General features: G+C 45.7%; 3 protein-coding genes across 3 annotated transcripts; 1 reads left to right on the forward strand and 2 right to left on the reverse strand.

Annotated features, from left to right (window-relative positions):
• Nucleotides 1–6988: 6988 nt before the first annotated feature.
• On the reverse strand, nt 6989–18745 carry LOC134149726 (transcriptional repressor CTCF-like; the record flags this gene model as incomplete). The annotated part of the gene is made up of 10 exons (XM_062592934.1): nt 6989–7172; nt 8278–8445; nt 10460–10595; nt 11009–11191; nt 11640–11800; nt 13269–13418; nt 14212–14332; nt 16590–16723; nt 17620–17703; nt 18016–18745. Coding segments are annotated over 10 exons (2049 nt in total), but the record flags the coding sequence as incomplete, so codon positions are not given.
• A 6237-nt stretch (nt 18746–24982) lies between these two features.
• On the reverse strand, nt 24983–34978 carry LOC134149727 (transcriptional repressor CTCF-like). Its single transcript, XM_062592935.1, has 7 exons — nt 34189–34978; nt 33793–33876; nt 32764–32897; nt 30388–30508; nt 29445–29594; nt 27816–27976; nt 24983–24994 (listed from the first exon to the last, which is right to left on the reverse strand). Exons 1-7 carry the CDS (start codon nt 34967–34969, stop codon nt 24983–24985), a joined length of 1443 nt encoding a protein of 480 aa, XP_062448919.1. The 5' UTR covers nt 34970–34978.
• Nucleotides 34979–46673: 11695 nt separating this feature from the next.
• Nucleotides 46674–58483, forward strand: LOC134149728 (transcriptional repressor CTCF-like). Its single transcript, XM_062592936.1, has 10 exons — nt 46674–47454; nt 47802–47849; nt 48745–48878; nt 51126–51246; nt 52041–52190; nt 53659–53819; nt 54268–54450; nt 54878–55010; nt 57030–57197; nt 58302–58483. The coding sequence occupies exons 1-10, from the start codon at nt 46674–46676 to the stop codon at nt 58481–58483; spliced, it is 2061 nt and encodes a 686-aa protein (XP_062448920.1).
• The last annotated feature ends 1327 nt before the right edge of the window (nt 58484–59810 follow it).

Below are 59810 nucleotides of genomic sequence, written 5' to 3' on the forward strand. Positions count from 1 at the left end.
CGCTGCTGTCTCCGCAGAGCCCAACCACAACATGTAGTAGCCTTGATTCACCACTTCAGGGAAGGCAGCTGGAGAGAGCATAGCTCAGGGCAGGGACCACCTTTCACTGAGGTACCTCCTTATGGGGTAAGAACAGAACAGTGGAAGCAGCATTCCTCCAAGCATTGAGAGCCACATCAACAAGCAGAGAAGCACCAGTAAAAGGCAGAGTGTTCAAGGCATTTCCCTCAGGGACAGCCTGCTCTGAATCTATGGCTCTTCCAGAATGATGGGAGAGCATGCTATTGGTGTCTGAGCATCTCAGAAGGGGCAGTAGGACCCAGCTTTTCATGGCATTAGCAAGGATATTCAGGACATGGAGAGAACGACTGTCCTCTTGTACCCATTAGGTGATAGCTCCTACTGAAGCTTAGAAGCACAAAGGACCTCCCAGCAAGCCCCTTCTCCAAGCTTATCTTCCAAAACACTGGGTCCCGTGTGCCAGGACATGCTGAGCGCCAGTGTACCAGAACATCTTCCCCAAGAGGAGGACAGAGGAACAAGTGTTCCCAGGTGCACAAGTGTTCCCCATCTGTTGTGCAAGCATACTTTTGTCAGGATGCCTAGAGGAACCCATTTCCTCTTTCTTCCTCCTGAGCATCCGGAGTGTATTGGGGCTGGGCATTTCCTGCACCATCCTGGAATACTAGGACCTTCCCAGGTCTCAGGGGCTTCTGCTGGACAGTCTGCTACTGTCTGGCCTCCACTGGGGAGCCCAAACTGTGTTGGATGTGGTCTCACCAGAGCCAAATGGAGGGCAGTAGTTTCTCCCCTCGGCCTGCTGTCTGTGTTCTTGCTAAGCCTGTCCTGGTGCTTTGGCACAGGGGCACCCTGCTGACTCCTGGCTGGCTTGCTGTCTCCCAGTACCTCCAGGGCTTTTTTTCTGCACTGGCAGCCAACCAAATCTGGTCTGCTGCATGGGCTGTTCCCTCCCACGGGGGTACATTGCATCTGCCTTTGTTCAGCTCCATGAGGTTTCATTTTTCAATCTTCCTGCCTGTTGAGGTCCCTCTGAGCAGCAGTGCTGTCCTCCACTTTATCAACCGCTCCCCTCAGTATGGTATCAGGCACAAACGTGATGAGAGTTCACCCTGGGCAATCAGCCAGGTCTTTAAGAAAGATGCTAAAAGGCATTGGTCCTACAACTGATCCCCAAGGAACACCTTTCATAACTAGTAGGGCTTTGTATTGCTGAGCACTCTGAGCCTCATAGGGTAGCCAATTTTCTACCCATCCTCAAGTCCTCCAGACCCTGTGTCTCTAGTCTGGTTATAAGAAGTCTGTGGAGGACAGTGTCAAAGACCTTGCTAAAGTCAAGATAAACAGCATCCACAGCCTTCCCTTTGTCCACACAGTCAGACATGTCCTCAGAGAATGCAAAAGCCTGTCAGGCAGGATTTCCCCTTGACGTGGTGGCTGTTCCGAGTCACTGCTCTATATTTGGTGTGCCTGAAAAAAAGCTTCCAGAGTGATTCACTTCCAGGGATCTAAGTGCCTCTGACAGGCCTGTAGTCCCCTGGATCTTCCTTGTTGCCCTTCTTGAAGATGGGTGGGACATACGCTTTTTTCCAGTCATCAGAAACCTCCCTAGATTGCCAAGACCTTCCCAAGATGATAAGAGCACAGCTTCACATTGACATAGACCTCTTTTCTCAGCACCTTCAGACGTACCTCTTAGACTGCCATGAGGCTTGGGACCTGAGAGGTCTGAGGGCAGACCTCACCAGTAAAAATCAAGACAAGAGCAGCACTGAGTACCTCAGCCATGTCCTTTGTCACTAGTCCCTCTGCTCTACTAGGAAGTGGACCCACATTTTCCTCATCCCTCCTGCTGCTGCTGCTGAAGACAGCATCCTTCATATAGAAGCCTTTTTCTTGCCTTTCACATCCTCTAGGTCCAACTCCAGCTAAGCTTTGGCTTTCCCAACTCCACCCTTGTATGCTCAGGCAATGCCTACTCTTGGGTAACCTGATACCCCCTTCTACCTTCTCTATGCTTCCTTTTTTCTTCCTATTCATGCATGCTGGCCTTCTGCCACACTTGCCTGACTTTCAGCTGAAGACTCCCTTGGAGCTTGCAGAGCTCTGGCTGAAGTTTCAAAGGCTGCTCTTAAATATACACTCAGACCAGCAAATTTACTGCAGCTCTTGCCTTGTTCCCACCAGGGTAGCTTAGGACAGTATGTCCACACGCCCAGTTGTGTCAAGGCTAGTTTGGATTCACTCTGCCCACAGGCAGCACTGCCTACCCTCCATAAGCCTTGTATGAGTCAAGCAGCTCTGAAAATGCTACCTGCTCTGCCCAGGGTGGCTCTTCATCCTCTAGATCTAAGGAGCTGAGCCACACTTCCCTTCCTGAACTGTCCTCTGATCTGCACTTGCTCTCTTCTCATCTAGAGAACCACCTGCATGAAGACCATTGCAATGATCTGAAGACAAAAGAGTAAAGAGGTCATCACTTTTCCTGCACTGAGGTAGAAGAGGAAAAGCCATAGTTTGTACCACTGAAACTTCAGTCTGATACTCTCTGCTAAAGAAGTGGGCTTAGTACCTCGTTAGTAATTTCAAAGGAACTAGTGTCTCTAACCCGGGGAAGCTCTCAATTGCTGGAAGCCAAATGTGCCTTTGGCAGGCTGCAGCAATCACTCAGAGACCCCGCCCCTCTCTGCGTGGGCCCCTCAGGAGAGCAGCCCACAGCACCAGAGATGGCAGCCAGGCAAGTCAGATGAGATCTGGATGCCAGCAGAAAGAGCAAACGGACCTGTAACAGCACTCTTTGCAGCTGCACAACCTCCCTTCCTTAGCAGGACTTGCTCACAGACTTTTTTCCTCTTATTCTACATCAGTCTGCAGTTACTGCACTAAGGGAGAGATACTGGCCACAGTCTGGAAACCAGGTGAGCTAATCCTACCTCCAAACACCCAAGTGCCTATTAACTCAGTGTGGCCAGGCTGGTGGGTGCTACAATGATGCATGCTAACCATACCTTTTCATGCGCTGTCCAGGACACAGCTTTTCCAGTGAGGATAATAATGGTGGGAACAGACTGTGCTTTTTATACTTTTCTAGGGCAGAGATGTGCTGCCTGCATTCAGACTTGGCTACATCACTTGGAGATGCTGGCACTTACCACCCTGGCCACCCATATTCAAGGGCTTGCTGGAACACTGCATTGGATTTCTCCAGAGCAGCTCAACCAAGGGCAAACCAGAAGCCTGTGGGAGGAACATAAATGGAGACACCTGCCCCTTGCAAAAGCCAGAGCTCAAGGCACATCAAAAATGGGCTGCATGACAGTACTATTTACTGAGCAAGTATGCAGAAACCAGGTCAGCTGATTTATCAAGTGAAAGAGTAGTGACAGACCTGTCTGAGCAAAAAGGAAAATGGCCACAGGGTGACTGCTCCCATCCCTACTAAACCCTTGTATGGCCTTCTGGGAAAATCAAAAAGCAGCCTACAATACACGCAGAGTGAATCTGATAATTTAAGAATACTATGCATAGCTATTTTGTTAAGTAATGTTGCTTAGAAATCATTTCCTCATAAAAAGCACAATAGGAGTTGAGTTCCTGATAAATGAGCTTCATCTTCCCACATGTGCTGCTGCAGTGGGTTGTGACTAACAGGGCAAGAACTGCCAAGAAACATGACAGCCTGCCAGTAGATAAAAGACAATTAAAGACAATTTGGAAGCAGTCATTTCTGTACTTTTTAGACAGATCCACCTGGCAGCCTCTCCTCTTCCAGCCTACCAGCAAGCTATTCACACAGCAAGCAATTTCTCCTAGTTCCTCTGAACACTGGGGCAGCTGGCAACATGTGCCTTGGGCTTTGCTGTCACCTGGGAACAGCACAAACTGCTGCTTATGGGAGCTTGTACAGTAGTGCTGGTGTGGACCAAGGCAGATCTCCGCTAGAACGCATGTAAGACCTCCTCGGGGCACCATTACAGACCACTACTTAAAACAAAGCAGCATTGCAACATTTTTCATGCTCCCCTTTTCAGTAGTGGGTTAAACCACAGGTTCTAAGAGATCACGGCACCCCTCTTTTCCCATCATATTTGTAACATGAGGAGGGACAGCGCTCACTGCAACCCACCTGGCACACGGTGGTGCTACAGCACAAGTCCTGGACTGTGCACAGACAGGAGGGGACTGAGACAGTCATCTGCAACAGCAGTTGTTACCACACTTTTTATTCCATCAGTACTGACGCATATTGTAGAAAAGCACAGTGCCTGAAGACAGCTTAGTTCCCTTCCACAAAGCCTCTCTTGCTCTAGGCTCATGCAAATGGTGTTTCCTTCTGAGCTGTGTCTCCATCTGAAGCATCTCTTACGGTTTCTGATGACACAAACTCCTTGTCCAGCTGAGAATCCACCCTCCTCTGCGGCCAGATCTGGCTCATCCTTGCCAGAAAGGCCTTGCATTTTCATCTTCCACCTGCTGAGGCAACCTTCCATCCTGCTCAGGATTTCACAAACTGACCTCTAGACACACATTTTTTTTTCCCCCCCTCTCCAAGTTCAAAGGAACCAGAGACACCTAGCCAACCCAACATCTACTGAAAATTATGTCTAGCAACTGCTTTTTGTGCTTTTAAGGAATTTCTTTCTAAGGAGTGTCAGGGCCCTGGCTATTTTACAGCAAGATAAGAGGAAGTATATGCACCTGGGAAGAGAGTCGACACAGCAGTCAATTAGAGACTGAGCAGATACACCTGGACAATGCTAGACAACCAATAACGATGCTTTGTAAAGTGTGTGAACATGTGAGCCTGCTGAAAGGATATATAAGCTAGATAGGTAGAATAATAAGGTGGATTGAACTTGCATCACATTGATGTGTGTGTTCTTTCCTGTCTTGCCAATAACGGGCTGTGGCAAAGGAGTACTATTATGTCATTTGCAGTGACTTCCATTCCGAAGTTAGTAACTAACCAGAACTTACACAGTTTGAAGTTATCCAACTGCTTTACTCTATCAGCTCTTTAAGCTACTTTCAGAATTCATTCTAAGTAGAGGAACATACACTATGGCAAGTCCAAGTTTTATCTTCATTGTATTCTGAGAAATGAGACTAATCTTCCCACTGTTTAGATGACGAAGTCACAGACAATGTCAACAAAAGCAACTGCTGCTCCCACTCCTTGCTCAAGCAAGAAAACACTTATTTAAACAAGTGAGTGGCTAGTCCAGCACACTTTATGTTATTATCTCATCTGGGCATGGTCCTCCATTCAGGCCCAGCTGAGCAAGCAGCTTAGGTCCATGGCATACAAAAAAAGCTGCTAGAAGACAAGTCAGATTGTACACTAGCAGTGTATTGGCTTGGCCACAGTAACCGCATTTGATTATGTGCCTACATTCACCTGTGGCTGGCAAAACCAGCACACCATGATTTAAGATGTAGGTACCTTGCATTTAGCACAGGTAGAGGAAAAGACCCACCACGAGAGGCACAGACACACTGTAACTTCAGGCCTGAAGCATCCTTCTATAAGGAGGAGAGACTACAGTCTGGAAATCACTGCCAGGACAAACAGTTAATAAATACAAAGAATCAGCCAGTGAGCACACATGGTAATCCATTATTATTTATTAGCTGTACAGCAGTATATTCTCCTTCCCAGCTTTCAAACCCCATTACATATTTTATAACAGTTTTTCCCATGCTGGCTTCCTAAAATAATGAAAAATATCACACAGTACAGCTAAGTACAAAAATGCATCAACTTAGGGTCTGATAGCTAAACTGATAGCTCTCTTAAAAACGATACATAGAAGAAAAATTTGTTTGAAATCAGCAAGACTGAGGCTCTATAAAAAGCTTACATATTTTAACATGTGACAGTTTATATACAGGCATCATTTGTATTTCACATTATTCCTTTTGTCTCTATTAGAAATCCAAAATTGTGTAATTACTGACCTATTAATATTTCCTGGCCCAGGTTTTGAGGGCTGCAGTGACCCACTTATAAATCACCACTTCTGCCTTAACATAGGATTCATAAACACAAAATACAACTACAAGACAGAGCAAAGAAAATGTAGTCATAGAATTATAACTCAAAAAGAAGGTTAACTATACATGTTTCAAATGCCAGTTGTGTGCTTCAAAACCAGATTTCACATGTGGGTATCTGTTGATCTTCAAGGAGTAGTCTGGGTACCTTTCTCTACATGATTGGTTATCAACAGCTTTTCCAACATTTACACTCTATAAAAGTCTCTTGTCACTTGGTTTGAAAGGAATTAAAATACCGGGGTTTATTTAAACTGCGTTTTTGCATACCTCTTAATTAATGGAAAAAGATTAAAATGTAAAAAAAAAAAAGTTATTTACAAGCTTGACCATTACAGAAATGCTTTGCAAAAAGCAAAGCATATTAAGGACAGAAACCAGTTGGAGCATGCCAAAACTTCCATATGCAGCTGACTCGGAAAACCGGAACTAGTCGGTGGGGAAAAGCAAAAACATTTTAAAAGTCTAGAACCCTCTCAAGTCTGCATTTACAGTTACAAACACTACTGAGAAAAGGAGGCTCAAAGACTGCGAACTGGAAGTCCGGAGTGGTTTACCATGTACTCCAGTCAAGGCTCCCACTTTTGTATATTAAAACTTGCTGCATGTAAACACTGTCCTCGGACCAGCTTTACAATGCAGCTCAGATCAAAACTAATCAAGCGTCTCATAGGAAACCCTGAAGGACTCCAAAATATTTCCTAATGTTCCATGATCCTGTAATGCTAACATAAAACAGCAAGTTCTAGTTAAATCACATTCTAACATCATTTTAAGTTTTATTTCCCAGTAAGTTTGGTAAAATGGTCTAAAATGATGCATTTCCCAAAGCCAAGAAAAAGGGTAAAAGGAAAAATAGATTCGAGCCGCTTAAACACAGCCCAGGCCAGTTCAGCCTGCCAGTATAGTCGTCTTCCATCACCGGTCCATCATGCTGAGAATCATCTCAGGAGTGAGGTCTCCATTGGGAGCTTCCACTACAGCAGGTTGAGCTTCTTCTTCTTCCTCTACTGGTTCTGCATCAGGTTCTTTCTTTACTTCAACCATAGTATTTTCAATTTCACCAGTGTTCTGGTCTTCAACCTTAATGATTGCTGCAGCTAGAAGGGCAGAAAAGAAAGGGGATGGGGAGGAGGAGGAAAATGACAGATTTTTACTGGTTCCAGGGCTGGCCTGCACCTCCCTCAGATGACTTTTTCAGTTGATACTTAGACCTTTGCATAGAAAGGAAAGGAGGGGCTCCCAATAAAGACACATTCCCACCTCAGGGCAGAATAATTTAGCCTGCCTCTCATTCATCCAAGTATCAAGCCCCTACCTCCCTGGCTCCTGTGTGAAGATGTTTTAGCAGCAAATTTCAAAAGATATATAGGAATATATGAGACAGTATTTAAGCAATTTTTACAGAGTAATCGAGACTATCAATATACAGGTGCACCTCAAATCAGCTCCTCTACACTTAGAGTAAGGCAAAGTTTCAGTCAGATTCAGAGTCCACAGCAACACTAGTGAATATAGTCAACGTAAAATGCTTCTGCAGGCTGTAAGCTTTGGAAGGACATGTGCTGTATTTGGAGCACTGATCAAACAGCCAAGTCACCAGGCAGCATTCACCTCTTGAAGGAAGAACTGCTTCCTGCACTTTCTAAAATTTTACTTAGACTTTGTATAGCTATTGATTTCTATGCTTAAGAAGAAACCTCTGTGGAGTTGCAACTACGCAGTATTTATGCTATGCTCCAAACTACAGGTCTGAAGCATGTTTGCTTGTAGTAATATTTGCAAAAGTCTACATGCATAAAATACCATGGTGGTTCTTGTAACAGTTTCTTTAACAGCAAGTGCAACATGAGCAGACACCCAGCAACTGGGACAAAAAAAGAAAAAGAAAAAAAAAAGAAAGAAAGAAAGACAAAAAAAAGTTTGCACACACACTTATTAACTGGAATGTTATCAAAGAAAAAAAAACAAATCCTGTCATCTCCCTTTTGCATGATCTGAAACAGGCATGTTCCCTAACAACCAGGAAATGCTTGCAACAAGCATCATGCACAAGGAAGATCATAGCAAGCTAGAGAAAAGTGCAGCTATTTACTTTTTAAATAAGCTCACTTGAGGGCAGGAGTTCTCTGATGAGAGCTGCCAAATCCAAGGAAGATGCAGTTCAAACAAGCATTGTAACGTAAGCTTCAAGTAGTGACTTACGCTGGGATTGTTTTGGTTGGGTGGCAGCTTTGCCTGGTGGTCTTCCTCTTCGTTTCTGACTAGGAGGTGGTGCAGGAGCCTCTTGCTCAACTTCTGGTTCAGCCTCAATTTCTACTGCTGTCTCCTCTTCATCTTCATTATCATCCAAATCTGGTTCAGCACTTTCCTCTAGGAAAAAAGAAAAAAAAAATCCTCGAAGAAGTGCATTAAGCAAGTCTTTAGTTTAAAGAGGTTAAACACATTCACCTACAGAGCCATTACTTAATCCTCAATTGAAGGGAGCTGGCTCTGGTAACAGAGAAGGCGAATGAGGCCTTTGCTAAGAACCTAGTGGCACAGACTCAAGTTTGTTACTCCTACATTAAAGGGAACAAAATGCCATTCAGAAAGGGAAAGAAAACATGATTTCATTTGGTGGTAGTGACTTCAATACCTCTATGAAACACTCCAGAAGTCAAGAGTGATCCAACAGTAATTCTCCTAGCCCTCAAGAAACAGCAGCACTGTACTTATCTTTTTCTGTAACGTAGATCAGCAACTGGGGTAGCAGTTCCTGAACACCGCAACTAGTGTTCAGGACCTCAATGTCAAGTTGAAAACAGTAAAGTCACATGAAACTGGGGAGGTCTTAAGCATCACAGTTGAACACAGCTTTGCAGACACCTTGCCATGCTTTCAAGGATCATCAACATACCATAGGTCATCAATCAGTGACCAAGAGCATCTTCTCCAAGACCTCTCTTTATGACATAGAACAGCCTATTTTATGAGGCCCTGTCCACCAACCGATTTATGATAGCACCTCCCCTCCATGCCAACTAACTGCACTTCTTAGAAACTGATTCCAGTCCAATGGTGCTCATGACAAGTTTTAACTTCTTGCAATTTTTTTGTGGTGTATTGAGCTAATGGCGCAAAGTTTTATACTTCAGGACATCCCCGAAATTACCAGTTAGCACCATCAATGTGCCCAGAATACTCCATGCAAAACCAAATCAGACAAAAAGCAATAAAAGGTGTCAAGGGGAACAGACTGTCAGAAGGGTAAAATGACTGCCCCAGAATGTCTAAGCATGCCCACTGCACAGAAGAGTAGCTTATCTTCCTCATGAAGAGGTGAGCCATTGCATGAGGCATACTTCCATTTATCTGAGGGGGAAGAATGAACTGTAGAGATTTCATTTTCTTAGAAGCAGCAATAATGGCTCTAATACTTTTCAGTTAAGAGAGACACCCAAAAAGTATCCAAGCTGCACAACTGTTGACCAGGGTGTGATAAAAATGATTACTATCAAGTGAAAAATACCTTCAAAAAGGTGGCCATTGGTCTTTGGGATTCCACAAAGATGAGGCGTCATAACACATACCAGGCCTCAACTTCAAATCTCACAAGTAAATTAAGACAGAAAACAGAAAGCAGCCAAACATACCAGGGTTAACTATACGCTGCCATCTTATGGGTGCATTCCTGGCTTGAAAAAAGATCAGTTCAACATCCCAGAAAGACTGCAAATACTCTGGATATGATGTGCTTTCATCCCCCTCAGTCAGATTATGCTGAAGGGATTGATTTTATTGCCACGACATCTCACATTAGCATCTATTTGTTCTGTGCACTACTGCTTTCCAGACATTTCCTCATGTCTGTAAGCACCTACTTCCTTATGTACAAGGAGGTATGCATGTGCTGCACTATTGTACGCAGTCATTCAAAGACAAATTTCTTTTACTGAATTTTTCAGGTCCTACCTTTTTAGAGCTTCTTCATATTTTCCTCAGATCTCAACTTTTATCAACTATCAGTCTGTCTACTTCAGCAGCTGACAGGCCAAAGCAGGGGACAACATGACTTTAGTACTGGAAAAATGTATCAGACAGTGTACTAACACTCAGAAGAGCATGCAAGACAGACAACTGCAGTCTAGGCAAAGGGTAACAGACACAGCACTTTTTTCCCCAACTACTGAGTCTCGGAAGAGGTCCGGGACAGCCGAATTCACACCATCCTTCCTAAACACACACAGTCCTCTATGTACATACATACACAATCATTTTTTCCCCTTATCAAGTACATAAAGGCCTTTCAGGTACCAAACCAAACCTGCAGAACTGGCAAACAGCTAACAAAGAAACAATGAATCACAAGCCTGTAATGCTAAGAAGGTACTGAGCTGTATCTTACCACTATCAGAGGAATCTTCTTTCTTAGAGCGCATTTTTCTCTTTCTGCCACGTTTGCCCTTCTTTGTCTCTCCTCCATTCTCTCCTTCCCCACCATCTGGGCCAGAACAATTATCAGCATGTCTGGCCATTGTGTTCTGTTCAGAATGGGGGAAAAAAAACAAAAAAAACAACATGCATTGAAATCAAGATCAGATATTCTGGCCCTGTGTTTACACAGACATTTCTGACTGCTTGTCTCTTTTTCCTCTTTGTAATGGAAAAATGGAAAAATATAGGTAAATTTCACTAACTTCTACTCATAAAGCTGAGTTTTCCTACTGCTCATGATGCTACTGCTAGCACATGCCAGTATCAGTATCAATACCAGAGCCTCCTCTCAGAGAGCAGCAAGTGCCACCTTTTAAAAGATCAGTGTTGTGCCTTGTGCCCCAGCCACCCTTTTCTTTGAGTAACAGGGCTCCTCCCTTCCAAAACCCCCATTCAGCCAAAAAGCACAACACAAAATGTATTTATACACACACACACACACACACACACACTCCCTTACCCTGCGAGTGAAAGTTTTACCACACTTGGAACAGACAAATGCAGCAGGGACAAAGTTGGGATCATGGTATCGTTTGAAGTGCTTATCAAGGTGCTGTTTTTGACGGAAGGTTTTATCACAATGGCTACAGGCATAAGGTTTTTCTCCAGTATGGGTCCGTTTATGAATGATCATGCACCACTCCTGGTAGGGACAAACCAAAGAGAAAGAATAACTTGAAAACTTTCAGATGTAGACACTGAGAAATTTATTTCTGCAGGCAAGATGAGGTCAAACACTTTAGTCCAAGAAAAACACCCAGGAGAAGATGGTCCTGCCCGAGTGCAACCACACTCTGACTGATGGCATATTCGGTCCTACCTACTTCCATCCTCCAAGCAACTCTAGCTCTTTGTCAACCGATATGCCAAGGTTGTGACTTAACTCCCTTAAAAGATACTCTCCACAGGGGAGCACTTCAGCAGAAAGCAAAAGCCACTGAACTCTCCCATACCCTTTAAATAAATAAATAAAAGTCAGAGAGCTAACACTGATTTTGAAAGTTGGTCAAACTTAACAGATAAGATTTCTTAGCTTACGTGTTTAGCTCCTGTTCTACTGCTCTTAAGGGCTGTCAGTCCCACCAGCTTACCTTCCTGCATGCATAATCACACTGGTCACACTTGAAGCGCTTCTCATTCTTGTGAGACTTTTGATGCTGTTTGAGGGCATATCGCTCATGAAACACAGCATCACAGTATCGACACTTCTTGCCCTGCTCAGTGTAGGAATGCTGCTTTTGCAAATGGACACCTAGGAATGCAAGAACCAGAGCCTTTAATCACATCACGGCTATCCAAGGGTGAAAGAGCCTGGTATACAATCTCTCAGTGTCTTTCCCTCGGTATACTCTTGAGTTGATAAAGTGTTTGATGATATACCACATAACTTATATTCAAAATTCACTATCTGTAAAATACAGCAGGATTCTTAGACTGTTAGTGTGTAGACTATTTCAAAAATCCATCTCAAAAACATAGCAGCCAGATCACTGATGCCCAGGACTGCTTCGGACAATCTGTAAGGATTCTCTCGGAAGATAGAGCAACATAAATTTTTGCTACTGAAGTTCATGCAACAGATGAAGTAAAGTCAAGGTAAAACACAGCACTGTCCTCAAGACACTTAAGACCACTCTGAATTGCCTGAATACAGTCAGAAGCCAGGTAATACATTGGGAAACAGGATTTTTTGCAGGATCAGAAGTCAAAGTGACAGGACTAGAGGGTAACAGGGGTACCAACAGCTAACCCCTATCAGAGGTTTTAATCACTTTAAAATCCTCCAAATATGAGCATATTGCACCTGCACAAGGTAGCCTGCTGTAGCTTGAACAATCCTTATGAAAAAAAAAATCTTCACAGCTATTCTGTTTTTTCCTGTTATAGATCAGTACTTGTTTGCTTCATAGACACTTGGTGTCATCGTCTCAACGTGTCCTTCATTGTAGCACTTTACATCTGTTTGTTATGAAGGAGAACCTACCTTCCCGTTATTTGGTTGATATTTTGCTTATAGACAGAATTATGCCAAATCTCAGCCTTTTCTTCACTGAGAAAGATTATCTTCAATTGCTCTGGGAGTAGTACTATTTTTCACCTTCTTGTATATCATAAAAGAGAGCTTGCCTGCTAGAATCATGGGGAACTGCTCACCAGGTCAACACTCTCCTACTGCAAGGACTCAGGGCTTTTGTGACAACTCAGTCTCTCCTATTCTGTCTGTGGCACACAGATCCACTTTCTGAAAAATGAAATCATTTAGGCTAATTCAAGCCTTTCAGCTTGATGAAGATATATCTGGGTGATAATTAATGGCCTCCAATACATAGGAGGTCACGCCAAATGACCTTCCGATTTCTCGGACCTTAAGTCGTACAGTTAAAATATTCGTCTAAGTTCAATAAATGCCTCGCACCTATGGACATGAAAATAACTTGCCTTGGATGCTTGAAAAACATGCTGCATTTTCAAATAGTGAAAAGAAATTGAAAGTGCTGTTCCCATAGCATGCAGCAGTTACTGTAAGCTAAAAGGCTAAAAGTATGTATTACCAGCCACACTTCTAAGCCTGTGCTTCATTTTGTGCAGTTACTGGATTTACTAGGTTAAAGCGGGGGGAAGACAGCTGATGGGTTACATGAACTCTAATTTTGGGAAGGCATGTTTTGTGTAGCCTTCTGTAGTAACTTCGCTAATGGCCATGTTGCCAAGATACATACCCAAGTCCCTCTTTCTTGCTCTAACAGTATCACAGTGAGGACAGTGAAATTTGGCCACATTCTCCGTATGTTTCTGTAAAATGTGCATCTTCATGGTACCACTCCGAGCAAAGCGAGCATGGCAGATGTAACACTCATATGGCTTCTCTCCTACAGTAACGGAGGGAAAAAAAGTAGCACAAGCACTTTTATTAACAAGAAATCTAATCAAAAAGCCCTAAAATAAAATAACTCCCCAGAAACCAGCAAACAGCTCAATGATGTTTCTTTCTCTAGAAGTTTTAGTTCCCATAAATATCTTTCTACAACACAAAGACAAAACAAATTCACTCTTGAGCAAATGAGTTAATTATTAGTCCTTACAATGAGAAACACATTCAAGACCTACATGCAAGATGCTGGAACACTGTGAACATCAAATCTGAGATTTTCTTTTGAATGCTCATGCATACAAGCACAGTTCTGTCATTAAATTTTAGCAGCCTCATCAGTTTAGCACTCCAGCAGTGTTCCATGCTAGAAAAAAAGTCCTATTTCTATCACAGAAAAAACTAAGGATCTTTACAAACTGCATCCAGACACTGTTGCAATTACACTCAAGAATGAAACTAAAAATGGCTATAACCTTCAGTGGGAAGTAAAACATCAATAAAGAAGATATTGCTCATCTTCATACTGATAAAGGGCCTGTATTCTGTCACCTCACAGTGAAGGCAAAAATCAGAATCCTCTAGCACATTTCTCAGAGCAATTACTAGTGTCAGTTTATGAATTTATTAATGTTGATAAACAGTGCATTCTCTTCAGCTACAGACTTCATGATAATTTTACACTAAACTTGAATACTTCATTTTGCTGACTCCGAGCATGAGCACCATTATGCACTGTCCAAGCACTCAGACACCAGCACACAGACAGCGTGCTAAAAGCATGACATCAGTACCAGAGTGGGTCCTCATGTGCCCCTTCAGCGTGTAAGTATCCCTGCTGGCATAGCTGCACAAGCTGCACTGGAACGGACGCTCTCCAGTGTGAGAGCGAATGTGGCGTTTCAATTTGCTAACCTGAAAGCCAAGAGCAAGACTGGAGTTAGTAAGCATGAATAGGTAAGATTTCCAAAGTAAAGGAAATCAGTCAAAAATTTTGTTACAGTAACATTTTGTTTCAGTAGCAAGGTTAAAAATAATACAACCAACCAACCAACCAGTTTCAGTGCCAGTCTTGCACTGCCATGTAACCACTCATACTCCCTTTCCCACTCTGTTCCACCTCCCAGCTTTATTCCTAGTCTTGCTCCTACATTCAAAGCAGCCAGATTTTGTCTCCTGCACTCACCTTACTGGCATCAACCATCTCAACGTCAGAGGATAAGCTAAAATTTGAAAGCATCCTGGACAGACACAGAGAAAAAGCATTCCAGGAAAGCATGCACCCAGGAACACTGCAGATGTTCTTCCACAGGGTGCCTCCTGGGATGCCCTCCAGTTACTTTCAGGAAGAACATAAATCAGTAACTCAATAAAAAAGCCCTAGTCCTGCAATCAAGGTGACTTAATCCCTTTGCGCTCCTGCCATTATCTAGGAGGCATGAACATAGCTTAAAAATTAGCAGACATGAACGGAAAGCGTTTTCTGCTTCAGTAAGAGCAAGCTGCACCAACTGCTGTCTATAAAACCCTGCAACCAGCTCACATAGGACCAACTTGTTTATTCTTTCCTAATTCATGCACTGCAACACAACGCATTCATCACTTCAGACCTCAGGGCCTGGAATTACAACACCGCAGTCACAGCTCAAAGTTTTGTTTGTTTGTTTGTTTAATAAATAAATAGATAAAACTTAAAAGACCCACAAAAACCCCAGCATTCCCCCCTCAAAAAATAAACCCCAAAACATACACACACAAACTGAAACACCCACACCCAGAAAACTCAATAAATAAATAAATAAAAGAAGATTAAGCACCCAATTCAACATCTCCACTGTAACCTTCCTCCACTGCACAGATCACTTTTTAAAAATTTTGCTCGTGACCTTGCTCAGATTTCCTATCCCCACCTTGCAATGTAGTTTTTATTACATTTTAAAAGCTGTCCTGCAGCACAAGCAACAGTGCTGCTTAGGGCACAGGGTAGAACATTCAGGTAAGCTTTATTTGCTCAAGCAAATTAGATAACCTCTTAGAATTAGCAAAGCTGTTTTTCACTAATTTGGGAAAGCGCCATTCATTTTGGCAGCAGTCACTTTATCAACAGATATGTAAGATGCAAAGTGCACATTTTAAAATTGGAGAGCATCACTAGTCTTAAAGTACATTCTACTCAGCAGATACCTGCCTCCTTCAACTCCTTTACTCATCTTAAAGGACTGCTCTTTTTAAAAACAATGAAAACTACAGTCTCCAAAGAGGAAATGGAAATGATCTAGGGTTTCGGTGCACAAATATCCTCAAATAGGTTTCCCATCAACTGAGGAAACCCTATCACTTGCTTCCAAAAAAACAGACCTAATTCATTCAGAAAGCAGCTGTGCAGACGACCTCGGAGTGCTAGTGGACAACAAGCTGACCATGGGCCACCAATGTGCCCTGGTGGCCAGGAAGGCCAATGGTCTCCTGGGGTGCATTAGGAAGAGTGTTGCCAGCAGGTCGAGGGAGGTGAACCTGCCCCTCCACTCAGCCCTGGGGAGGACTCATCTTGAGTACTGTGTCCAGTTCTGGGCTCCCCAGTACAAGAGAGACACGGAGCTACTGGAGAGAGTCCAGCGTAGGGCTACGAGGATGATCAGAGGGCTGCAGCATCTGCTCTCTGAGGAATGGCTGTGAGAGCTGGGCCTGTTTAGCCTGGAGAAGAGAAGCTTGAGGGGGGATCTTATCAGTGTGTATAAGTATCAGAAGGGAGGGCATCAAGAGGATGGGGACAAACTCTTCTCAGTTGTCCCACACAACAGCACAAGAGGCAATGGGGCAAAAACTGAAGCACAGAAAGTTCCGCCTGAACGTGAGGAGGAATTTCTTCACTGTGAGAGTGACAGAGCAGTGGAAGAGGTTACCCAGTGAGGTTGTGGAGTCTCCTTCTCTGGAGATATTCAAAGCCCTCCTGGATGCAATCCTGTCTAACATGCTCTAGGTGACCCTGCTTGAGCAGGGGGGTTGGACTAGATGATCTCCAGAGGTCCCTTCCAACCTCACTGATTCTGTAATTCATAACCCATTTACTCAGAGGCTTTTCAAAAATGGTCAAGGAGGAAAGTTTGTAACAGATGATGAATAAGACTTGAAGCACACAAGCATGTACTTGGCACTGTGACAATTAACATACCTCCACACTAGCATAATCACACACTGAACATTTGAACGGTTTCTCGTGGGTGTGTTTGTAGCGGCGATGCCGAACCAACTCTCCACTGGTCACAAAGGCCATGTCGCAATCTGGGCACTTGTGAGGGCGTGTACCTAATCATTTGCAGAAAACAGGAAGATGGGGACATTCAGATTTAGTGGCAAAAAATATGACACAGCTTCTCCCTCTCCACCCCCCCCCCACCATGAATCAGCAATGTTCCTTTTGTTCTGAAAGATTAGATTACAGCAGCAAATGGCACGCAGGCATCATAGCCTTTGTATAAACAGCCAATGGACAGAAGATACTGCTAGAGAGTGTACATCCCTTCAACGAGGGAAACAAACTCCCTTATTTTCTTATCACTTGGCTATTTGCAAATTTCAAACCATTCAGTTAGATAATGCAGAGGTATGAAAAGAAAGCTAAGAACATGAATTACACTTTTTTGGCAGAAGGGTCAAAAGAACATTGTTTAAATTTGATGACAGTTACGAAATTACTCCTATATTAAGTTTTATAACAGAAACTTAAGTGAGGAACAGTGGAAACATGCTTTCATTCCTACATGTTTTACTGGTCCAGTTTATAACCTATTCCCTGTTTTGTTTTTCTGCTCCATCTGCCTTCTGTTTAGCTCCAGCCTCACCTTATTTTTCCATAGGAAGCAATGGCAGCACAAACCTCAGAACACAGCAAACTGAGGGCCCTAATAACACCCAAGACAAACAGAATGTCTTCTACAGCTTTAAGTAACTTCGGATCAGTCCCAGAGTTCGTTTTTGTATCTATGTACAGAATGAGCTTTGCACCTAACATGGTCAGGTGAAAAATTGCTCTCACAGGGGAAGAAAAAAAAATAATAAAGAAAGAGAGCAGCATCGCATAGTTACTTCCTTTCCAGCTTGTCCCATAGAGGAAATCTGACAGATTCAGATAGACCCAACTTGCCTATAGAATAAAGACAGAGTAGATTCCATTAGAAGAATGTACACAAAGGTCTGAGTACCTGTGTGAGTGTTGAGGTGCTTCCTCAGTAATGTGACTGTCTGAAAAGCTCTGCCCCCCCAAAAACTAATTATACCACTGGTTCCTGATGTAAAACTTTATGGTACACAATAATCTCTTGAATATGCATTACAGCAAAAAGCAGAACCTTTTCAACTGTAGTGATATGGGAATACTAATACCACAGCATCACACAAGGCAAATGAGCTCCTTTGCAAACCTACAGACAGGAGAGAGCAGGTTTGCCCAGAAAACAGAGCTGAGAGCTCTTATACAAAACGGTAAGTGACACTGAGCATGCCTGCTTTACTCCCATTTGCATCTACTCAATCACTTCAACTGTATTGCAAGGTGCAGTCACAACCAGTGCAGTTTAGAAATCCGCTTACAAACCCACCTTTCCTTTTGATTTTTGTTGGTTTAGGTGGCTTCATGTTACCCACTACTTTTTCTGCATTGACCTCAGACAACAAACCCCCCTGGTGCTCCTCTTCAACGTCATACACAGAGACATCCACATCTTCGCCTTCCTCAGTGTAGCGTAGCTTACTCTTTTGGTTTTTCTTTGTTTTTTTGGCTGGTGGCTGATAGTCTGGATCTTTTTGCCAATTAGGATCTTCTTGGGGCTGAAGTTCACCTTGTTCCAGCGTCTCCACCTCACCATTTGCACCCACTTTCACTACCTGGAAGCCTTCTGGTAAAGGGGGAGTGTGACAGATCATGGGCTCTCCCTCTTGCAGGCCTCCTTTGGAAACCTCATTTTCATATGCTCCCTGAAGTTCTTCCACAGAAGTGGTGGCAACAGGTACAGTCACTGGAACTGGTACTTGGACCAGCTGAAGCTCACCAAGATTTATAGGCTGCTCTTCCATATTAACAACCTGAGGTGTTATGATCTGTGTGTCATCCACTGTAGCCTCCGTTTCCTGAGGCACTGCACCTTCCATTACTTCAGTCTTCATTTGAAGAAGTGTTGGATCCAACTGTTCCATCATAACCATCTGCACACCACTGTTGACATCCTGAACTACTTCACCCCCATCTGCTTGGTTTGGTGGTATACGACAAGCATCGTCCTCCTGCCCAGCTTCACGGCGTCTTTCATAGGTTTTTCTCTCTTTTCCCTTAATAAAAAAACAAGCAAACAAAAAAAAATCAGAAGAGAGAATATTGCACATCATCTGATGTAATAATGTGCCATAATAATGGCACACACCCCACAGAGGGACAAGTGGCCTAACCGAAAACCATCAGCTCAACAGCAACAGCATACTGCAGCCAGTTTTAAGAAAACAAATCCAAAACTGTAAGCATCAGTCTCTGCTAGCGTATTGTCGCTGTAAATCAAGGTGATCACAGAATCCTGCCTGGAGTGAAACAGCCGCTGTACCAGTTTCATGGAAAGGAAGGAAAGCAAGGAAGAGAGATTAAGGGATATGTATGTTTCTCCTTCTCAAGGACTGCAAATCGCTAAGACAAGTGATACGGCACGACTACTCCTTATTACCAATCTATGTAAAATAAATAAGCTGAATATCAGAAGCAGTCCTGTGCTATAATCACATTATTTTTATGTCATTAGAAATCTTACCTGTAAAAAAGCTGACTCTGTAAAGCACAATATAAATCTGGACCCCCCCCAAAAAAAAACAACCTCCCCCAACGACCGCACTCAAACAAAAAAAAACTTAGTCTGAGAATAGTGATTTCCCCCCTCCCAAGATAAAGCTTTGAGAATGCAAAGCAAGAATTTAAGTCTTCAAAGTTACTCTAAATTAAGTTCATATTTCATGTAAAACTCCAGCTTCAAACAACTATTTCCTCTATGTTTAGACTTCTCTGAACAACACTTGATTGGCATCTTCTTTAAAAAAAGAAAAGGAAAAAAAAGAAGAAAGAAATAAAAAAAAGGGGAAAAAAAAGAAAAAAGAAGAAAAAAGAAAGGAAAAAAAACAAGGATAAGTAAATTTCTTGGGAGTATCCTGAGCTCCATTCCTGTTTCCATTTATGGGCACTGCCTTGCCCTTGAAGGCAGAACACAGGATGAACTTGAGCACAGTGCCCTCTGTGGGTCGAAGGAGCCCCAGGATGCAGACAAGGCTCGTTAAAATTTTATTTCAATCTAAATGGTCTGGACTCAGAGCTACATGACTCTAGTGATTTCTCATGAAAACTAGGCTAAATCTAGCCAGGGCATCAACAGCATGTAATAATTCTAAAGCTCAGTATTTTAGCAGGTAGGTCTTAATTTTAACTCTCAGAACTTTTGTATAAAAGCATTATCTCGTTTTTGACAAATTTCTCCTCTCTTCTCTCTTGCCCCAACAACCCAGCATTATTCTCTACACAAGATTGTTTCAAAACCCCTCAAAAAACTCTAAGACACCCCCAAACACCTGCCACCTTCAAAAAAAAAAACCCATCCCCACCCCCCCCCCCAAAAAAATCACACAGAACTAACTCCACCCAATCATCTTATGAAGCTTGTGATCAAATTCTAATTCCAATCCCAGGGCTGATAGGAGACATCCACATTTTCTCATTTTATCTGTCGGCCTCTCAGACCAACTAATAGGACCTCTTAAAGCTATCTTTTAAACTCCGTACATTTCGTATCATGTCACTACCAGCTGTCTAAACATAGCCTTGCGCATTCGTTTCTGAAATACATGGGCATATATACATAACATGAAACATAGCTATCAGTCTTTATTAGACTTCAGAAATACAAGACACGTAATTATTATTATTTTAGAGAATACTCGCTTTTACTGTTACGGCCTTTTCTAGTATCCTGCACTACTTCTTTGAGAAAAAGATGTTCTTCTCTTTTTTCAGTCTGCTTGGACTAGGGTCACTTACTAATGTGCAGCCTTGATAGTCTCTATGTTTCTTGTGGGCAGCAGCAGTCTGCAGGGGGCACCAGATACCCAGAAATACTGACATACGGCTTCATGTGCACTCCCTGCAGGGATCCTGCTTCTCCTTTTTCTTAACACTCATCAGCTTTTCAAGTCACAGCAAATCCATATGGACAAACAGCTGAAGAACACGAGACGATGCAAGTACTTTACACTAGCCAGCAGGCGATCAGAACGGAGCTTTGGTCTTTAGCCTGCAGCAATTGTGAAAGCGTGCCCAGCTGGGCTGAAACCCCTGGCCTCCAAGCGACTGACGCCCAAGTCACCTCAGAGCCACAAACAGCAGACATGGCCCTGCCACTGGCCTGCACGCTGCTCAGCCACAAGGCATCTCACAAGCCTGACCGTAGCACCGGCCTGTCACGCACGCAGGCACAAGGCACTTCCCAACCACCACCACCACCAGTGGCCACAGCACTGGCCTGTCACGCACGCACGCACAAGCCTCCTCACAGCCACCACCAGCAGCCTGCGCAACAGCGCTCGCCTCAGAGGCACTCCGGCACTACGCAATCAAGAGATGCAAACAACAACAACATCACCCCACTGGCCCAGCAGCCGCTCCTTCTCAGCTCACCGCACAACCACTAGCACCTGACGCGGGCCTGCCACTGGCCTGCAAAGCAAACAGCCCAAACTCAGTGCACGCTCCCAAACATCACACAACAGCCTCACACTGGCCTCTTACACCCTCACTCAGCAGCAGCCTCACAACTCTGGACAGCAGGCAGCATCCGAGCATTGCAGGGTCACGCACTGAGGCTGTTAGAGAAATACTGTGAGCGAAACCTTGCAAATAGTTAACAAGACTCAAGGACAAGGGGGAGAGAAAAACAGTACTGCAAAGGATAACCAGCTACGGCTAAAGAACCTTGATGAAACCACAGCGCTTTGAAGATTGCGAGGGGTAGGTAAGATAAAAACAGCAGAATAACCCAGAAGACCTTAGGTTCATTAAGGCTTATTAACATATTAAACTTCACACCCCTAAATGAATAATGAGATGGAAATGACATGATAATGATGTTACCGCCTCTTCTTCGCTTCCTATGCTAATTAACAAGAATGTGAAAGCACAAGCGCAGACCGATTACCTGAGGTAATGAAATCGTAACCAACAGAAAGATTTGTATAAAATACTCCCTGAAAAGTGTGTATAAATCAAGAATGAGAGGGGGAGAAGGTGTGCTAGCTTTGTGGATTTACCACCTAGCACCCATCTCTGCACAGAAATGAAATAAACAAATATCTTGACCCTGTGTGTCTATTGGTTGCTTGCACACCAGGTAACAGAACCCAGATTTTGGGACAACAGTTTGGAGACCCAGATGGGACTTGCCAGAAGGCCTTGCCCGGATCATCTTGCCGTTCCCGACAGCAGACTGGATCAGATTGAGCTCCAGCGCGTACCGACCTGTTGATCGGGGAGTCCTCCGACGCCCCTCCGAAGTCGGGACGACAAGAGACTCAAAGGTGCAATGCCAACCAGAGATATTTGTGCCAGGGCGAAAGGGGGGTGAATCTTTGGATTGGTGAGTATAAAATTTATTTACTTCCGCGGAAGATCATGTTGAATTAAGTCGCACGTAGACACTTGGCAAGGGTTGCCTTAAATTGACCAGAGGGGTCAGAGCTGAGTGCGCACGAAGGTACAGGAAAAAAGGTATTTCTAGGTAATAAAGTTGGTATTTCTAGGTAATTGACATGGGATCAAGCCAATCCATGATTCCTCCCTGTAGCCCTTTGGGTTGTATTTTGAAACACTGGAATATTTTTGGAGGAGATCGGATGACAAAAAAAGAATGAAAAGATGTTGTCATCAATGGTGGCCAATGTATAAGTTGGAATGTGATGAGCAATGGCCAAAAAATGGGACCTTGAACCGTAATACTATATTACAGTTACTGCTGTTTTGTTGCTGGAAGGGGAAGTGGGATGAAATACCCTATGCGGAGGCTTTTGTGTCACTATATAGGGAACCAGAAATTCAAAGGGAATGTGAACTTACAAGTAAAGAGGAATCTGTAATGGTTGCAGTAGGAAAAAAGGAAAAGAGCGGGTATTGTGCTAACAGAAAAATTCTGAATGGAGAGAAGCAGGAGGATGTACAACTACTGACAGTGCCCCCCTCTTGTGGAAACGATTCCACACCAGTTGAAGCATCGGCCCCCCCACTAGAAAGTAAAGAGTCCAGCCCTGTTTCTGGCCGAACTAGGAGACAGAAACAACCTGTTATACAGGCTCCTTTGAGACAAGCAGTGGGACCAAAAGGGCTGCCAATATTTGTACATGTTCCTTTTACAACCTCGGATTTACTAAACTGGAAGTAGTCTATTGGATCATATAGGGAAAATCCTGAAAAGCTGCATCAACTTTTGGAGACTATTACGATAACTCATAATCCTAACTGGGGAGATGTGCAGGCGCTGTTGAATACTTTCCTGACAGGAGAAGAAAGGAGGCTGGTAATTGATATGGCAAAAGAAGAGGGTGAGAGAAGGGACAGAAAGGGGGATCCTGAGGTCTATTTACCCACCAGAAAGGATCCAGAGTGGAATCCAAATAGGAGCTGGGGTAGGGAGCTCTTGAGGCAGTATCAACAGCTAATTTTATATGGGGTTCAGTACGGGGTTCCGAAACCAAAGAATGTATCAAAACTGTATAAAGTAAAGCAAGGGCCTGAAGAAAATCCCTCGGCCTATCATGAAAGATTATGCAAAACAGCCAGAAAATGGACAGGCCTGGATCCAAATGAGGAAGCGAATCAAAGACTGTTTAATACGCTATTCATTGGCCAGTCAGCTCAGGATATTAGAAAGAAGCCACAGAATGTAGATGGAGCTAGGGGAATGTCTATTTCACAGCTGATAGAAATAGCGTATAAGGTATAGAATAATCGAGATGAAAAGAGAACAAGAGAAGCACAAAATCGAATGAAACTACAGGCTCCTATCCTGGCAGCTGTCCAGAGGAATGAATTCCAAGGCAGGGGCAGGGGAAGCAGAAGAGGTAACAGAGGAGGAAGAGGTGGAAGGGGAGGGAGGCCAGGAGGAGGCCTCCCTAGACCCGCTTTGGGTCCAAATCAATGTGCAATTTGTAGACAGGAAGGGCACTGGAAAGATGAATGTCCAAATCGAAGAAAGATAACAAAGCTACAGAGCCCAGCAAACACCAACCTAATTATGTTAGAGGAGTCAGATATGGAATGAAGGGGACGGGGGGAGAAAATTAGAATTTCCTCAGCTGATCCCCTGGTTCCAGTAAAGCTGGGGAATGAAACTATAGATTTTTATTAGATAGTGGAGCCACTCATTCAGTGATAACTAGTTGTAAAGGACCCTTAAGTAAGATTACTACCAAGGAGTACTAGTATCCATCCAACCGTGCCAAACCCATATATTCTTTTAGCCTCGGTGCCTGAGACTAACAATATTTTCACAGTGGTAGATTTAAAAGATGCTTTTTTCTGTATTCCTATAGAAGAATAAAGCCAGACAATTTTCGCCTTTGAATGGGAAAGTCCCACCACGAGGAGGAAGGAGCAGTTATGCTGGACGGTTCTTTCTCAAGGATTCAAGAACAGTCCTACCCTGTTTGGTGAGATCTTGGACAAAGAACTAGCCCAATGGCAGGAAGGTAACAAAGATGTCACTCTTTTACAGTATGTGGATGACATTTTGATTGGAGCGGATTCAGAGCAAATATGTTTAGAGGTGACAGTGAGTCTGTTAAATTTTTTGGGACTTGCCAGGTATGGTGTTTCAAAGAAAAAGGCTCAGATTGCGAAGAAGGAAATCCAATATCTTGGTTTTAAAATATCAAAAGGACAACGTGCACTAGGAGCGGAAAGAAAAGAGGCTATATGCCGAATTGCAGTACCCCGCATGGAAAGACAGCTGAGGGGATTCTTGGAAATGGCAGGATTTTGCCGTATATGGATCCCTAATTTTGGGCTGATAACTAAACCTTTATATGCAGCCCTAAAGGGTCCAGGAGAATGGTTAGAGTGGACCCCAGAATGTCTTACTAGTTTCAATGAAATAAAAAAGAAATTGATGGAAGCTCCAGCACTGGGACTCCCAGATATGGCTAAACCCTTTCAATTGTATGTTCATGAGTGACAGCAGGTGGCCTCAGGAATAATGACCCAAATGCTCGGGAGCTGGAAAAGTCCAGTGGCATATTTTTCTAAACAATTAGACGAAGTAAGTAAAGGATGGCCGGCCTGCCTCCGGGCTATGGCAGCCACCATCTTATTAATACAAGAGGCCCGCAAATTGACTCTGGGACAGCCCTTAACTGTTTTTGTACCACATGCAGTATCAGCAATTTTAAATCAAAAGGGGCATCATTGGATTTCCCCGAGCAGACTGGTAAAATACCATGCTGTGTTATTGGAACAAGGAGATATTACCTTAAAGGTGGTTTCGACCTTAAACCCTGCTACTCTGCTACCTGGTGAAGAGCAAAAAGAGTTACAGCATGACTGTTTGGCCACTATAGAGCATGTATACTCTAGCCGGCCTGATTTAAAGGATGAACCTTTGCAGAACCCAGATGTGGAACTATATACAGATGGTAGCAGCTTTGTACAGAATGGAGAGAGAAAGGCTGGATATGCAGTGGTGACTCAATGGAAAGAAGTAGAAGCTAAACCATTGCCACAAAACACCTCAGCACAAAAGGTTGAAATCATTGCCCTTATCTGAGCCCTTGAAATCGGAAAGGGCCAAAGAGTAAATATATACACTGACTCAAAGTATGCTTTTGGGGTAGTTCACGCTCATGGAGCGATTTGGAAAGAACGAGGGCTCTTAAATTCTCAAGGAAATAATATAAAGTATGGGCAAGAGATATTGTTACAAGCAATAATGGAACCTGAAGAAGTAGCTATAATGCATTGCAAAGCCCACCAGACGGGAAATAGTGAAGTGGCACAAGGAAACAGGAGAGCAGATGCGGCAGCCAAAAAGGCAGCACTAGCAGGACAGGTGATTGGGGCTTTATTACCCAGTAGAAAAATACAAATGAGACCTCCTGAATATTCAGACAAAGAAAATCAATTGGCAGAAAGGCTAAAATGTACGAAAAATGCTGAAGGGTGGTGGGTCACCCCAAACGGACAAGTTTTAACTACAGCCAAAATGATGGAAGTGCTCCTCAAGAGACTGCATGAAGAAACTCACATGGGAGCAGATGCTACGATAAGCAGCGTAAAAAGATATGCTGTGGGATCAAAGATGCTATCAAATGCTGACCTTATTGTAAAAAGATGCCCCACCTGTTGTGCAAATAACCCCAAAATTCAGAAGAAACCACCTATGGGAGAACTAAGAAGAGGATTAACCCCAGGAGAACACTGGCAGATAGATTTCTCTGAATTGCCTAAATGTGGTCGGTTTCAAGATTTACTTGTTTTGGTAGATACTTTTTCTGGTTGGCCAGAAGCCTTCCCATGCTCCACCAATTGTGCAAAAGAAGTAATTAAAATTTTACTAAAAGAGATAATTCCTCAATTTGGTATTCCTGAAGATATATCCTCAGATAATGGACCTAATTTTATTTCAGAGGTGGTTCAAGGAACATCCAAATTTTTACAGATGAAATGGGAATTACACACTCCATGGAGACCCCAGTCTAGCAGTAAGATAGAAAGAATGAACCAAACACTTAAAAGACATATTTCAAAACTGTGTCAGGAAAACCATCTTAAATGGGTAGGTGTATATAGATGTATATATCTATACAGAATGGCCTTGATGAGAATAAGAATAACCCCAAGAATAAAAGAGGGAATAAGCCCTTTGAAATACTTTATGGGAAACCTTACCCAATTAATGAAATAGGGGTATGAAGTGATCAAATGCATGTAAGAGGGGAAGAAATGTTGAGAGAGTATTTATTGTCTTTGTCTCGGGTACTAACATCTTTACATAGGTACCTTAATCAACGTACCCCCCTTCCATTGGATTCCCCTGTGCATGACTTCAAGCCTGGGGATCTAGTTTATATTCGGACATGGAAAGAAGAACCACTAAGAGAAAAGTGGAAAGGACCTTACCTTACCTGCTGCTTCTGACAACTCATACTGCAGTAAAGGTGGAGGGAATAAGTTCCAAGACCCACTATTCCCGAATACAGAAGGCACCTTTGAATGACTCGTGGACTGCCGCACCCACAAGATATCTCTCAGGATAAGAATACAGAAGTGATGAATTGCACTTGGAAAATTGAACTCTTTTATATGGAAATAGAGTGCTCTTAGTGTTATTAGGTGTTATTTTGCATTCTGATAGCATTGTTAATAATAGAACTGATTTATAAGAATATTGATTTGTTTAATTTAATTTGTTTGCTATAGAGTTAAGATGGAAAATGAGGACACTGTTAATTTTGTTATGCATGCTCATTGGTACAACTAACCTGATTTTGTAGCTTATATGGGCCTTCAGAAAAAGTGACTCAGATTACTGCTTGCTTCTCTATTCCCCAAATCTCCCGGATTACCCATGCCATGGGAAATACTTAAAATTAACTTAACATCCATGTAAGAATAATTGAAGCTGTTTAAATGAGATATGCTAGATAAGTGATATTAATAAGTCTCAAAGGGGGGAATTGTTAGAGAAATACTGTGAGAAAATCCTCGCAAATAGTTAAAAAGACTCAAGGACAAGGGGGAGAGAAAAACAGTACTGCAAAGGATAACCAGCTCCGGCTAAAGAACCTTGATGAAACCACAGCGCTTTGAAGATTGCGAGGGGTAGGTAAGACAAAAACAGCAGAATAACCCAGAAGTGACCTTAGGTTCATTAAGGCTTATTAACATATTAAACTTCACATCCCTAAATGAATAATGAGATGGAAATGACATGATAATGATGTTACTGTCTCTTCTTTGCTTCCTATGCTAATTAACAAGAATGTGAAAGCGCAAGCACAGAGCGATTACCTGAGGTAATGAAACTGTAACCAATAGAAAGATTTGTATAAAATACTTCCTTCCTACGTCCATCCTCCAAGCAACTCTAGCTCTTTGTCAACCGATATGCCAAGGTTGTGACTTAACTCCCTTAAAAGATACTCTCCACAGGGGAGCACTTCAGCAGAAAGCAAAAGCCACTGAACTCTCCCATACCCTTTAAATAAATAAATAAAAGTCAGAGAGCTAACACTGATTTTGAAAGTTGGTCAAACTTAACAGATAAGATTTCTTAGCTTACGTGTTTAGCTCCTGTTCTAATGCTCTTAAGGGCTGTCAGTCCCACCAGCTTACCTTCCTGCATGCATAATCACACTGGTCACACTTGAAGCGCTTCTCATTCTTGTGAGACTTTTGATGCTGTTTGAGGGCATATCGCTCATGAAACACAGCATCACAGTATCGACACTTCTTGCCCTGCTCAATGTAGGAATGCTGCTTTTGCAAATGGAGACCTAGGAATGCAAGAACCAGAGCCTTTAATCACATCACGGCTATCCAAGGGTGAAAGAGCCTGGTATACAATCTCTCAGTGTCTTTCCCTCGGTATACTCTTGAGTTGATAAAGTGTTTGATGATATACCACATAACTTATATTCAAAATTCACTATCTGTAAAATACAGCAGGATTCTTAGACTGTTAGTGTGTAGACTATTTCAAAAATCCATCTCAAAAACATAGCAGCCAGATCACTGATGCCCAGGACTGCTTCGGACAATCTGTAAGGATTCTCTCGGAAGACAGAGCAACATAAATTTTTGCTACTGAAGTTCATGCAACAGATGAAGTAAAGTCAAGGTAAAACACAGCACTGTCCTCAAGACACTTAAGACCACTCTGAATTGCCTGAATACAGTCAGAAGCCAGGTAATACATTGGGAAACAGGATTTTTTGCAGGATCAGAAGTCAAAGTGACAGGACTAGAGGGTAACAGGGGTACCAACAGCTAACCCCTATCAGAGGTTTTAATCACTTTAAAATCCTCCAAATATGAGCATATTGCACCTGCACAAGGTAGCCTGCTGTAGCTTGAACAATCCTTATGAAAAAAAAAATCTTCACAGCTATTCTGTTTTTTCCTGTTATAGATCAGTACTTGTTTGCTTCATAGACACTTGGTGTCATCGTCTCAACGTGTCCTTCATTGTAGCACTTTACATCTGTTTGTTATGAAGGAGAACCTACCTTCCCGTTATTTGGTTGATATTTTGCTTATAGACAGAATTATGCCAAATCTCAGCCTTTTCTTCACTGAGAAAGATTATCTTCAATTGCTCTGGGAGTAGTACTATTTTTCACCTTCTTGTATATCATAAAAGAGAGCTTGCCTGCTAGAATCATGGGGAACTGCTCACCAGGTCAACACTCTCCTACTGCAAGGACTCAGGGCTTTTGTGACAACTCAGTCTCTCCTATTCTGTCTGTGGCACACAGATCCACTTTCTGAAAAACGAAATCGTTTAGGCTAATTCAAGCCTTTCAGCTTGATGAAGATATATCTGGGTGATAATTAATGGCCTCCAATACATAGGAGGTCACGCCAAATGACCTTCCAATTTCTCGGACCTTAAGTCGTACAGTTAAAATATTTGTCTAAGTTCAATAAATGCCTCGCACCTATGGACATGAAAATAACTTGCCTTGGATGCTTGAAAAACATGCTGCATTTTCAAATAGTGAAAAGAAATTGAAAGTGCTGTTCTCATACCATGCAGCAGTTACTGTAAGCTAAAAGGCTAAAAGTATGTATTACCAGCCACACTTCTAAGCCTGTGCTTCATTTTGTGCAGTTACTGGATTTACTAGGCTAAAGCGGGGGGAAGACAGCTGATGGGTTACATGAACTCTAATTTTGGGAAGGCATGTTTTGTGTAGCCTTCTGTAGTAACTTCGCTAATGGCCATGTTGCCAAGATACATACCCAAGTCCCTCTTTCTTGCTCTAACAGTATCACAGTGAGGACAGTGAAATTTGGCCACATTCTCCGTATGTTTCTGTAAAATGTGCATCTTCATGGTACCACTCTGAGTGAAGCGAGCATGGCAGATGTAACATTCATATGGCTTCTCTCCTACAGTAACGGAAGGAGAAAAGTAGCACAAGCACTTTTATTAACAAGAAATCTAATCAAAAAGCCCTAAAATAAAATAACTCCCCAGAAACCAGCAAACAGCTCAATGATGTTTCTTTCTCTAGAAGTTTTAGTTCCCGTAAATATCTTTCTACAACACAAAGACAAAACAAATTCACTCTTGAGCAAATGAGTTAATTATTAGTCCTTACAATGAGAAACACATTCAAGACCTACATGCAAGATGCTGGAACACTGTGAACATCAAATCTGAGATTTTCTTTTGAATGCTCATGCATACAAGCACAGTTCTGTCATTAAATTTTAGCAGCCTCATCAGTTTAGCACTCCAGCAGTGTTCCATGCTAGAAAAAAAAGTCCTATTTCTATCACAGAAAAGACTAAGGATCTTCACAAACTGCATCCAGACACTGTTGCAATTACACTCAAGAATGAAACTAAAAATGGCTATAACCTTCAGTGGGAAGTAAAACATCAATAAAGAAGATATTGCTCATCTTCATACTGATAAAGGGCCTGTATTCTGTCACCTCACAGTGAAGGCAAAAATCAGAATCCTCTAGCACATTTCTCAGAGCAATTACTAGTGTCAGTTTATGAATTTATTAATGTTGATAAACAGTGCATTCTCTTCAGCTACAGACTTCATGATAATTTTACACTAAACTTGAATACTTCATTTTGCTGACTCCGAGCATGAGCACCATTATGCACTGTCCAAGCACTCAGACACCAGCACACAGACAGCGTGCTAAAAGCATGACATCAGTACCAGAGTGGGTCCTCATGTGCCCCTTCAGCGTGTAAGTATCCCTGCTGGCATAGCTGCACAAGCTGCACTGGAACGGACGCTCTCCAGTGTGAGAGCGAATGTGGCGTTTCAATTTGCTAACCTGAAAGCCAAGAGCAAGACTGGAGTTAGTAAGCATGAATAGGTAAGATTTCCAAAGTAAAGGAAATCAGTCAAAAATTTTGTTACAGTAACATTTTGTTTCAGTAGCAAGGTTAAAAATAATACAACCAACCAACCAACCAGTTTCAGTGCCAGTCTTGCACTGCCATGTAACCACTCATACTCCCTTTCCCACTCTGTTCCACCTCCCAGCTTTATTCCTAGTCTTGCTCCTACATTCAAAGCAGCCAGATTTTGTCTCCTGCACTCACCTTACTGGCATCAACCATCTCAACGTCAGAGGATAAGCTAAAATTTGAAAGCATCCTGGACAGACACAGAGAAAAAGCATTCCAGGAAAGCATGCACCCAGGAACACTGCAGATGTTCTTCCACAGGGTGCCTCCTGGGATGCCCTCCAGTTACTTTCAGGAAGAACATAAATCAGTAACTCAATAAAAAAGCCCTAGTCCTGCAATCAAGGTGACTTAATCCCTTTGCGCTCCTGCCATTATCTAGGAGGCATGAACATAGCTTAAAAATTAGCAGACATGAACGGAAAGCGTTTTCTGCTTCAGTAAGAGCAAGCTGCACCAACTGCTGTCTATAAAACCCTGCAACCAGCTCACATAGGACCAACTTGTTTATTCTTTCCTAATTCATGCACTGCAACACAACGCATTCATCACTTCAGACCTCAGGGCCTGGAATTACAACACCGCAGTCACAGCTCAAAGTTTTGTTTGTTTGTTTGTTTAATAAATAAATAGATAAAACTTAAAACACCCACAAACCTCCACAGCATTCCCCCCTCAAAAAATAAACCCCAAAACATACACACACAAACTGAAACACCCACACCCAGAAAACTCAATAAATAAATAAATAAAAGAAGATTAAGCACCCAATTCAACATCTCCACTGTAACCTTCCTCCACTGCACAGATCACTTTTTAAAAATTTTGCTCGTGACCTTGCTCAGATTTCCTATCCCCACCTTGCAATGTAGTTTTTATTACATTTTAAAAGCTGTCCTGCAGCACAAGCAATAGTGCTGCTTAGGGCACAGGGTAGAACATTCAAGTAAGCTTTATTTGCTCAAGCAAATTAGATAACCTCTTAGAATTAGCAAAGCTGTTTTTCACTAATTTGGGAAAGCGCCATTCATTTTGGCAGCAGTCACTTTATCAACAGATATGTAAGATGCAAAGTGCACATTTTAAAATTGGAGAGCATCTCTAGTCTTAAAGTACATTCTACTCAGCAGATACCTGCCTCCTTCAACTCCTTTACTCATCTTAAAGGACTGCTCTTTTTAAAAACAATGAAAACTACAGTCTCCAAAGAGGAAATGGAAATGATCTAGGGTTTCGGTGCACAAATATCCTCAAATAGGTTTCCCATCAACTGAGGAAACCCTATCACTTGCTTCCAAAAAAACAGACCTAATTCATTCAGAAAGCAGCTGTGCAGACGACCTCGGAGTGCTAGTGGACAACAAGCTGACCATGGGCCACCAATGTGCCCTGGTGGCCAGGAAGGCCAATGGTCTCCTGGGGTGCATTAGGAAGAGTGTTGCCAGCAGGTCGAGGGAGGTGGACCTGCCCCTCCACTCAGCCCTGGGGAGACTCATCTTGAGTACTGTGTCCAGTTCTGGGCTCCCCAGTACAAGAGAGACACGGAGCTACTGGAGAGAGTCCAGCGTAGGGCTACGAGGATGATCAGAGGGCTGCAGCATCTGCTCTCTGAGGAATGGCTGAGAGCTGGGCCTGTTTAGCCTGGAGAAGAGAAGCTTGAGGGGGGATCTTATCAGTGTGTATAAGTATCAGAAGGGAGGGCATCAAGAGGATGGGGACAAACTCTTCTCAGTTGTCCCACACAACAGCACAAGAGGCAATGGGGCAAAAACTGAAGCACAGAAAGTTCCGCCTGAACGTGAGGAGGAATTTCTTCACTGTGAGAGTGACAGAGCAGTGGAAGAGGTTACCCAGAGAGGTTGTGGAGTCTCCTTCTCTGGAGATATTCAAAGCCCACCTGGATGCAATCCTGTCTTACATGCTCTAGGTGACCCTGCTTGAGCAGGGGGGTTGGACTAGATGATCTCCAGAGGTCCCTTCCAACCTCACTGATTCTGTAATTCATAACCCATTTACTCAGAGGCTTTTCAAAAATGGTCAAGGAGGAAAGTTTGTAACAGATGATGAATAAGACTTGAAGCACACAAGCATGTACTTGGCACTGTGACAATTAACATACCTCCACACTAGCATAATCACACACTGAACATTTGAACGGTTTCTCGTGGGTGTGTTTGTAGCGGCGATGCCGAACCAACTCTCCACTGGTCACAAAGGCCATGTCGCAATCCGGGCACTTGTGAGGGCGTGTACCTAATCATTTGCAGGAAAATAGGAAGATGGGGACATTCAGATTTAGTGGCAAAAAATATGACACAGCTTCTCCCTCTCCACCCCCCCCACCATGAATCAGCAATGTTCCTTTTGTTCTGAAAGATTAGATTACAGCAGCAAATGGCACGCAGGCGTCATAGCCTTTGTATGAACAGCCAATGGACGGAAGATACTGCTAGAGAGTGTACATCCCTTCAACGAGGGAAACAAACTCCCTTATTTTCTTATCACTTGGCTATTTGCAAATTTCAAACCATTCAGTTAGATAATGCAGAGGTATGAAAAGAAAGCTAAGAACATGAATTACACTTTTTTGGCAGAAGGGTCAAAAGAACATTGTTTAAATTTGATGACAGTTACGAAATTACTCCTATATTAAGTTTTATAACAGAAACTTAAGTGAGGAACAACAGAAACATGCTTTCATTCCTACATGTTTTACTGGTCCAGTTTATAACCTATTCCCTGTTTTGTTTTTCTGCTCCATCTGCCTTCTGTTTAGCTCCAATCTCACCTTATTTTTCCATAGGAAGCAATGGCAGCACAAACCTCAGAACACAGCAAACTGAGGGCCCTAATAACACCCAAGACAAACAGAATGTCTTCTACAGCTTTAAGTAACTTCGGATCAGTCCCAGAGTTCGTTTTTGTATCTATGTACAGAATGAGCTTTGCACCTAACATGGTCAGGTGAAAAATTGCTCTCACAGGGGAAGAAAAAAAAATAATAAAGAAAGAGAGCAGCATTGCATAGTTACTTCCTTTCCAGCTTGTCCCATAGAGGAAATCTGACAGATTCAGATAGACCCAACTTGCCTATAGAATAAAGACAGAGTAGATTCCATTAGAAGAATGTACACAAAGGTCTGAGTACCTGTGTGAGTGTTGAGGTGCTTCCTCAGTAATGTGACTGTCTGAAAAGCTCTGCCCCCCCAAAAACTAATTATACCACTGGTTCCTGATGTAAAACTTTATGGTACACAATAATCTCTTGAATACGCATTACAGCAAAAAGCAGAACCTTTTCAACTGTAGTGATATGGGAATACTAATACCACAGCATCACACAAGGCAAATGAGCTCCTTTGCAAACCTACAGACAGGAGAGAGCAGGTTTGCCCAGAAAACAGAGCTGAGAGCTCTTATACAAAACGGTAAGTGACACTGAGCATGCCTGCTTTACTCCCATTTGCATCTACTCAATCACTTCAACTGTATTGCAAGGTGCAGTCACAACCAGTGCAGTTTAGAAATCCGCTTACAAACCCACCTTTCCTTTTGATTTTTGTTGGTTTAGGTGGCTTCATGTTACCCACTACTTTTTCTGCATTGACCTCAGACAACAAACCCCCCTGGTGCTCCTCTTCAACGTCATACACAGAGACATCCACATCTTCGCCTTCCTCAGTGTAGCGTAGCTTACTCTTTTGGTTTTTCTTTGTTTTTTTGGCTGGTGGCTGATAGTCTGGATCTTTTTGCCAATTAGGATCTTCTTGGGGCTGAAGTTCACCTTGTTCCAGCGTCTCCACCTCACCATTTGCACCCACTTTCACTACCTGGAAGCCTTCTGGTAAAGGGGGAGTGTGACAGATCATGGGCTCTCCCTCTTGCAGGCCTCCTTTGGAAACCTCATTTTCATATGCTCCCTGAAGTTCTTCCACAGAAGTGGTGGCAACAGGTACAGTCACTGGAACTGGTACTTGGACCAGCTGAAGCTCACCAAGATTTATAGGCTGCTCTTCCATATTAACAACCTGAGGTGTTATGATCTGTGTGTCATCCACTGTAGCCTCCGTTTCCTGAGGCACTGCACCTTCCATTACTTCAGTCTTCATTTGAAGAAGTGTTGGATCCAACTGTTCCATCATAACCATCTGCACACCACTGTTGACATCCTGAACTACTTCACCCCCATCTGCTTGGTTTGGTGGTATACGACAAGCATCGTCCTCCTGCCCAGCTTCACGGCGTCTTTCATAGGTTTTTCTCTCTTTTCCCTTAATAAAAGTTTCTGATTCTTCCACAATAGCTTCAACTGCCTCACCTTCCATTTCACCTTCTTGCTGTTAAAAAAACAAGCAAACAAAAAAAAAGCAGAAGAGAGAATATTGCACATCATCTAATGTAATAATGTGCCATAATAATGGCACACACCCCACAGACGGACAAGTGGCCTAACCGAAAACCATCAGCTCAACAGCAACAGCATACTGCAGCCAGTTTTAAGAAAACAAATCCAAAACTGTAAGCATTAGTCTCTGCTAGCGTATTGTCGCTGTAAATCAAGGTGATCACAGAATCCTGCCTGGAGTGAAACAGCCGCTGTACCAGTTTCATGGAAAGGAAGGAAAGCAAGGAAGAGAGATTAAGGGATATGTATGTTTCTCCTTCTCAAGGACTGCAAATTGCTAAGGCAAGTGATACTGCACGATTACTCCTTATTACCAATCTATGTAAAATAAATAAGCTGAATATCAGAAGCAGTCCTGTGCTATAATCACATTATTTTTATGTCATTAGAAATCTTACCTGTAAAAAAGCTGACTCTGTAAAGCACAATATAAATCTGGACCCCCCCAAAAAAAAACAACCTCCCCCAACGACCGCACTCAAACAAAAAAAAACTTAGTCTGAGAATAGTGATTTCCCCCCCTCAGGAAAAAGCTTTGAGAATGCAAAGCAAGAATTTAAGTCTTCAAAGTTACTCTAAATTAAGTTCATATTTCATGTAAAACTCCAGCTTCAAACAACTATTTCCTCTATGTTTAGACTTCTCTGAACAACACTTGATTGGCATCTTCTCAAAAAAAAAAAAAGAAAAGAAAAATAAAAAAAAGAAAAAAGAAGAAAAAGAAGAAAAAAGAAAGAAAAAAAAAACAAGGATAAGTAAATTTCTTGGGAGTATCCTGAGCTTCATTCCTGTTTCCATTTATGGGCACTGCCTTGCCCTTGAAGGCAGAACACAGAATGAACTTGAGCACCGTGCCCTCTGTGGGTCGAAGGAGCCCCAGGATGCAGACAAGGCTCAGTTAAAATTTTATTTCAATCTAAATGGTCTGGACTCAGAGCTACACGACTCTAGTGATTCAACAATTTTCTGGACCCTGTGTGTCTATTGGGTGCTTGCACACTGGGTAACAGAATGCAGTTTGGGGACAACACAGGGATAACTACAAATAGCATGAACATGGGCTGGGGAAGCTCTAGGGTGAAGGAGTAGCCCTCCCAGGGCAGGCTCATTCCCCCATGGACAGGGGGCTGCGTGGGGTAGGGCTGCTCACAACTCCTGCTCACCCCCAGGACACTTCCCAGGGGCTTCTCAGCAGGTAGCTCCAGGCAGGGATGACACCAAAGGCAAGGAGCTTCCCCACGTCTCTGCTTTCAGGTCCCTGCTGCTGGGGTGGGGGGAAGGGAGAGGAGCTGCCAAGCCTGGACAAGAGTCTGAGACTCCAAAGCTGATGGAGAGACCAGCAGGTCTGTAGGGAAGCTCACAAAGTTCCTTCCCCGACATGCACAGCCCCAGCAGCACCTTTGCTGGCCCCAGCAGGATCTGTCCCCGCTACCCCGAGCACCTGCCAACACGCAGATGCCCCTCAACACTGCCTCGCTGCTGGGAGGTGTCTGTGGGGCAGAGCTGAGCACACAAGGCTGTGACGGGCCTGTGGGTCATTGCTCTCCTGAGGAAATGTCACCTTCAGACCCTCGACTGTCTCTGGGGAGGTGTACCGAGGGGCTGTGAGCGCCCTCCAGAAGGGCACAGCTCTTCCACAGCCGCTTTGCCGCGATACCTGAGAGCCTGGCTCTGGCCACAGCCATCAGGAGCCTCTGCACATCCTGCTCCTCACAGTGCCCACAGCCGGGCTGGGCTCAGAGAGGAGCTGGCTCCAGGGTGCTGGTGCCTCCTGCCTCCAGCCTGGAGACACCACAAGCACCGCTGCACTCGCGGCCTCTCCTCACAGCTGGGATGGCGCTGAAAAATGGCCACCACAGCCGGCACTGAGCCATGGGGCTGTTAGGAGAAAGGGTGCAAGAGCCGGGGGCTGCCGGGGGCCGGAGGTGGCCCAGGCCGGGCCGGGCCTTCCCCAGCCGCTGCTGCCACACAGCCGGGCTGCGGCGGCTCCGGCTGCCCCCGCGCGCACAGCCGCTCACCTTACCCAGCCCGCGGCCCTCGGCCCCGGCGCGGCAGCTCCCGGCGCTGCGGCTAAAGGCTCCGGGCGGCCCCGGGCCGAGAGACACTGCCCCGCGGCAGCAGCCACCTCTCACCCCCACTCCCCCGCAGGGCCCGGGTAGCGCGGCACCCGCCCGCCCCGCCCCTTCCTGCCCTCCTCTGGGCCACTGCACATGCTCTGCCCTGACCGGCCACGACCCTGCACTCTTTGCAACGCCCCTCCCCTCTCCTCAGGGCCCCCTCGCCTGGCCCCGCCCCCGCAGACGGGGCTGCCCGAAGCGACCATGGAGGAGCTGGAGCTGCTGGCGGAGGCCTACCGTGACCTGCTGCCGCTGGGTGGGGACTGGGGGCACTGGGGGGGACTGGGAGGGACTGGGGGGACTGGGGGGACAGGGAGGGACTGGAGGGCTGGGGGGTACTGGGGGGGTACTGGGAGGGACTGAGGGGCTGGGAGGTACTGGGGGGTACTGGTCTGGGGGGGACTGGGAGAGACTGGGGGACTGGGGGAGTCAGGAAGGACTGGGAGGGACTGGGGTGACTGGGGGGGACTGGGGGGCACTGAGGGGAATGGGAGAACTGGACTGGGAGGGACTGGGGGCGACTGGGGGGTACTGGGAGAGACTGGGGGGACTGGACTGGGGGGACTGGGAGGGACTCAGGTGGACTGGGGGGACTGGGAGACTCTGGACTAGGGGGGACTGTGGGGACTGGGAGGGACTGGGGGGTACTAGGGGGTACTGGACTGGGGGGACTAGGGGGGAGTGGGGGACACTGAGGGGAATGGGAGAACTGGACTTGAGGGACTGGGGGCGACTGGGTGCACTGGGAGAGACTGGGAGGACTGAACCGGGGGGAATGGGGGGGCCTTGGGGGGACTGGCCTGGGGGGATTGGGAGGGACTGGGGGGGACTGTGAGGACTGGGAGGGACTGGGGGGAACTGGGGGGGACTGGGGGGCCACTGAGGGGAATGGGAGAACTGGACTGGGAGGGACTCGGGGGACTGGGGGCGACTGGGGGGTAGTGGGAGAGACTGTGGGGACTGGAGTGGGGGGAGTGGGAGGGACTGGGGGGGACTGGGGGTACTAGGGGGTACTGGACTGTGGGGACTGGGGGGGCTGGAGGGGATTTGGGGGACACTGAGGGGAATGGGAGAACTGGACTGGGAGGGACTGGGGGTGACTGGGGGGACTGGGAGAGACTGGGGGGACTGAACCAGGGGAAATGGGGGGGACTGGGAGAGACTGGGGGGACTGGCCTGGGGGGACTGGAAGGGACTGGGGGGGACTGTGGGGACTGGGAGGGACTGGGGGGAAGTGGGAGGGACTGGCCTGGGGGGACTGGGGTCACTGAGGGGAATGGGAGAACTGGACTGGGAGGGACTGGGGGGACTGGGGGATACTGGGAGAGACTGGGGGGACTGGACTAGGAGGATTTGGGGGGGACTGAGAGGGCCTGGAGGGGAGTGGGGGGACTGGGATGGACTGGGAGGGACTGGGAGGGACTGGCCTGAGGGGACTGGGGTCACTGAGGGGAATGGGAGAACTGGACTGGGAGGGACTGGGGGGACTGGGAGCAACTGGGGGGAGTGGGAGAGACTGGGGGGACTGAACTGGGGAGAATGGGTGGGACTGGGAGGGACTGGGGAGACTGGGAGGGACTGGGGAGACTGAGGGGACTGGACTGGGCCGACTGGGGGGCCTGGGGGGGGATTGGAGGGACTGGGGGGGACTTGGATGACTGGAGGGACTTGGGGGGACTGCGGGGACTGGGGGGACTGTGGGAACTGGGAGGGACTGGACTGTGGGGACTGGGGGGGACTGGTGGGACTTGAGGGGACTGGGCTGGGGGGACTGGAGGGACTGGGGGGACTGAGAGGGACTGGGGGGCACTGAGGGGAAAGGGAGAACTGGACTGGGATGGACTGGGGGCAACTGGGGTTACTGGGAGAGACTGGGGGATTGGGGGGGACTGGGGGCACTGAGGGGAATGGGAGAACTGGACTGGGATGGACTGGGGGCAACTGGGGGGTACTGGGAGAGACTGCGGGGACTGGGAGGGACTGGGGGGACTGGGGGGGACTGGGAAGATAGGGAGGGACTAGGGTGGACTGGGGGGCACTGAGGGGAACGGGAGGACTGGACTGGAGGGACAGGGGGACGGGGGGGACTGGACTGGGGGGAATGGGGGCAACTGGGAGGTACTGGGAGAGACTGGGGGGACTGGGAATAATGGGGGCATGGGGAGGACTAGGGGGCACTGGGAGGGCCTGGGGGGCACTTTTGGGGCAGGGGGACACTGGGAGGGGTCACTGCGGCGGTGTGTGCGTGCGGGGGGCACTTAGGGGGCAGCAGCCCCACAGCACCGCCCGGCCCCACAGTGGAGGAGATTCCCGAGGAGGTGGCGCTGCCCCCGGCCCCCGGTGAGCACTTGGGGGGCACTTGGGGGGCTGGTGGGGGACCTGGGGTTCAGCGGGGCATGTGGGGGCTAGGGGTGCTTGGGGGGCAGCCGCTGAGCCTGTCTCTGCCCCACAGAGCTGAGAACCCCGGAGGGGCCCGTCCTGCCCCCGCCACCCCCCAACGTACGTATAGGGCTGCAGGGGAACTTGTGGGGTGTGTGGGGCTGGGGGGATGTGTGGGCTTGGGGAGGGGCTGGGGGAGAGGTGTAGGGCGGTGGAGGAACTGTGGGGCTGGGGGGATGTATGGGCCGGGGGGGGGCTGGGGTAGGACGTGTGGGGCGGGGGAGGACGTGTGGGGCACAGAGGGGTGTGTGGGCCTGGGGGGAGGTGTGGGGGGCGCAGAGAAATGTGTGGGGCTGACGGGGAATATGTGGGGCATGGAGAGACACGTGGGGCTGGGGGTGTGTGGGAGGGTGGAGGGGGACGTGTAGGGCGTGGAGGGACGTGTGGGGCCGTCCCAGGCCCTCCCCCCTTGGCACCGCCCGCCCCGTGACTTCTGGCCCCAGCTGCCCCCTGAGACACTGCGAGAGCAAGTGCAGCGGCTCCAGGGCCACTGCCGCCCCCGATGAGCGGGGCCCAGGTGTCCATGGGAGGGGCCCAGGCGTCCGGGGGAAGGGCCCAGGCATCCGGGGAAGGGGGCCCAGGCGTCTGGGGAAAGGGGCCCAGGCATCCGGGCGAGGGGCCCAGGCATCCGGCCGCCCCCAGGTGCCGTGTGAGGCGCTCGAGCCCAGCATCCCGGCGCTGCCATCCTCGAGTGAGTGACCCCAGCGGCGCTGTGGGGCAGGGAGGAGGCTGTGGGGTGAGCATGGGAACCGGGTGGGGGGAGGTGGGTGCTGGTCACCGTGGGGCAGTTGTGGGTCGCCGTGGAGCGTTTGAGGGTTATTGTGGGTCACTGTGGGGCAGTTGTGGGTCACTGTGGGGCAGTTGCAGTTGCCGTGGGGCAGTTGGGGGTTATTGTGGGTCACTGTGGGGCGGTTGTGGGTTGCTGTGGGGCAGTTGTGGGTCGCCGTGGGGCATTTGAGGATTATTGTGGGTTGCTGTGGGGGAGTTGTGGGTCACCATGGGGCAGTTGTGGATTACTCTGGGGTGGTTGAGGGTGGTTGTGGGTCACTGTGGGGTGGTTGTGGGTCACAGGGAAGTTGGGGGGTCACTGTGGGGCAGTTGCAGTCACCTTAGGGTGGTTGTGGGTTGCTGTGAGGTGGTTGAGGGCAGTTGGGGGTCGCCGTGGGGCGGTTGGGGGTGATGGTGGGTCACCATGGTGCAATCGCAGTCTCCGTGGGGTGGTTGTGGGTCACCGTGGGACAGTAGCACTTGCCATAGGGCAGTTGGAGGGTCACCATGGGGCAGTTGAGGGTCACCGTGGGGTGGCTGGGGGTTGCCGTAGGGCGGTTAGGGGTCGCTGTGGGGCAGTTGGGGGTCGCCATGGGGCAGCCGCGGCCTCTCCCCAGAGATTTCCCTGGAGGTGACGGAGGAGGAGCTGCGGTGAGTGGGGACCCGCGTGTGGGGCGAGGGGCACGCGTGCGGGGCAGGGATGCGTGTGGGACTGGGGACCTGTGTGTGGGGCTGGAGACACACGTGTGTGGGCTAGGGACACGTGTGGGGCTGGGGACACGTGTGTGGGGTGGGGACGCATGTGGGGCAGGGATATGTGTGGGGTGGGGACACACGTGTGTGGGGCAGGGATGTATGTGGGGCTGGGGAGACACGTGTGGGGCTGGAGACATTGTGTGGGGCTGGGGACACACACGTGTGGGGTGGGGACGTGTGTGTGGGGCTGGGGACCCACGCATGTGGGGCTGCCAACCCATGCGTGTGGGGCTGGGGACCCACGTGTGTGGGGCAGGGGACTGGCATGTGGGGCTGCCGACCCACACGTGTGGGGCTGGGGACCCACGTGTGTGGGGCAGTGCTAACCCCCCCCACCCCCGCAGCCCCCCCAAGCGCCTCCTGCTCCCCTGGCGCTGCCCAAGGGGCCCGAACCCAAACTGCCGCCCGTGCCCCCTCACCATCACCGCCTAGCTGCAGAGGTGCCCGGACGCCTGGGCCCCCTCTCCCAGACACCTGGGCCCCTCCTGCCCGGACGCCTGGGCGCCTCCTAGAGGCCTTGACCCCTCCCGGATGCCTGGGCCCTCCCGGACGCCTGGGCCCCTCCCCGCAGGCTGGTGCTGGCGGAGCTCTCGCGCATGGGCCAGTCGGACCTAGTGTCGCTGCTGCCCCCCGGGGCCTCATCAGCCGCCTCTTCAGCCTGCTGCTGGGTGAGTGGCACCGTGGCGCTGACCCACACGGGTGTCCCCCCCTCCCCGCACGCGTGTCCCTGCCCTGCACGCGTGTCCCTGCCCCACACGCAGAGCTCCACGGCACCGGCGTGCTGCAGCTGGAGCAGGCCCGGCCCCACGGCCCCATTGCCGTGGGGCTGGGGCCCCACTTCCCAACACCGGTGGCAGCGCCCTGAGAGGGGCTCAGCCCCACGGACATGCCAGCCCCACGGACACGCCATGGACACACCAACGCCATCCCCACGGACGCACGGGGATCGGCCACATGGTTCCTCAGGGGCCTCCTGGTGTCGGGACCAGTTCCTGCCGGCAACAGCGTGATGTCACCGTGGGGCCCAATTTCCCCCCCCTACACACAGATGACATCAGCATGACATCACTGGGGGGAGGAGGGCAAAGGACCTGAACCGCGGAGGGGATGTGTGTGGGGTGGTGTCCGGTTGTACTTGGGGGGAGCATCCAGCTGTGCTTCACAGGTGTTTCATGGTATCTGCCTGTACTTTGTGGGGGTTTGGGGGTACCTGGGGGATGGGTGTTGGGGGTGTCTGGTTGTACTTTGCGGGTGTTTGGGGCTGCATTTGGGGGTTTCTGACCCTGCTTTGCAGGGGTCTGGCTGTACTTAGGGGGCCTGGGGCTGGACTTCGGGGTATCTGTTGGGGGCATGCGGATGTAATTTGGGGCGGTATTGGGGGGCGTCTGGTTTTTCCTCTAGGGGTGTTTGGCTGTCATTAGGGGTGCGGGACTGTGGATGGAGGTGTCTGCCTGTACTTTGAGGGTGTTCGGTTGTACTCTGGGGGTGTCTGGAGGCATCTGGCTGTACTCCGGGGCCATGGGGCTGTACTCTGGGGTCGTCCAGCTGTATGTGGGGGTGCCCAGCTGTACTTTGGGGGCGCAGGGCTGTACTTGGGGACGCACACATGCACGCACATGGGGCGTCCGGCTGTCCAGCGGGGGTCACTCCCGCAGCAGCGCCAACACCGCTGGGCCCAGCTGGGGGGGGGGTGCCGCCATCAGCCGCCGCGACCCACAGCGCCCCCCAACAACACCCCCGCTGGACCCCCCAACCGCCCAGGTACCACAAATACCCCCAAACCGCCTTGTCACCCCAGCTACACCCTCAAATACACCCCCAAACCACCTTGTCACCTCAAATACCCCCCAAATTACCTTGTCACCCCAGCTACACCCTCAAATACCCCCCAAACCCCTTTGTCACCCCCAAATAACCCCCAAACCGCTTTGTCACCCCAGCTACACCCTCAAATACCCCCTAAAAGCATGTTGTCACCCCAAATACCCCCCCCTGCTCCTATAATACCGCCCCCAAATACCTGTCCTGGGGGTATATACAGCCGCACAGGGACAAATGCAACCCCCCCCCCAGCCTGTCCAGAGACCCCCCAAATACCCACTTGGGGCCCCCCCCAGGACTCCAACATCCCCCCCGACCCCGAATGACCCCTGGGGACGCCCAAATACCCCCCAGGACCCCTAATACCCCCCTGGGATCCCCAAATGCCCCACCAAGGACCCGAAATGCCCCCTGGGACCCCCAATATCCCCCTAGGACCCCAAATACCCCCCCAGAGACCCCAAGTCCCCCCAGCCCCCTCCCGGGACTCTAATTCCCTCCCCCAGGCCCCCCCCAGGCCCCAATTCCCCCCTAAGTACTCCCCCCGGGATCCCCTCCCAGGGCCCCCTCGCAGGACCCCAATCCTCTCCCAGGCCCCCCCGGACCCCAATCCCCCCCCAGACCCCCCCCCTGGCCCCCAATCCTCTTTCAGGCCCCCCCTGGACCCCAATTCCCCCCCCAGGGCCCCCCCGGGCCCCTCCCTGGGACCCCAACCCCCCTGTTGTCCCAAAATCTGGGTTCTGTTACCCGGTGTTCAAGCAACTAACAGACACACAGAGTCGAGATATTTGTTTATTTCATTTCTGCGCAGAGATGGGTGTGAGGTGGTAAATCCACAAAGCTAGCACACCTTCTCCCCCTCTCATTCTTGATTTATACACACTTTTCAGGGAGTATTTTATACAAATCTTTCTATTGGTTACAGTTTCATTACCTCAGGTAATCGCTCTGCGCTTGTGCTTTCACATTGTTGGTAATTAGCATAGGAAGCGAAGAAGAGGCGGTAACATCATTATCATGTCATTTCCATCTCATTATTCATTTAGAGGTGTGAAGTTTAATATGTTAATAAGCCTTAATGAACCTATGGTCACTTCTGGGTTATTCTGCTGTTTTTGTCTTACCTACCCCTCGCAATCTTCAAAGCGCTGTGGTTTCATCAAGGTTCTTTAGCCGGAGCTGGTTATCCTTTGCAGTACTGTTTTTCTCTCCCCCTTGTCCTTGAGTCTTGTTAACTATTTGCAAGGTTTCGCTCACAGTATTTCTCTAACAGCCTCAGTGAGTGACCCTGCAATGCTCGGATGCTGCCTGCTGTCCGGAGTTGTGAGGCTGCTGCTGCGTGAGGGTGTAAGAGGCCAGTGTGAGGCTGTTGTGCGATGTTTGGGAGCGTGCACTGAGTTTGGGCTGTTTGCCTTGCAGGCCAGTGGCAGACCTGCGTCAGGTGCTAGTGGTTGTGCGGTGAGCTGAGAAGCAGCGGCTGCTGGGCCAGTGGGGTGATGTTGTTGTTGTTTGCATCTCTTGATTGCGTAGTGCCGGAGTGCCTCTGAGGCGAGCGCTGTTGCGCAGGCTGCTGGTGGTGGCTGTGCGGTGGCTTGTGCGTGCGTGCGTGACAGGCCAATGCTGTGGCCACTGGTGGTGGTGGTGGTTGGGAAGTGCCTTGTGCCTGCGTGCGTGACAGGCCGGTGCTACGGTCAGGCTTGTGAGATGCCTTGTGGCTGAGCGGCGTGCAAGCCAGTGGCAGGGCCATGTCTGCTGTTTGTGGCTCTGAGGTGACTTGGGCGTCAGTCGCTTGGAGGCCAGGGGTTTCAGCCCAGCTGGGCACGCTTTCACAATTGCTGCAGGCTAAAGACCAAAGCTCCGTTCTGATCACTGCTGGTTAGTGTAAAGTACTTGCATCATCTCGTGTTCTTCAGCTGTTTGTCCATATGGATTTGCTGTGACTTGAAAAGCTGATGAGTGTTAAGAAAAAGGAGAAGCAGGATCCCTGCAGGGTGTGCACATGAAACCATATGTCAGTATTTCTGGGTATCTGGTGCCCCCTGCAGACTGCTGCTGCCCACAAGAAACATAGAGACTATCAAGGCTGCACATTAGTAAGTGACCCTAGTCCAAGCAGACTGAAAAAAGAGAGGAACATCTTTTTCTCAAAGAAGTAGTGCAGTATACTAGAAAAGGCCGTAACAGTAAAAGCGAGTATTCTCTAAAATAATAATAATTACGTGTCTTGTATTTCTGAAGTCTAATAAAGACTGATAGCTACGTTTCATGTTATGTATATATGCCCATGTATTTCAGAAACGAATGCGCAAGGCTATGTTTAGACAGCTGGTAGTGACATGATACGAAATGTACGGAGTTCAAAAGATAGCTTTAAGAGGTCCTATTAGTTGGTCTGAGAGGCCGACAGATAAAATGAGAAAATGTGGATGTCTCCTATCAGCCCTGGGATTGGAATTAGAATTTGATCACAAGCTTCATAAGATGATTGGGTGGATGCTGGGTTGTTGGGGCAGGAGAGAAGAGAGGAGAAATTTGTCAAAAAGGAGATAATGCTTTTATACAAAAGTTCTGAGAGTTAAAATTAAGACCTACCTGCTAAAATACTGAGCTTTAGAATTATTACATGCTGTTGATGCCCTGGCTAGATTTAGCCTAGTTTTCATGAGAAATCACTAGAGTCATGTAGCTCTGAGTCCAGACCATTTAGATTGAAATAAAATTTTAACTGAGCCTTGTCTGCATCCTGGGGCTCCTTCGACCCACAGAGGGCACGGTGCTCAAGTTCATCCTGTGTTCTGCCTTCTGAGGCAAGGCAGTGCCCATAAATGGAAACAGGAATGAAGCTCAGGATACTCCCAAGAAATTTACTTATCCTTGTTTTTTTTTTCTTTCTTTTTTCTTCTTTTTTCTTTTTTTCCCCTTTTTTCTTTCTTTTTTCTTTTTTTTCTTTTTCTTTTTTTAGAAAAGATGCCAATCAAGTGTTGTTCAGAGAAGTCTAAACATAGAGGAAATAGTTGTTTGAAGCTGGAGTTTTACATGAAATATGAACTTAATTTAGAGTAACTTTGAAGACTTAAATTCTTGCTTTGCATTCTCAAAGCTTTATCTTAGGGGGGAAAAAATCACTATTCTCAGACTAAGATTTTTTTTGTTTGACTGCGGTTTTTGGGGGAGGTTGTCTTTTTTTTGTTTTTTTTGGGGGGGGTCCAGATTTATATTGTGCTTTACAGAGTCAGCTTTTACAGGTAAGATTTCTAATGACATAAAAATAATGTGATTATAGCACAGGACTGCTTCTGATATTCAGCTTATTTATTTTACATAGATTGGTAATAAGGAGTAATCGTGCAGTATCACTTGCCTTAGCAATTTGCAGTCCTTGAGAAGGAGAAACATACATATCCCTTAATCTCTCTTCCTTGCTTTCCTTCCTTTCCATGAAACTGGTACAGCGGCTGTTTCACTCCAGGCAGGATTCTGTGATCACCTTGATTTACAGCGACAATACGCTAGCAGAGACTAATGCTTACAGTTTTGGATTTGTTTTCTTAAAACTGGCTGCAGTATGCTGTTGCTGTTGAGCTGATGGTTTTCGGTTAGGCCACTTGTCCGTCTGTGGGGTGTGTGCCATTATTATGGCACATTATTACATTAGATGATGTGCAATATTCTCTCTTCTGCTTTTTTTTTGTTTGCTTGTTTTTTTAACAGCAAGAAGGTGAAATGGAAGGTGAGGCAGTTGAAGCTATTGTGGAAGAATCAGAAACTTTTATTAAGGGAAAAGAGAGAAAAACCTATGAAAGACGCCGTGAAGCTGGGCAGGAGGACGATGCTTGTCGTATACCACCAAACCAAGCAGATGGGGGTGAAGTAGTTCAGGATGTCAACAGTGGTGTGCAGATGGTTATGATGGAACAGTTGGATCCAACACTTCTTCAAATGAAGACTGAAGTGATGGAAGGTGCAGTGCCTCAGGAAACGGAGGCTACAGTGGATGACACACAGATCATAACACCTCAGGTTGTTAATATGGAAGAGCAGCCTATAAATCTTGGTGAGCTTCAGCTGGTCCAAGTACCAGTTCCAGTGACTGTACCTGTTGCCACCACTTCTGTGGAAGAACTTCAGGGAGCATATGAAAATGAGGTTTCCAAAGGAGGCCTGCAAGATGGAGAGCCCATGATCTGTCACACTCCCCCTTTACCAGAAGGCTTCCAGGTAGTGAAAGTGGGTGCAAATGGTGAGGTGGAGACGCTGGAACAAGGTGAACTTCAGCCCCAAGAAGATCCTAATTGGCAAAAAGATCCAGACTATCAGCCACCAGCCAAAAAAACAAAGAAAAACCAAAAGAGTAAGCTACGCTACACTGAGGAAGGCGAAGATGTGGATGTCTCTGTGTATGACGTTGAAGAGGAGCACCAGGGGGGTTTGTTGTCTGAGGTCAATGCAGAAAAAGTAGTGGGTAACATGAAGCCACCTAAACCAACAAAAATCAAAAGGAAAGGTGGGTTTGTAAGCGGATTTCTAAACTGCACTGGTTGTGACTGCACCTTGCAATACAGTTGAAGTGATTGAGTAGATGCAAATGGGAGTAAAGCAGGCATGCTCAGTGTCACTTACCGTTTTGTATAAGAGCTCTCAGCTCTGTTTTCTGGGCAAACCTGCTCTCTCCTGTCTGTAGGTTTGCAAAGGAGCTCATTTGCCTTGTGTGATGCTGTGGTATTAGTATTCCCATATCACTACAGTTGAAAAGGTTCTGCTTTTTGCTGTAATGCGTATTCAAGAGATTATTGTGTACCATAAAGTTTTACATCAGGAACCAGTGGTATAATTAGTTTTTGGGGGGCGGAGCTTTTCAGACAGTCACATTACTGAGGAAGCACCTCCACACTCACACAGGTACTCGGACCTTTGTGTACATTCTTCTAATGGAATCTACTCTGTCTTTATTCTATAGGCAAGTTGGGTCTATCTGAATCTGTCAGATTTCCTCTATGGGACAAGCTGGAAAGGAAGTAACTATGCGATGCTGCTCTCTTTCTTTATTATTTTTTTTTCTTCCCCTGTGAGAGCAATTTTTCACCTGACCATGTTAGGTGCAAAGCTCATTCTGTACATAGATACAAAAACGAACTCTGGGACTGATCCGAAGTTACTTAAAGCTGTAGAAGACATTCTGTTTGTCTTGGGTGTTATTAGGGCCCTCAGTTTGCTGTGTTCTGAGATTTGTGCTGCCATTGCTTCCTATGGAAAAATAAGGTGAGGCTGGAGCTAAACAGAAGGCAGATGGAGCAGAAAAACAAAACAGGGAATAGGTTATAAACTGGACCAGTAAAACATGTAGGAATGAAAGCATGTTTCTGTTGTTCCTCACTTAAGTTTCTGTTATAAAACTTAATATAGGAGTAATTTCGTAACTGTCATCAAATTTAAACAATGTTCTTTTGACCCTTCTGCCAAAAAAGTGTAATTCATGTTCTTAGCTTTCTTTTCATACCTCTGCATTATCTAACTGAATGGTTTGAAATTTGCAAATAGCCAAGTGATAAGAAAATAAGGGAGTTTGTTTCCCTCGTTGAAGGGATGTACACTCTCTAGCAGTATCTTCCGTCCATTGGCTGTTCATACAAAGGCTATGACGCCTGCGTGCCATTTGCTGCTGTAATCTAATCTTTCAGAACAAAAGGAACATTGCTGATTCATGGTGGGGGGGGTGGAGAGGGAGAAGCTGTGTCATATTTTTTGCCACTAAATCTGAATGTCCCCATCTTCCTATTTTCCTGCAAATGATTAGGTACACGCCCTCACAAGTGCCCGGATTGCGACATGGCCTTTGTGACCAGTGGAGAGTTGGTTCGGCATCGCCGCTACAAACACACCCACGAGAAACCATTCAAATGTTCAGTGTGTGATTATGCTAGTGTGGAGGTATGTTAATTGTCACAGTGCCAAGTACATGCTTGTATGCTTCAAGACTTATTCATCATCTGTTACAAACTTTCCTCCTTGACCATTTTTGAAAAGCCTCTGAGTAAATGGGTTATGAATTACAGAATCAGTAAGGTTGGAAGGGACCTCTGGAGATCATCTAGTCCAACCCCCCTGCTCAAGCAGGGTCACCTAGAGCATGTTAGACAGGATTGCATCCAGGAGGGCTTTGAATATCTCCAGAGAAGGAGACTCCACAACCTCTCTGGGTAACCTCTTCCACTGCTCTGTCACTCTCACAGTGAAGAAATTCCTCCTCACGTTCAGGCGGAACTTTCTGTGCTTCAGTTTTTGCCCCATTGCCTCTTGTGCTGTTGTGTGGGACAACTGAGAAGAGTTTGTCCCCATCCTCTTGATGCCCTCCCTTCTGATACTTATACACACTGATAAGATCCCCCCTCAAGCTTCTCTTCTCTAGGCTAAACAGGCCCAGCTCTCACAGCCATTCCTCAGAGAGCAGATGCTGCAGCCCTCTGATCATCCTCGTAGCCCTACGCTGGACTCTCTCCAGTAGCTCCGTGTCTCTCTTGTACTGGGGAGCCCAGAACTGGACGCAGTACTCGAGATGTGGCCTCACCAGGACTGAGTAGAGGGGCAGGATCACCTCCCTCGACCTGCTGGCAACACTCTTCCTAATGCACCCCAGGAGACCATTGGCCTTCCTGGCCACCAGGGCACATTGGTGGCCCATGGTCAGCTTGTTGTCCACTAGCACTCCGAGGTCGTCTGCACAGCTGCTTTCTGAATGAATTAGGTCTGTTTTTTTTTTTTGGAAGCAAATGATAGGGTTTTCTCAGTTGATGGGAAACCTATTTGAGGATATTTGTGCACCGAAACCCTAGATCATTTCCATTTCCTCTTTGGAGACTGTAGTTTTCATTGTTTTTAAAAAGAGCAGTCCTTTAAGATGAGTAAAGGAGTTGAAGGAGGCAGTACTTTAAGACTAGAGATGCTCTCCAATTTTAAAATGTGCACTTTGCATCTTACATATCTGTTGATAAAGTGATTGCTGCCAAAATGAATGGCGCTTTCCCAAATTAGTGAAAAACAGCTTTGCTAATTCTAAGAGGTTATCTAATTTGCTTGAGCAAATAAAGCTTACTTGAATGTTCTACCCTGTGCCCTAAGCAGCACTGTTGCTTGTGCTGCAGGACAGCTTTTAAAATGTAATAAAAACTACATTGCAAGGTGGGGATAGGAAATCTGAGCAAGGTCACGAGCAAAATTTTTAAAAAGTGATCTGTGCAGTGGAGGAAGGTTACAGTGGAGATGTTGAATTGGGTGCTTAATCTTCTTTTATTTATTTATTTATTGAGTTTTCTGGGTGTGGGTGTTTCAGTTTGTGTGTGTATGTTTTGGGGTTTATTTTTTGAGGGGGGAATGCTGGGGTTTTTGTGGGTCTTTTAAGTTTTATCTATTTATCTATTTATTTATTAAACAAACAAACAAACAAAACTTTGAGCTGTGACTGCGGTGTTGTAATTCCAGGCCCTGAGGTCTGAAGTGATGAATGCGTTGTGTTGCAGTGCATGAATTAGGAAAGAATAAGCAAGTTGGTCCTATGTGAGCTGGTTGCAGGGTTTTATAGACAGCAGTTGGTGCAGCTTGCTCTTACTGAAGCAGAAAACGCTTTCCGTTCATGTCTGCTAATTTTTAAGCTATGTTCATGCCTCCTAGATAATGGCAGGAGCGCAAAGGGATTAAGTCACCTTGATTGCAGGACTAGGGCTTTTTTATTGAGTTACTGATTTATGTTCTTCCTGAAAGTAACTGGAGGGCATCCCAGGAGGCACCCTGTGGAAGAACATCTGCAGTGTTCCTGGGTGCATGCTTTCCTGGAATGCTTTTTCTCTGTGTCTGTCCAGGATGCTTTCAAATTTTAGCTTATCCTCTGACGTTGAGATGGTTGATGCCAGTAAGGTGAGTGCAGGAGACAAAATCTGGCTGCTTTGAATGTAGGAGCAAGACTAGGAATAAAGCTGGGAGGTGGAACAGAGTGGGAAAGGGAGTATGAGTGGTTACATGGCAGTGCAAGACTGGCACTGAAACTGGTTGGTTGGTTGTATTATTTTTAACCTTGCTACTGAAACAAAATGTTACTGTAACAAAATTTTTGACTGATTTCTTTTACTTTGGAAATCTTACCTATTCATGCTTACTAACTCCAGTCTTGCTCTTGGCTTTCAGGTTAGCAATTTGAAACGCCACATTCGCTCTCACACTGGAGAGCGTCCGTTCCAGTGCAGCTTGTGCAGCTATGCCAGCAGGGATACTTACACGCTGAAGGGGCACATGAGGACCCACTCTGGTACTGATGTCATGCTTTTAGCACGCTGTCTGTGTGCTGGTGTCTGAGTGCTTGGACAGTGCATAATGGTGCTCATGCTCGGAGTCAGCAAAATGAAGTATTCAAGTTTAGTGTAAAATTATCATGAAGTCTGTAGCTGAAGAGAATGCACTGTTTATCAACATTAATAAATTCATAAACTGACACTAGTAATTGCTCTGAGAAATGTGCTAGAGGATTCTGATTTTTGCCTTCACTGTGAGGTGACAGAATACAGGCCCTTTATCAGTATGAAGATGAGCAATATCTTCTTTATTGATGTTTTACTTCCCACTGAAGGTTATAGCCATTTTTAGTTTCATTCTTGAGTGTAATTGCAACAGTGTCTGGATGCAGTTTGTGAAGATCCTTAGTCTTTTCTGTGATAGAAATAGGACTTTTTTTTTCTAGCATGGAACACTGCTGGAGTGCTAAACTGATGAGGCTGCTAAAATTTAATGACAGAACTGTGCTTGTATGCATGAGCATTCAAAAGAAAATCTCAGATTTGATGTTCACAGTGTTCCAGCATCTTGCATGTAGGTCTTGAATGTGTTTCTCATTGTAAGGACTAATAATTAACTCATTTGCTCAAGAGTGAATTTGTTTTGTCTTTGTGTTGTAGAAAGATATTTACGGGAACTAAAACTTCTAGAGAAAGAAACATCATTGAGCTGTTTGCTGGTTTCTGGGGAGTTATTTTATTTTAGGGCTTTTTGATTAGATTTCTTGTTAATAAAAGTGCTTGTGCTACTTTTCTCCTTCCGTTACTGTAGGAGAGAAGCCATATGAATGTTACATCTGCCATGCTCGCTTCACTCAGAGTGGTACCATGAAGATGCACATTTTACAGAAACATACGGAGAATGTGGCCAAATTTCACTGTCCTCACTGTGATACTGTTAGAGCAAGAAAGAGGGACTTGGGTATGTATCTTGGCAACATGGCCATTAGCGAAGTTACTACAGAAGGCTACACAAAACATGCCTTCCCAAAATTAGAGTTCATGTAACCCATCAGCTGTCTTCCCCCCGCTTTAACCTAGTAAATCCAGTAACTGCACAAAATGAAGCACAGGCTTAGAAGTGTGGCTGGTAATACATACTTTTAGCCTTTTAGCTTACAGTAACTGCTGCATGCTATGGGAACAGCACTTTCAATTTCTTTTCACTATTTGAAAATGCAGCATGTTTTTCAAGCATCCAAGGCAAGTTATTTTCATGTCCATAGGTGCGAGGCATTTATTGAACTTAGACGAATATTTTAACTGTACGACTTAAGGTCCGAGAAATCGGAAGGTCATTTGGCGTGACCTCCTATGTATTGGAGGCCATTAATTATCACCCAGATATATCTTCATCAAGCTGAAAGGCTTGAATTAGCCTAAATGATTTCATTTTTCAGAAAGTGGATCTGTGTGCCACAGACAGAATAGGAGAGACTGAGTTGTCACAAAAGCCCTGAGTCCTTGCAGTAGGAGAGTGTTGACCTGGTGAGCAGTTCCCCATGATTCTAGCAGGCAAGCTCTCTTTTATGATATACAAGAAGGTGAAAAATAGTACTACTCCCAGAGCAATTGAAGATAATCTTTCTCAGTGAAGAAAAGGCTGAGATTTGGCATAATTCTGTCTATAAGCAAAATATCAACCAAATAACGGGAAGGTAGGTTCTCCTTCATAACAAACAGATGTAAAGTGCTACAATGAAGGACACGTTGAGACGATGACACCAAGTGTCTATGAAGCAAACAAGTACTGATCTATAACAGGAAAAAACAGAATAGCTGTGAAGATTTTTTTTTTCATAAGGATTGTTCAAGCTACAGCAGGCTACCTTGTGCAGGTGCAATATGCTCATATTTGGAGGATTTTAAAGTGATTAAAACCTCTGATAGGGGTTAGCTGTTGGTACCCCTGTTACCCTCTAGTCCTGTCACTTTGACTTCTGATCCTGCAAAAAATCCTGTTTCCCAATGTATTACCTGGCTTCTGACTGTATTCAGGCAATTCAGAGTGGTCTTAAGTGTCTTGAGGACAGTGCTGTGTTTTACCTTGACTTTACTTCATCTGTTGCATGAACTTCAGTAGCAAAAATTTATGTTGCTCTGTCTTCCGAGAGAATCCTTACAGATTGTCCAAAGCAGTCCTGGGCATCAGTGATCTGGCTGCTATGTTTTTGAGATGGATTTTTGAAATAGTCTACACACTAACAGTCTAAGAATCCTGCTGTATTTTACAGATAGTGAATTTTGAATATAAGTTATGTGGTATATCATCAAACACTTTATCAACTCAAGAGTATACCGAGGGAAAGACACTGAGAGATTGTATACCAGGCTCTTTCACCCTTGGATAGCCGTGATGTGATTAAAGGCTCTGGTTCTTGCATTCCTAGGTGTCCATTTGCAAAAGCAGCATTCCTACACTGAGCAGGGCAAGAAGTGTCGATACTGTGATGCTGTGTTTCATGAGCGATATGCCCTCAAACAGCATCAAAAGTCTCACAAGAATGAGAAGCGCTTCAAGTGTGACCAGTGTGATTATGCATGCAGGAAGGTAAGCTGGTGGGACTGACACCCCTTAAGTGCATTAGAACAGGAGCTAAACACATAAGCTAAGAAATCTTATCTGTTAAGTTTGACCAACTTTCAAAATCAGTGTTAGCTCTCTGACTTTTATTTATTTATTTAAAGGGCATGGGAGAGTTCAGTGGCTTTTGCTTTCTGCTGAAGTGCTCCCCTGTGGAGAGTGTCTTTTAAGGGAGTTAAGTCACAACCTTGGCATATCGGTTGACAAAGAGCTAGAGTTGCTTGGAGGATGGAAGTAGGTAGGACCGAATATGCCATCAATCAGAGTGTGGTTGCACTCGGGCAGGACCATCTTCTCCTGGGTGTTTTTCTTGGACTAAAGTGTTTGACCTCGTCTTGCCTGCAGAAATAAATTTCTCAGTGTCTACATCTGAAAGTTTTCAAGTTATTCTTTCTCTTTGGTTTGTCCCTACCAGGAGTGGCGCATGATCATGCATAAACGGACCCATACTGGAGAAAAACCTTATGCCTGTAGCCATTGTGATAAAACCTTCCGTCAAAAACAGCACCTTGATAAGCACTTCAAACGATACCATGATCCCAACTTTGTCCCTGCTGCATTTGTCTGTTCCAAGTGTGGTAAAACTTTCACTCGCAGGGTAAGGGAGTGTGTGTGTGTGTGTGTGTGTGTGTGTGTGTGTAAATACATTTTGAGTTGTGCTTTTTGGCTGAATGGGGGTTTTGGAAAGGAGGAGCCCTGTTACTCAAAGAAAAGGGTGTCTGGGGCACAAGGCACAACACTGATCTTTTAAAAGGTGGCACTTGCTGCTCTCTGAGAGGAGGCTCTGGTATTGATACTGATACTGGCATGTGCTAGCAGTAGCATCATGAGCAGTAGGAAAACTCAGCTTTATGAGTAGAAGTTAGTGAAATTTACCTATATTTGGTAAATATTTTTCCATTACAAAGAGGAAAAAGAGACAAGCAGTCAGAAATGTCTGTGTAAAAACAGGGCCAGAATATCTGATCTTGATTTCAATGCATGTTGGTTTTTTTGTTTTGTTTTTTTTCCCCCATTCTGAACAGAACACAATGGCCAGACATGCTGATAATTGTTCTGGCCCAGATGGTGGGGAAGGAGGGAATGGAGGAGAGACAAAGAAGGGCAAACGTGGCAGAAAGAGAAAAATGCGCTCTAAGAAAGAAGATTCCTCTGATAGTGGTAAGATACAGCTCAGTACCTTCTTAGCATTACAGGCTTGTGATTCATTGTTTCTTTGTTAGCTGTTTGCCAGTTCTGCAGGTTTGGTTTTGTACCTGAAAGGCCTTTATGTACTTGATAAGGGGAAAAAAATGATCGTGTATGTATGTACATAGAGGACTGTGTGTGTTTAGGGAGGTTGGTGTGAATTCGGCTGTCCTGGACCTCTTCCGAGACTCAGTAGTTGGGGAAAAAAGTGCTGTGTCTGTTACCCTTTGCCTAGACTACAGTTGTCTGTCTTGCATGCTCTTCTGAGTGTTAGTACACTGTCTGATACATTTTTCCAGTACTAAAGTCATGTTGTCCCCTGCTTTGGCCTGTCAGCTGCTGAAGTAGACAGACTGATAGTTGATAAAAGTTGAGATCTGAGGAAAATATGAAGAAGCTCTAAAAAGGTAGGACCTGAAAAATTCAATAAAAGAAATTTGTCTTTGAATGACTGCGTACAATAGCGCAGCACATGCATACCTCCTTGTACATAAGGAAGTAGGTGCTTACAGACATGAGGAAATGTCTGGAAAGCAGTAGTGCACAGAACAAATAGATGCTAATGTGAGATCTTGTGGCGATAAAATCAATCCCTTCAGCATAATCTGACTGAGGGGGATGAAAGCACATCATATCCAGAGTATTTGCAGTCTTTCTGGGATGTTGAACTGATCTTTTTTCAAGCCAGGAATGCATCCATAAGATGGCAGCGTATAGTTAACCCTGGTATGTTTGGCTGCTTTCTGTTTTCTGTCTTAATTTACTTGTGAGATTTGAAGTTGAGGCCTGGTATGTGTTATGACGCCTCATCTTTGTGGAATCCCAAAGACCAATGGCCACCTTTTTGAAGGTATTTTTCACTTGATAGTAATCATTTTTATCACACCCTGGTCAACAGTTGTGCAGCTTGGATACTTTTTGGGTGTCTCTCTTAACTGAAAAGTATTAGAGCCATTATTGCTGCTTCTAAGAAAATGAAATCGCTACAGTTCATTCTTCCCCCTCAGATAAATGGAAGTATGCCTCATGCAATGGCTCACCTCTTCATGAGGAAGATAAGCTACTCTTCTGTGCAGTGGGCATGCTTAGACATTCTGGGGCAGTCATTTTACCCTTCTGACAGTCTGTTCCCCTTGACACCTTTTATTGCTTTTTGTCTGATTTGGTTTTGCATGGAGTATTCTGGGCACATTGATGGTGCTAACTGGTAATTTCGGGGATGTCCTGAAGTATAAAACTTTGCGCCATTAGCTCAATACACCACAAAAAAATTGCAAGAAGTTAAAACTTGTCATGAGCACCATTGGACTGGAATCAGTTTCTAAGAAGTGCAGTTAGTTGGCATGGAGGGGAGGTGCTATCATAAATCGGTTGGTGGACAGGGCCTCATAAAATAGGCTGTTCTACGTCATAAAGAGAGGTCTTGGAGAAGATGCTCTTGGTCACTGATTGATGACCTATGGTATGTTGATGATCCTTGAAAGCATGGCAAGGTGTCTGCAAAGCTGTGTTCAACTGTGATGCTTAAGACCTCCCCAGTTTCATGTGACTTTACTGTTTTCAACTTGACATTGAGGTCCTGAACACTAGTTGCGGTGTTCAGGAACTGCTACCCCAGTTGCTGATCTACGTTACAGAAAAAGATAAGTACAGTGCTGCTGTTTCTTGAGGGCTAGGAGAATTACTGTTGGATCACTCTTGACTTCTGGAGTGTTTCATAGAGGTATTGAAGTCACTACCACCAAATGAAATCATGTTTTCTTTCCCTTTCTGAATGGCATTTTGTTCCCTTTAATGTAGGAGTAACAAACTTGAGTCTGTGCCACTAGGTTCTTAGCAAAGGCCTCATTCGCCTTCTCTGTTACCAGAGCCAGCTCCCTTCAATTGAGGATTAAGTAATGGCTCTGTAGGTGAATGTGTTTAACCTCTTTAAACTAAAGACTTGCTTAATGCACTTCTTCGAGGATTTTTTTTTTTCTTTTTTCCTAGAGGAAAGTGCTGAACCAGATTTGGATGATAATGAAGATGAAGAGGAGACAGCAGTAGAAATTGAGGCTGAACCAGAAGTTGAGCAAGAGGCTCCTGCACCACCTCCTAGTCAGAAACGAAGAGGAAGACCACCAGGCAAAGCTGCCACCCAACCAAAACAATCCCAGCGTAAGTCACTACTTGAAGCTTACGTTACAATGCTTGTTTGAACTGCATCTTCCTTGGATTTGGCAGCTCTCATCAGAGAACTCCTGCCCTCAAGTGAGCTTATTTAAAAAGTAAATAGCTGCACTTTTCTCTAGCTTGCTATGATCTTCCTTGTGCATGATGCTTGTTGCAAGCATTTCCTGGTTGTTAGGGAACATGCCTGTTTCAGATCATGCAAAAAGGAGATGACAGGATTTGGTTTTTTTTCTTTGATAACATTCCAGTTAATAAGTGTGTGTGCAAACTTTTTTTTGTCTTTCTTTCTTTCTTTTTTTTTCTTTTTCTTTTTTTGTCCCAGTTGCTGGGTGTCTGCTCATGTTGCACTTGCTGTTAAAGAAACTGTTACAAGAACCACCATGGTATTTTATGCATGTAGACTTTTGCAAATATTACTACAAGCAAACATGCTTCAGACCTGTAGTTTGGAGCATAGCATAAATACTGCGTAGTTGCAACTCCACAGAGGTTTCTTCTTAAGCATAGAAATCAATAGCTATACAAAGTCTAAGTAAAATTTTAGAAAGTGCAGGAAGCAGTTCTTCCTTCAAGAGGTGAATGCTGCCTGGTGACTTGGCTGTTTGATCAGTGCTCCAAATACAGCACATGTCCTTCCAAAGCTTACAGCCTGCAGAAGCATTTTACGTTGACTATATTCACTAGTGTTGCTGTGGACTCTGAATCTGACTGAAACTTTGCCTTACTCTAAGTGTAGAGGAGCTGATTTGAGGTGCACCTGTATATTGATAGTCTCGATTACTCTGTAAAAATTGCTTAAATACTGTCTCATATATTCCTATATATCTTTTGAAATTTGCTGCTAAAACATCTTCACACAGGAGCCAGGGAGGTAGGGGCTTGATACTTGGATGAATGAGAGGCAGGCTAAATTATTCTGCCCTGAGGTGGGAATGTGTCTTTATTGGGAGCCCCTCCTTTCCTTTCTATGCAAAGGTCTAAGTATCAACTGAAAAAGTCATCTGAGGGAGGTGCAGGCCAGCCCTGGAACCAGTAAAAATCTGTCATTTTCCTCCTCCTCCCCATCCCCTTTCTTTTCTGCCCTTCTAGCTGCAGCAATCATTAAGGTTGAAGACCAGAACACTGGTGAAATTGAAAATACTATGGTTGAAGTAAAGAAAGAACCTGATGCAGAACCAGTAGAGGAAGAAGAAGAAGCTCAACCTGCTGTAGTGGAAGCTCCCAATGGAGACCTCACTCCTGAGATGATTCTCAGCATGATGGACCGGTGATGGAAGACGACTATACTGGCAGGCTGAACTGGCCTGGGCTGTGTTTAAGCGGCTCGAATCTATTTTTCCTTTTACCCTTTTTCTTGGCTTTGGGAAATGCATCATTTTAGACCATTTTACCAAACTTACTGGGAAATAAAACTTAAAATGATGTTAGAATGTGATTTAACTAGAACTTGCTGTTTTATGTTAGCATTACAGGATCATGGAACATTAGGAAATATTTTGGAGTCCTTCAGGGTTTCCTATGAGACGCTTGATTAGTTTTGATCTGAGCTGCATTGTAAAGCTGGTCCGAGGACAGTGTTTACATGCAGCAAGTTTTAATATACAAAAGTGGGAGCCTTGACTGGAGTACATGGTAAACCACTCCGGACTTCCAGTTCGCAGTCTTTGAGCCTCCTTTTCTCAGTAGTGTTTGTAACTGTAAATGCAGACTTGAGAGGGTTCTAGACTTTTAAAATGTTTTTGCTTTTCCCCACCGACTAGTTCCGGTTTTCCGAGTCAGCTGCATATGGAAGTTTTGGCATGCTCCAACTGGTTTCTGTCCTTAATATGCTTTGCTTTTTGCAAAGCATTTCTGTAATGGTCAAGCTTGTAAATAACTTTTTTTTTTTTTACATTTTAATCTTTTTCCATTAATTAAGAGGTATGCAAAAACGCAGTTTAAATAAACCCCGGTATTTTAATTCCTTTCAAACCAAGTGACAAGAGACTTTTATAGAGTGTAAATGTTGGAAAAGCTGTTGATAACCAATCATGTAGAGAAAGGTACCCAGACTACTCCTTGAAGATCAACAGATACCCACATGTGAAATCTGGTTTTGAAGCACACAACTGGCATTTGAAACATGTATAGTTAACCTTCTTTTTGAGTTATAATTCTATGACTACATTTTCTTTGCTCTGTCTTGTAGTTGTATTTTGTGTTTATGAATCCTATGTTAAGGCAGAAGTGGTGATTTATAAGTGGGTCACTGCAGCCCTCAAAACCTGGGCCAGGAAATATTAATAGGTCAGTAATTACACAATTTTGGATTTCTAATAGAGACAAAAGGAATAATGTGAAATACAAATGATGCCTGTATATAAACTGTCACATGTTAAAATATGTAAGCTTTTTATAGAGCCTCAGTCTTGCTGATTTCAAACAAATTTTTCTTCTATGTATCGTTTTTAAGAGAGCTATCAGTTTAGCTATCAGACCCTAAGTTGATGCATTTTTGTACTTAGCTGTACTGTGTGATATTTTTCATTATTTTAGGAAGCCAGCATGGGAAAAACTGTTATAAAATATGTAATGGGGTTTGAAAGCTGGGAAGGAGAA

The sequence above is a fragment of the Rhea pennata genome, chromosome 21, assembly GCF_028389875.1.
Source record: "Rhea pennata isolate bPtePen1 chromosome 21, bPtePen1.pri, whole genome shotgun sequence".
Classification (NCBI taxonomy): Eukaryota; Metazoa; Chordata; class Aves; order Rheiformes; family Rheidae; genus Rhea; species Rhea pennata.

What these genes read in the sequence shown, in the direction of transcription:
- LOC134149728 (XM_062592936.1), top strand. Translation starts at nt 46,674, where the DNA reads ATGGAAGGTGAGGCAGTTGAAGCTATTGTGGAAGAATCAGAAACTTTT. An exon ending in GCACATGAGGACCCACTCTG is followed by an intron (nt 51,247 to 52,040) that starts GTACTGATGTCA and finishes CCGTTACTGTAG; the next exon opens with GAGAGAAGCCATATGAATGT. An exon ending in GAAAGAAGATTCCTCTGATA is followed by an intron (nt 55,011 to 57,029) that starts GTGGTAAGATAC and finishes CTTTTTTCCTAG; the next exon opens with AGGAAAGTGCTGAACCAGAT.
- LOC134149727 (XM_062592935.1), bottom strand. Translation starts at nt 34,969, where the DNA reads ATGGAAGGTGAGGCAGTTGAAGCTATTGTGGAAGAATCAGAAACTTTT. An exon ending in GCACATGAGGACCCACTCTG is followed by an intron (nt 29,595 to 30,387) that starts GTACTGATGTCA and finishes CCGTTACTGTAG; the next exon opens with GAGAGAAGCCATATGAATGT. An exon ending in AGCAAGAAAGAGGGACTTGG is followed by an intron (nt 27,977 to 29,444) that starts GTATGTATCTTG and finishes TTGCATTCCTAG; the next exon opens with GTCTCCATTTGCAAAAGCAG.